The sequence below is a fragment of the Oncorhynchus tshawytscha genome, linkage group LG08 (assembly GCF_018296145.1).
Source record: "Oncorhynchus tshawytscha isolate Ot180627B linkage group LG08, Otsh_v2.0, whole genome shotgun sequence".
NCBI lineage: Eukaryota > Metazoa > Chordata > Actinopteri > Salmoniformes > Salmonidae > Oncorhynchus > Oncorhynchus tshawytscha.
The window spans coordinates 73,700,539-73,761,486 of record NC_056436.1 but is presented as its reverse complement, the minus strand read 5'-3'; the positions used below and the strand labels follow the sequence as shown (position 1 = coordinate 73,761,486).

The window sequence follows — 60,948 nt, the reverse complement described above, 5'->3', positions numbered from 1 at the left end:
GCTCCACATTGATCTGGTACTGGTACACCCTGTTTATAGCTCCACATTGATCTGGTACTGGTACTCCCTGTATATAGCTCCACATTGATCTGGTACTGGTACTCCCTGAATATAGTTCCACATTGATCTGGTACTGGTACACCCTGTTTATAGCTCCACATTGATCTTGTACTGGTACTCCCTGTATATAGCTCCACATTGATCTGATACTGGTACTCCCTGTATATAGATGCACATTGATCTGGTACTGGTACACCCTGTTTATAGCTCCACATTGATCTGATACTGGTACTCCCTGTATATAGATGCACATTGATCTGGTACTGGTACTCCCTGAATATAGCTCCACATTGATCTGGTACTGGTACACCCTGTTTATAGCTCCACATTGATCTGGTACTGGTACTCCCTGTATATAGCTCCACATTGATCTGGTACTGGTACTCCCTGAATATAGTTCCACATTGATCTGGTACTGGTACACCCTGTTTATAGCTCCACATTGATCTTGTACTGGTACTCCCTGTATATAGCTCCACATTGATCTGATACTGGTACTCCCTGTATATAGATGCACATTGATCTGGTACTGGTACACCCTGTTTATAGATGCACATTGATCTGGTACTGGTACTCCCTGTATATAGATGCACATTGATCTGATACTGGTACTCCCTGTATATAGATGCACATTGATCTGGTACTGGTACTCCCTGTTTATAGCTGCACATTGATCTGGTACTGGTACTCCCTGTTTATAGCTCCACATTGATCTGGTACTGGTACTCCCTGTATATAGATGCACATTGATCTGATACTGGTACTCCCTGTATATAGATGCACATTGATCTGGTACTGGTACTCCCTGTATATAGCTCCACATTGATCTGGTACTGGTACTCCCTGTTTATAGCTCCACATTGATCTGGTACTGGTACTCCCTGTTTATAGCTCCACATTGATCTGGTACTGGTACTCCCTGTATATAGATGCACATTGATCTGATACTGGTACTCCCTGTATATAGATGCACATTGATCTGGTACTGGTACTCCCTGTATATAGATGCACATTGATCTGGTACTGGTACACCCTGTTTATAGCTCCACATTGATCTGGTACTGGTACACCCTGTTTATAGCTGCACATTGATCTGGTACTGGTACACCCTGTATATAGATCCATTGTGTATTTTATTTTATTCCTCGTGTTACTATTTTATATTTATGGGAATGGCTCGTAAGCAAGCATTTAAGGAAAAAGTCTACACCAGTTGTATTTGGTGCTTGGGACAAGTATCATTGGATTTGATTAGATTTTTTTGAGTTAGCGCCCAACTGACTCCCATTCACTCCTTGAAGGAGAGCTCTCCTTGTCCCGAATTGCCCAGAATGCACCGCGTGACCCATTGACGATGCAGGGCATCGTACACAATGGGCGTTAATAGTACAGTATCTCTGATAGGGCACAGGGACATCCATTGAGCAGCAAAGACAATTCCTGTCAACCTTGACCTCATGAACTTTGCCAACGTGTGCCACAGATGTAATGCTGAAGAAATGTGTAATGAAAGAAATGAAAGACCCTGTTTTTGTTGGCTGCGTCTGATGTTGGGTGTTAACCTCCCTCACCTGTCCTGCAGTGATGGTTCAGGAGATAACCACCACCACAAAGCCTGGAGTATCTACTGTGGCTATTCAAATTTCATTTCCTTAATGGCACAAGCAAATGAGACAAACCAGACCATGGTCTATGGTGCGAATATATTGATAACTGTCAATATGATGTCTATAGACGAGGAATTTGTACAGTAGGTTGTTTATATTGTGAAAAATATAAAAAATATTGTCCTATTTCTTAACAGTTAAGATAATTCTATCCATTAATAGTGTCTATTGCAATTATCCACAAACATCATCCATGTGAATTAGTGAACACATTCCTGTGAATATTGTCCTGATGTGGCCTCTCTTCTTCAATCAGGAGTATCTTCATTCTGTGCTGCCTCGCCCTGACCACCCTGACTTTTAGTCTGTGTGTGTTCCTGTTCCTGCAGGGTGTGTGTGACACTGCCCATCTCCTCTCCATGCTTCTCCTCCTGTCTGCAGGCTGCCTGGCTGATTGCCTGACCCACGAGGGAGGTGAGGGCGGCCAGCCCGATCAGGTACCCATCCTCCCGATTCCCCTCGGCCCACGGGACGTCATGCCTCAGCTGCACAGTGCTGGGCGACGGGGTGGTCTTCCCAAAGTCTATCATCCAGATGTTGGCCTTACTGGTCCAGTCGTGGACGAAGAGGAGCGAGCTGCCAATCACCTGCCAGGTGAACCCAAAACATTACTGCATGACTAGTTCTGAGGCTAAATACATTATTATGAAGTAGAGGGAGGGTTGACATGTTTAAGTAGCACATATCAACTGACCTCATGGGCTTTGAAAAATGGGGATTCCTTCAGGGCTTCTTCCAGAGCCTGAAGTCTGGAATGGTAGGCATTCTAAGGGTGAGAAACAGGAAGGGAGAGTGCAGGGTGAAAAGGAGAAATATTCAGCTACATTATTAGAGCTGTTGATGGTGAATGACTGACCAGGATGTGTAGATGACTCTTGGTGAAGGAGAGGAGGGCCTCGGTGACCTGGGCTGGGGTGAGCATCTTAAAGTCCCGCTGTACGCTGCCGTTCTCCATCTAACATGGACACACAGGGACAGATGCAGACTAAGGCCTAGATTCAATCAGATCAAGTGTTAATTGGCGATAGCTGACATACATAACCCCAGCATACATAACCCCAGCATACATAAACCCAGCATACATAAACCCAGCATACATAATCCCAGCATACATAAACCCAGCATACATAAACCCAGCATATATAACTCCAGCATAAAGTAGCCCAGCATACATAACCCTAGCATACATAACCCCAGCATAAAGTAGCCCAGCATACATAACCCCAGTATACATAACCCCAGCATACATAACCCCAGCATACATAAACCCAGCATACATAATCCCAGCATAAAGTAGCCCAGCATACAGAAGCCCAGCATACAGACGCCCAGCATACAGAAGCCTACTATACATAACTCCAGTACACAGTGCATTCGGAAAGTATTCAGACCACTTGACTTTTTCTTAATTTTGTTATGTTACAGCCTTATTCTGAAATGGATTAAATCATTTTTTCCCGTCATCAATCTAGATACAATACTCCCTAATGACAAAGCAAAAACAAGTTTTTAGATTTTTTTGCAAACGGAACATTTACATAAGTATTCAGACCCTTTACTCAGTACTTTGTTGAAGCACCTTTGGCAGCGATTACAGCCTTGAGTCTTCTTGGGTGTGATGCTGCAAGTTTGGCACACCTGTATTTGGGGAGTTTCTCCCATTCTTCTCTGCAGATTTTCTCAAGCTCTCTCAGGTTGGATGGGGAGCGTCGCTGCACAGCTATTTTCAAGTCTCTCCAGAGATGTTCGATCAGGTTCAAAACCGGGCTCTGGCTGGGCCACTCAAGGACATTCAGAGACTTGTCCCGAAGCCACTCCTGCGTTGTCTTGGCTGTGTGCTTAGGGTCATTGTCCTGTTGGAAGGTGAACCTTCACCCCAGTCTGAGGGCCTGAGCGCTCTGGAGCAGGTTTTCATCAATGATCTCTATATACTTTGCACGGTTCATCTTTCTCTCGATCCTGATTAGTATCCCAGTCCCTGCCGATGAAAACCATCCCCACAGCATGATGCTGCCACCACTATGCTTCACAGTAGGGATGGAGCCGGGTTTCCTCCAGACGTGACGCTTGGCATTCAGGCCAAAGAGTTCAATCAGACCAGACAATCTTGTTTCTCATGGTCTTGAGAGTCTATGTGCCTTTTGGCAAACTCCAAGCGGGCTGCCTTTTACTGAGGAGTGGCTTCCGTCTGGCCACTCTACCACAAAGGCCTGATTGGTGGAGTGCTGCAGAGATGGTTGTCCTTCTGGAAGGTTCTCCCATCTCCCCAGATGAACTCTGGAGCTCTGTCAGAGTGACCATCACTTTCTTGGTCACCTCCCTGACCAAGGCCCTTCTCCCCCGATTGCTCAGTTTGGCTGTGCGGCCAGCTCTAGGAAGAGTCTTGGTGGTTCCAAACGTCTCCCATTTAAGAACGATGGAGCCAATTGTGTTTTTGGGGACCTTCAATGCTGAAGAAATGTTTAGGTACCCTTCCCCAGATTTGTGCCTCGACACAATCCTTTCTCTAAGCTCTATGGACAATTCCTTCGACCTCAAAGCTTGGTTCATGCTCAGACATGCACTATCAACTGTGGGACCTTATATAGACAGGTGTGTGCCTTTCCAAATCATGTCCAAACAATTGAATTTATCAAAGGTGGACTCCAATCAAGTTGTAGAAACATCTCAAGGATGATCAATGGAAACAGGATGCACCTAAGTTCAATTTGGAGTCTCATAGCAAAGTGTCTGAATACTTATGTAGTTGTGATATTTCTGTTTTAAACATTTTTAATACATTTGCAAACATTTCTAAAAAACCTTGTTTTTGCTTTGTCATTATGGGGAATTGTGTTTAGATTGATGAGGGAAAAAAACTATTCAATCAATTTTAGAATAAGGTTGTAACGCAACAAAGTGGATGCTTTCCGAATGAACCGTATATAACCCCAGTATATATAATCCAGAGAAGTTAGTAGCCTGAGAGACACAGGGGTCAAGAACAGTCAGGACTTTTAAAACATCAATGATGATGTCAATAAATAAAGACTTGCACAAAATAAGATTTTTTTTATAATTTAGCCAATCAGAGGACAGAAGAGGTTTGGGCGTTGAAGCCGTGTCTCTCACCATGATGCCTTCAATCCTGAAGCCTAGTGTGGAGGTGGAGCTGGTGTTATCCCTCCACTGCAGGTAGCGCCACTTCGTCACGCCTCGATGCTCATGTTCCTCCACAGTGAGAGCCGTTGGATCAACTTTTACCATCTTCTGGTACATATCAGTCCTCAGGGTGGGCTTGGTGTGTGATTTGGTTAATTCCTCCTCCTGATATGTCCTGAGAGGAACCATTATGGTCAACAATAGTTCGTATTACACACAGTTACACACACAGTTACACACACACACACACCAGTGGTGGCTGGTGGCACTTTAAATGGTGAGGACAGGCTCATAGTAATATCTGGAACGGAATTAATGAAATGCCTGTTATCAAACACATCAAATACCTGGTGCTCCATGTGTTTGATACCATTCTATTCACTCCATTCCATCCATTATTATGAGCCATCCTCCCTCACCAGACTCTCTCTCTCTCTCTCTCACACACACACACACACACACACACACACACACACACACACACACACACACACACACACACACACACACACACACACACACACACACACACAGACAGTACCTCACGCCCATCTTGCAGTCCATGATGACAGGGTTCTTCAGGCCACTCAGTAAGTCCTCCAGGCGGATGTAACTGTTACCCCCCCTGTTGACCGAGCCATGGTACTGCGGTACAAACGGACGCAGGGGGTCAGCCATGAGGGCCTGCAGACACACAGCCTCCACCTCACTGAAACGCTTCAGCACCTCGCCCCCCTCACTCAGCTGGAAGTTACCTAGCAACACAGAGGCAGGGGAGAGATGTGATAGAGTGAGTTATACAGTACATATAAAGTGCGATAGCGATGTGTTTGTGTTGTTGAATGGACACATGCCTTGATGTCCTGCTAGCTGGACCCATGAACTCTGCCGACGCACTGACCACTGCATCATGGTCAGGAAGGTCCTCCAGGAGCGACACTGGAGTAAAGAGAATTTCCATTGTCTTATTCACATAAAATAGCATGCCTTTTGTGATCTCTCTCTTTACCTTCAAAATGGGCATAACTTGAGTCAAAATACTGTAGGTCCACACTAAGGGGAGTGGGAAAGCACTGGTGGAACACCCATCACCCCCCTCTCCGGTCTCCCCTATCTCCATCAGTAGGACCCATGCAAATCCTATTCAAATGTGCCTGGCCCAAGGCTCGCTTTCAAACTCATGCAAATCGCAGACTGCAGTTAGACAGAGGGGTTGAGAATGGGATGGAAATTACACACATTCTTTCATGGAGAATAAAGGCATCAACTGAAATAATCGATACAGTTACATATATTTTTAACGATGTATTGTATCGATTTGATAATATTGCAATATTATTTTTGTGCTAGTTGGCTGTACCTGCACCAAAATGACAGTACTTATCCTTCATAGCTTGTTCTCCATATTATTTTTCAATGGGGAGCCAATTTGTTTTCAGCACTTATATTTCCATGACTGATGACAAAACTGGTTTTCTTATGCTCTCTCGTGTCTCTCTGCAGCAGACAATATGTCAGGACCACGGAATCGGAATAAAATCTCAGAATTGATTTGCAATACATATAGAATCACAATACATATCATATCGGCACTTAAATATGGTGATAATATTGTATTGTGAGGACCCTGGCAATTCCCAGCCCTAATATTTACAGTGTAGGCCTACAGTGGATGAAACCAGTGAGATATTGTCTATTTAAGATATGATCTCCAAAAGTATGTTCAGTTCTCAATCTCACCCTCCTCATGGTACTCCTCTTGCTGGCAGTGTCCTCTCCTTCGCTGAAGACCTCATCGCTCTCCGCTGAGGAGCAGTTGAATGAGGAAGCAGAGGAAGAGACGGAGGAATGCATAAGCATCCTGGAGAGGATGGGATGGGGTGAAGGAGACCAGTGGGTTTCACTACAGCTCCCCTCAGAGCTAAGGCTGCTGGCACCTTCCTTCTCTCCATCCTTCTCTCTATCCCTGACACTTTTCCCTTTCGTATTTCTATCCCCTGATCTTTCTCCTTCCATCTCTCTATCCCCTGTGTCCTCTCTGTCTGTCTCTCTATCCCCTATGTCCCCTCTGTCTGTCTCTCTATCCCCTGTGTCCTCTCTGTCTGTCCCCTCTGTCTGTCTCTCTATCCCCTGTGTCCCCTCTGTCTGTCTCTCTATCCCCTATGTCCCCTCTGTCTGTCTCTCTATCCCCTGTGTCCTCTCTGTCTGTCATTCTGTCCCCTATGTCCCCTCTGTCTGTCTCTCTATCCCCTATGTCCCCTCTGTCTGTCTCTCTATCCCCTGTGTCCTCTCTGTCTGTCATTCTGTCCCCTATGTCCCCTCTGTATGTCTCTCTATCCCCTGTGTCCTTTTTGTCTGTCATTCTGTCCCCTATCCTATCCTTGGTCTCTTTATCACGTGTCTGCTCTGTACTCTTCCTCTCCACACTCCTCTCATTCAGCACACCTCCATCTTGCATCCCCTCTTCCTCTTCCATCTTTCTCATCCTCCCTGACCTGCTCCATCTTTCTCTTTTCTCCATCTTTTCCCATCCCTCTGTCTTTGCTGTTGGCATGCTCTCTCCCGACCTCTCCCTTTTACTCAGTCTCCATCTCTCATTTGCGCTCCTTCTGTTCATCCTTGAATCCTTTACTCTCTCACTCTCTGACCCCTCCTCCACTACATGTTCTTCTCCCCTCTCCCGCACTCCACTGTCATATCTTTGAATATCAAACAAAAGGCCTTGAGTCAAATGCAGTTCAGAGCCTGGTTCTGTGTCACCCATTTGCCTGGGTCCTCCATCGTGGTCTTGTAGTTCCAGACTGTTAGATGGTGAGTCCGGGCTAGAGAGAAGTTTGGTTTGGGGTTTCACCCCACTAAACACACTGGGTGTCCTGTCAGCAGTGGGCAGATGTTGGTCAACATCCTTCAAGAGTCCAATAAATCCATCCTCATTCTCAGTATCATGTTCTCCGTTCCCCAACTCTCCTTCTACCGTCTCCTTTTCTTTCTCAACATCCTTCATTTCCTCCAGAGCTGGGGGTGTTGTGTTGTCCATCATTCCCAGGTGAAAGGGTGATATTCCAGGGGATGTAGTTATCCTGATAACGTCACTCCAATGTTAGTAGACCTAGTCCTCTTTGTGAGTGTTCGATAAGTCTCCTGAGTATAGATGATATGTTCCATGTGTGAAAAAATCTTCATAAAATCATATACAGCACAAAACAAAATGAAGGAATTTGAATGGTTAAGAATATAATTGTTTCACTAACAATAAGATACATGAATAAGCTATAGACATAACAATTTGTTTTTTTAAACACGTACAGGACTGACAATGCAATGTCTGTTTAGGTGTTGCAATAAGGATGCTGAAATACATATATTAAAAGGTGCTAGCAGTAGCCTACCTTGTGCATCCAACAGCATCTCCTTAATAAATCTGTGGAACCCTTTATGGACCCTAGGGGTTCATTTAGTCTATATAAATGACACCTGTACAGTCGGAGGACTGCAGTAGGATAGGATAGGCTTTAGCTCTGTCTCCCTGCGTTATCCCTGACGTAGCAGTATTTTGCATGCTGTGACGCAACAAGGTTTTCAAAACACTGTGGTGAGTGAGTGTGACTGGCAGTATGGCAGTGAACTGCAGGTTGACAGGAGTCTCTCTTGTTTGTGTGTTACTTAGGAAATGCATCTGTGTCATCTGAATGGGGTGCTCTGTCTAGTATCCAAATACATAGGGGTTTTACTAACTGGCCTATGCTACTATAGGACATTTTAAAACATCTTAGGTGGCTTAATAATGACATAAAATCAAAAGGTATACACATTTTTGGACAGATTGTGCTGTGAGCATGTTTTTGAGTGGCATAATGACAGAATGTGAAATGTAGGATGTAAATGCATAAATGCTATACAAACACCAATAAAAACATTTGTAATATCTATTAAATGAAATGATGAGGAGAACATGGGAGACATAGGAATGTTTGTCTGTAACATGCAAATATAAGGGCCTTTTGAGGGCCCTCCATCTCGCGGCAAAACATTTATTGGCCCGCCTCTTGATGCTGTTTTAAAGTTAATTAGAGACATTTCTGTTTTAAAGCACGTATTCAGCAATTCCACACATTTCGCAATGGGGCGGAGAGAAAAAGTAGCAATTTTATAAAGAATGTCATGTCATTAGCGGCTGGGGCCCTAAACAACCTTTTATGTCTCCTATACCTGGAACCGGCCCTGCAAATATATGAACATGAGGAAGGCACTTTGTTTGTGTTGCCATCCACCCTGGATGTTTCATAATACTGAGATAATCTGATTTAACCCTTACTCCATTTGTGCAATACTGTAGGCTACAGTAAAATGGTCATTTTAGGTGGAGGCCTATGGTAAAATATTTCAACATTGTCTGGTTTTTGCATGAAATATCACACATCTTTAAATAAGTTAAATAAAAGAAGACACAAAAAGTAATACATTCACACAGATTTAAACATATAAGCAGGTGTTTAAATGTAACAAATCTTCCTATTGTTTTACAGGAACAAAATACATGAGGGCCACCCCTAAAGATAATACTTTGGCGCCACCTATTGGTCATTACTCCTCTGGAGCTCTCCATCAGGATATCACACAGGTTGAAATCCCAGTCAGTGTGCTGGGGATACTGTCTGGCTGCTTTGCTGTCTCAGATTACCGTTCCATCTCAGATTACCATCTCAGATTACCGTTCCATCTCAGATTACCATTCCATATTACCGTTCCATCTCAGATTACCGTTCCATCCCAGATTACCATTCCATATTACCGTTCCATCTCAGATTACCGTTCCATCTCAGATTACCATTCCATATTACCGTTCCATCTCAGATTACCGTTCCATCCCAGATTACCATTCCATATTACCGTTCCGTCTCAGATTACCGTTCCATCTCAGATTACCATTCCATATTACCGTTCCATCTCAGATTACCGTTCCATCTCAGATTACCGTTCCATATTACCGTTCCATCTCAGATTACCGTTCCATATTACCGTTCCATTTCAGATTACTATTCCATATTACCGTTCCATCTCAGATTCCCGTTCCATCTCAGATTACCGTTCCAGATTGCCGTTCCATCTCAGATTACCTTTCCAACTCTGGGTCAAGAGGTATGCCCATATTCCCCACCCCTTCCTCAGCAAATATGTATTCTTTGTCTATCTCAATATTTATTCTTCGTCTAGCTCACTCTGAAATGTTCTGATGTCCATCTCACTCTGAAACGTTCTGATGTCCATCTCCCCCTCATGCCATGAGAATGGACTCTTCCTCCTGGCTCAGATGGGTTGCTGTAATCTGATGTGGCTCCAGTAGTGTATCTGATGAAGAATTTCAGATGCACTACTCGATTTCTGAGTGAAAAGCACACCCAAACACAACATCATGATATAGGAAACACACAACACATGATACGTCTCACACAGGTGTGTGTACAAGTGCGTACTTACCTGTAGTCAGTGGTGGAAAAAGTACCCAATTGTCAAACTTGAATAAAAGTCAAGATACCTTAATAGAAAATGGAAAAGTCACCCAGTAAAATCCTACTTGAGTAAAAGTATTTGGTTTTAAATATACTTAAGTATCAAAAGTAAAAGTAGAAATGATTTCTAATTCCTTATATTTAAGCAAACCAGACGGCACCATATACTTATTTTCCACCATAAATTGCAAATAAATTCATTAAAAATCCTACAATGTGATTTTCTGGATTTTTTTTCTCATTTTGTCTGTCATAGTTGAAGTGTACCTATGATGAAAATTACAGGCCTCTCTCATCTTTTTAAGTGGGAGAACTTGTACAATTGGTGGCTGACTAAATACTTTTTTGCCCCACTGTATATATTTAAAGCATATATATATATATATATATATATATATATATATATAAACATCTTTACTTAAATGGATGTGAAATTTAAAAAAAAATCTAAATTAATATTTTATCTTCAAAATCTAAGGTCTGTATTTGCAAAATAACCCATAATTAAACAAGAAGTAAACAAGAATACAGGCAGTTAACTGGCAAAACAGAACACTAAACTGATATCAGTATCACCCATACCAGCACAAGTTATTTCTCCTTTATCTGCATAAGGAATAGTTCATCACAGACTTCAGAGGTGTTGAGTAATATTTTGGATGTTGAAATATTTCAAAATTTGGCACCAAGTCTGAGCCAGTCTCTTCACAATAGGATATTACACCATTTCTTGTCTCTGGAATGGATATTAATTCAAATATTATATGTATTAATATCTTATTATTATTATTATTATTATTTTTAACCCTTAGTTTACCAGGTAAGTTGACTGAGAACACGTTCTCATTTACAGCAACGACCTGGGGAATAGTTACAGGGGAGAGGAGGGGGATGAATGAGCCAATTGCAAACTGGGGATGATTAGGTGGCCGTGATGGTTTGAGGGCCAGAATGAGAATTTAGCCAGGACACCAGGGTTAACATACATACGCATACAATAAATGCCATGGGATCTTTAGTGACCTCGGAGAGTCAGGACACCCGTTTAACGTCCCATCCGAAAGACTGCAATCTACACTGCCCTGGGGCATTGGGATTTTTTTTAGACCAGAGGAAAGGGTGCTTCCTATTGGCTCTCCACCACTACTTCCAGCAGCATCTGGTCTCCCATCCAGGGACTGACCCGAACCAACCCTATTTAGCTTCAGAAGCAAGGCAGCAGTAGGATGCATAGGGTGGTATATGCATATTTCCAGTCCCTGTAGCTCCGCGCACCATTGTTCCGTCGTTGTTTCAGACAACAATGGCCGTGTTTCAGAGCATCAAAACGATTGCAGGCTACTGCCGACTGACTGATCTACAAATCACCCGTCAATGACTACTAACTATTGTTGCTCGGTCAGTCAGTCAGAATTTACCCATGATACATTGCGGGTTTGATCCTCTAGAACACGGCCATTGTCACCATTGTGTAACCATTTCTATTTGGGGCGGTCTTCTGATTTGTTGTGGCATTGATAGGTAACTAGGAAAACAAAAATCCCGTTTTATAATCTCACCGTCCACCCTCGGTTGGAGTTTTACTGCTCTACAAACAGACGGGTCAACATGGACGTCGGATTTCGCCACCCTGTTCTTCTTTGCCTAATCCTAGCGGTTTTGGGCTCGGTTCTGGCCGATTTGGATGGCCCTTTGATGGGGGCACCCGGGTCTGCCGTCCGTTTGTCGGAAAACGACCCAGGTCTAAAGAAGGCACTGAAGTTTGCAGAAGAGCGCTATAACATGGGGTCCAATGCGATGCACGTTCGCAGAGTTAGCAAGATCCTCTCTGCCAGTAAACAGGTAGACTACAGTCTTGTGAAAATGAATATTTGTTTATTGTAACGTCATAACTTGTGCTATGTAAATAATTACATGTTATTAGCCTACAATGAAGTTTATGTCCATTGTGATTGTTGGCCATAATATGTGGCGAATAGGCCATCACAGATTTCAGTTCGTTAGATAATACCGCCGCCTACGTCAGAGCGCACCAACCTGTGCTAGTGCATCTGAACTGCATGACATCTGTGTAACTCAGCTTAATTTGTTATACTGCAGCCCAACCAAGCACTCTTAATATTTAACCATGCTTTCAGTGAAGTTTTCCACATGGTTAGCTAAGCCTATTCATACTGCCTAATGAACAGTGGCGACCCGTCATTCAGGGCAGGTGGGGCCGAGCCCCACATTTTTTGTGGCTTTGTTGGCATGCATTCCACCCACCAAGATTTACATGCTAAAATCACCACTGCTAATGACTATAGCCTGTAAGGCCTCTATATCCACATGACATTTTATGTCCACAGGAATAATGCCAGTGTCCTATGACTCCTATCCACTGGCGATTTTTAGCATGTCAATCTTGGCATGACAAAAATAAATAAATGTGGGATGCATGCCAGCAAAGCCACAACACTAAACAATACATTCATTGTACTATAACGGTGACAAACAGTGCCCACAAACAGGCTATCAGCTCAGTCTTGTCTGGCAGCGAAACAATTCATTCACAACATTTACTGACTTTAAAAAAAACATGGTTGACTTGCTTAAACAAATGTGCTTTCTACAGATAATTGAGATGTACAAACTATGGCATAAGGGGATAACAAGCAGATAAGAGGCAATTCGTAATTTCAATTCAGTCATTAATGAGCGAGCTAGGACGGACGTAGTCAATATAAATATTTGATCAGCACTTTTGAAATGTACAGCGACAGAATTCAGAACATGGGCAGTTCTTAGTGTTCTGCCTGTACACCAAGTCAGAACCATAGGATAAATAAAAGGGGCATATAAGCAGACAAAAGGTCTTACAATATTCGATGATTACATTTCTCTAAAACAGGTTATAGGCTACATGTGCACCACCAAGTCAGAACAGTACATGAAATTAAGAGGAAAAAATAGACCAAATTATTAGGGTGCGGCACATGGGCTACTAGCAGCTTAATACACAACATACACTTAGTATTACTTTCTTAGCTACAGTATACATATCTCTCTGGCATATTACATAATTTATGCAGCAGTATACAAGACATTTTTGGACTCCCCTAGTTGTGGCGTGTTGGTCCTTTTGTGGGCAAATTTAGTCTGGCATTCTCTGCATTCTCTGGGGGGGTTGAATCATGATGACGTCAGTGATCTTCAGGTCGTAGCTCTAGAAAGAGGCCAGAGTTCCCGATTTACAATTTAAGAGTTGGATGAATGTTCAAAACATATTTTCCCAGTCGTACTCATTTTTCCCAATTCCCAGTTGTCTTGAACTCACTAAAGTCAGATTTTGCAGTTCCGAGTTAAGTTGTTTTGAGCATGGCATGGTTCATTGACAGCATGGCCAATGTTGAAAATGTATAATTTTAAACTAAGAAAAGACACCCTTAATCTTAGACTTGGGACAACACAGCTACTCCACTGAACAGCAGGCTAATGATTGCATTGCAATGCTTGCAGTTAGCCAGTGATTCCTTCCAAACCACTCATTGTTGATTTCAAACTTGTTGTGTAATATTTATGGCCGATGAGCACCGATACGTTTTATCTATAATTTTTCTTTATTATTTATCTTCATATGACAATGATTAAAAAGTATTTGCCAGTAGATTGTCGACTTGATTCATGATGATGACTGCTAGCTAAGATTTTGAAAGTATGATGTTGACATGATCAGTCCAATCAAAGCTACTGTAGCTATAACGTGATTTTATTTTATCTGTGACCAATGACCTTGAGCCTTCTTGGATGGGCACTTCTAATGTATGGCAGCATCCAAGGGGCTTGAATTTCCGACCTCTACCCTTTGACTTGGCGGTGATGTAGTGTCCCCATGAGTGACTGAACACTGAGCCAATCACGGCGCAACGTTCCGTATTTTCTGCTGGCTTGCGCCACCGCCACAGAAAGCACGGAGCTAGGCTGAAACACCTGCATTTTGGAGCTCCCTTACTCAAGAAAACAAAAAAGATTCCATGTTTGTATGCGGCTTTATTAACTCAATGATATATATTTTTTACATTGTTTGCAAAATGATATGTGACACGTATTAATGCCAAAAAGCATTTATATTTTATTTATTTATTTTATAAACGTGGGCCTCAACTAATCAAACTACATTTTGCAGTAGTCTGGTGGTAGTTAAGGTAGTGCTTTCAAGTAGTTAACTACTTTTTTGCCATGTAGCTAACTACTTGAACTACACACTACTCTTTTTGCAAAAATAAAATATGGGTGAAGTAGGCAAGAATTTTCTTGCTTTTTCAGCATCAGATCTGCCAAATGATCACTTGAAACAGTTTGTGTTTAATAGGCTGTTACACATTCTGTTAACATGTGATCTGTTCTTGCAATTTGTAGTCTGACATTTCAGATTTACATAAGATAATTTATCACGAAGTAGTTTGGATGTAATGAACTACTTTTCCAGGGTAATTTTAGTTCAGTAAACTATGTTTCTTAAGGGTACCTTTTTAGTTTAGCTTAACGTCTTTCAGTGTGAAGTCATTGGTAGCGTGATAAACCATCTTTTCAGAGTAACTTCCCCAACACTGGTCTCAACAAACCTATTGTCTCAGCCAGACAAGCTAACTAAGAGACCTGTAATTTCCAGCATAATCAGCCCGTTTAGCTAGGCCTGTAAATGCCATAATTACTGGATTAGGTCTTGAAAGTGATGTCAGAGATAAATGGTATGCTAGATTGCAAAACAAAAACCGCAGAGTTGATGTTTCTTTTTTCAAAGAGGCCACCTTCACTGTGTTTTTCCTGCCTTGTAGCAGGTGAAGGGTATCCGATACAGCATCACGGTGGAACTAAGTAACACCCAGTGTAAAAAGGCTGCCAGACTGAGGATCTGTGACTTCTACCCAGAGGAACACAACCTGAAGGTGAGGCCAGTATGTGTGTGTCTGTTTGTTTTTCTGTTTTAGGATGATAACGGTGTGGGTTGTTGGAGAGAGAGAGTTCCAGGGAAAGTACAGCTAAACTAAGGCCTCCTCATCAACTCAAATAAAACCCCAATGTTTTGCAATGGTGAACATTGGCAGTACCTAAACCACTCATTAAAAATAAACTGGCAACACTGAAGAGTGCCCAGTATCAAGGCCATTGTGTGTGTATCAGGGTCTACTGTAGGTTATTATAAACATCTGTTCAGCTCTCCCTTCCACTAGTCATGTGACCAAGGTAAATAACTTCTCATGACTTGGATTTGACACAGTGTTACTGCAGCTATGTGCACAAGCAGACCGCTACCGTTCCCTCTTTGTTCCGCCTGCTGTATTTGTTTTCATGACTTAGCAGAAACTTAATCAGAAATGTCTCCAAGGTCAAGGGAACGAAGTGTTTGTGTTGTTCACTCCTGTGCTTCACTTCTGTATAGGTTCAGAAATGGACTGTTGTTGACAGAGGAAATGAGTTATTATTGTTAACATTACACTACATATCCTTTGTATGTGGCCTATGTGCTGTACCATTCTCCTGTTATTAAACAGCTCATCTCATTTCACGTGAATCATTTCAACATTTCCCTAAAGTGCACATAACAATACATTACGTTTTAATATACTGTCTATAAAGAAGTCATGAACACAGTAGCCCAATAAAATAAACACAGGTTATCTCACTAACCATGTTCTCTCTGCTGATGTGTTCTCTGTCAGACAGAGGTATGTGTGTTTGAGGTCTGGGACATTCCCTGGGAGAGCAAGTCCACCCTTCTCAAACAGAAGTGCCAGCCAGCAGGTTAGTGTCATTGGTTCAACTGTGGAACTAAAGTTACCTTTGCATTTATTTGTTTCGGGATTGTTTGTATAAATACTCATAGCTACATCCTAATTGTTTTTCATGATCATTGGTTTCCAGTTGATCCCAAACCAGTTGAGACCAACAAAGTTGAATTTCTGCCCCTCTCCACCAAACCAGTTGAGGTAATAGAAAACATAGCGTTTGTGGTATGTGTTTTTGAGTTTCTCTTTTATTCTGTATGCGTATATATTTAATTTACTTGTGAATAATCAACTTGTCTTTTGTGACAGGAGTCAGTGGATTCTGTTGAGCTTCTGGGTCAGTTCAAAGAGTTCATGGTCAGATACAATAGGACTTACAGCAGCCAAGAGGGTGAGAGATAAATGTCAATCCATAATTTTACACAATACCATCCATCCACCTCCACAGATGAGACGGTAAAACATCTAAACATAACATTTTTGTCTGACCTTTGCTGCTACAGAGGCTGACCGGCGGCTGCGTGTCTTCCATGAGAACTTGAAGACTGCCGAGAAGCTCCAGTCTCTGGACCAGGGCACAGCAGAGTACGGGGTCACCAAGTTCAGCGACCTCACAGGTGTGTGTGTGCACGCGCATGTGTGAGAATGCAGATTAACAAGCCTGAAGCAATTCCAGAACAACCACTGAGCGTGCTGGAGAGCTCACCGTCTGCCCTCTCTGGAGCAACAGCACTTCCTGTGTGTGATTCTGTGACAGTTTAAAACATGTTCCCTTGCAAAGAGAGCTAATCTGTTGAGTCATTTCTCTTCTACGTAGTTGATTTAGAGCCCTGCATAGGAATGGATTTGAATCACGAGCCCTACCCATGCCTGTGACGCTCAGGCCCCACCCTACCAATGGCCCGATTACTTCTGCCAAATTTAAGCCCCGGCTCAAAACCCCAAATCAGAAATAACCTCCTCCGTTAGTAAATCCATTTGCTGCTCCTCTCTGTCTGTCTGTCACTCACTCCCTGCATGCAGCTTGTTCTGCATGCACTCTGAGTGTCTCCTGACTTGTATTTGACGAGGTTGAAACACCTCTGACACCATGTTTGATCTTAGTCGGATATGACTACTGCAGCAGAGCATGAGCAAATGGCTCAGCTTCAAAATGTTAGTGATCAATTTAATGACACCCGAGTCCTGACCGTACCCTAGTTATTGATGAAAAAACAGACCCTACCCGGCCCTAACCCAATGTATAATGTCGGGGCCCGTCGGGCTCTGGTCGGGTAGCAGAGCTCTAAGCTAGTTCCACAAAGCTACAATACAACTCCTCAGCTGTACACTGTGAATAATCCTTATCTCTTCTTCCTCTCCTCCCTCTACCCTCTTTTTCTCTCCCTCCAGAGGAGGAGTTTAGGACTCTGTACCTGAACCCCCTGCTGAGCCAGCAGAACCTCCAGCAGTCCATGAAGCCTGCAGTAATGCCCCGCGGCCCCGCCCCGCCCAACTGGGACTGGAGAGAGCATGGAGCGGTCAGCCCCGTCAAGAACCAGGTAGGACCGGGTTTAGAGATGGTCTTACAGACTGGAGATGACTACAGGTACGACTGTAAATGTTTACAGTGGGGCAAAAAAGTATTTAGTCAGACACCAATTGTGCAAGTTCACCCACTTAAAAAGATGAGAGGCATGTAATTTTCATCATAGGTACACTTCAACTATGACAGACAAAATGAGAAAAAAAAATCCAGAAAATCACATTATAGGATTTTTAATGAATTTATGGTGGAAAATAAGTATTTGGTCACCTACAAACAAGCAAGATTTCTGGCTCTCACAGACCTGTAACTTCTTCTTTAAGAGGCTCCTCTGTCCTCCACTCGTTACCTGTATTAATGGCACCTGTTTGAACTTGTTATCAGTATAAAAGACACCTGTCCACAACCTCAAACAGTCACACTCCAAACTCCACTATGGCCAAGACCAAAGAGCTGTCAAAGGACACCAGAAACAAAATTGTAGACCTGCACTAGGCTGGGAAGACTGAATCTGCAATAGGTAAGCAGCTTGGTTTGAAGAAATCAACTGTGGGAGCAATTATTAGGAAATGGAAGACATACAAGACCACTGATAATCTCCCTCGATCTGGGCCTCCACGCAAGATCTCACCCCGTGGGGTCAAAATGATCACAAGAACGGTGAGCAAAAATCCCAGAACCACACGGGGGGACCTAGTGAATGATCTGCAGAGAGCTGAGACCAAAGTAACAAAGCCTACCATCAGTAACACACTACGCCGGCCAGGGACTCAAATCCTGCAGTGCCAGACGTGTCTCCCTGCTTAAGCCAGTACATGTCCAGGCCCGTCTGAAGTTTGCTAGAGAGCATTTGGATGATCCAGAAGAAGATTGGGAGAATGTCAGATGAATCCAAAATGGAACTTTTTGGTAAAAACTCAACTCGTCGTGTTTGGAGGACAAAGAATGCTGAGTTGCATCCAAAGAACACCATACCTACTGTGAAGCATGGGGGTGGAAACATCATGCTTTGGGGCTGTTTTTCTGCAAAGGGACCAGGATGACTGATCCGTGTAAAGGAAAGAATGAATGGGGCCATGTATCGTGAGATTTTGAGTGAAAACCTCCTTCCATCAGCAAGGGCATTGAAGATGAAAAGTGGCTGGTTTAGGACAATGATCCCAAACACACCGCCCAGGCAACGAAGGAGTGGCTTCGTAAGAAGCATTTCAAGGTCCTGGAGTGGCCTAGCCAGTCTCCAGATCTCAACCCCATAGAAAATCTTTGGAGGGAGTTGAAAGTCCGTGTTGCCCAGCAACTGCCCCAAAACATCACTGCTCTAGAGGAGATCTGCATGGAGGAATGGGCCAAAATACCAGCAACAGTGTGTGAAAACCTTGTGATGACTTACAGAAAACATTTGACCTCTGACATTGCCAACAAAGGGTATATAACAAAGTATTGAGATCAACATTTGTTATTGACCAAATACTTATTTTCCACCATAATTTGCAAATAAATCCATTAAAAATTCTACAATGTGATTTTCTGGATTTTTTTTCTCATTTTGTCTGTCATAGTTGAAGTGTACCTATGATGAAAATTACAGGCCTCTCATCTTTTTAAGTGGGAGAACTTGCACAATTGGTGGCTGAATAAGGACTTTTTTGCCCCACTGTATGTATGATTTGTATTTCTGATCGGGCAAATAACGTAAGGCTTTATATAGCATTTATAAAGTATTCATGACTCTGCTTTGATGGTTCACTAAACATTTATAGGTACACAAAAGTCATACTTTCATTCATACTGTAGATATGGCCTGTGTGTATGACTGATTGTGTGGTTTGTATTGCAGGGCATGTGTGGTTCTTGCTGGGCATTCTCAGTGACAGGCAATATTGAGGGCCAGTGGTTTGTGAAAACTGGCAAACTAGTGTCTCTCTCTGAGCAAGGTAAGCACAGACATTTGTAGGTATCATACACTTACCTGTACAACAGTACTGTTTCCCTTTTCTCCATAAGAGCCTTGAATTGATTGGTTCAATGTCCTGTCACCCACAGAGCTGGTGGACTGTGATACTGTGGACCAGGCCTGTGGGGGCGGGCTTCCATCAAATGCATATGAAGCTATCGAGAAGCTGGGTGGTCTGGAGACAGAGACTGACTACAGCTACACCGGCAAGAAGCAGAGCTGTGACTTCACCACAGACAAAGTCACCGCCTACATCAACAGCTCTGTGGAGCTGTCCAAGGACGAGAACGGTGAGTGGGAGGAGAACAACACTTTGAAAAAAGTAGCGTGAGAGAGAGCCGAGTGGGTAGGGTACACAGAGAGAAAGACACAGATGATAGGTTGAATGTTTGGATGAAGATTGAACAATGCGGTACAGATGATAGGTTGAATGTTTGGATGAAGATTGAACAATGTGGTACAGATGATAGGTTGAACAATGTGGTACAGATGATAGGTTGAACAATGCGGTACAGATGATAGGTTGAACAATGTGGTACAGATGATAGGTTGAACAATGCGGTACAGATGATAGGTTGAACAATGTGGTACAGATGATAGGTTGAACAATGCGGTACAGATGATAGGTTGAACAATGTGGTACAGATGATAGGTTGAACAATGCGGTACAGATGATATGTTGAACAATGTGGTACAGATGATAGGTTGAACAATGTGGTACAGATGATAGGTTGAACAATGCGGTACAGATGATAGGTTGAACAATGCGGTACAGATGATAGGTTGAACAATGTGGTACAGATGATAGGTTGAAGGTTTGGATGAAGATTGAACAATGCGGTACAGATGATAGGTTGAACAATGCGGTACAGATGATAGGTTGAACAATGCGGTACAGATGATAGGTTGAACAATGCGGTACAGATGATAGGTTGAACAATGCGGTACAGATGATAGGTTGAACAATGCGGTACAGATGATAGGTTGAACAATGCGGTACAGATGATAGGTTGAACAATGCGGTACAGATGATAGGTTGAACAATGCGGTACAGATGATAGGTTGAACAATGCGGTACAGATGATAGGTTGAAGGTTTGGATGAAGATTGAACAATGCGGTACAGATGATAGGTTGAACAATGTGGTACAGATGATAGGTTGAACAATGTGGTACAGATGATAGGTTGAAGGTTTGGATGAAGATTGAACAATGCGGTACAGATGATGGGTTGAAGGTTTGGATGAAGGTTGAACAATGCGGTACAGATGATAGGTTGAACAATGTGGTACAGATGATAGGTTGAACAATGCGGTACAGATGATAGGTTGAACAATGTGGTACAGATGATAGATTGAACAATGCGGTACAGATGATAGGTTGAACAATGCGGTACAGATGATAGGTTGAACAATGCGGTACAGATGATAGGTTGAACAATGCGGTACAGATGATAGGTTGAAGGTTTGGATGAAGATTGAACAATGCGGTACAGATGATAGGTTGAACAATGTGGTACAGATGATAGGTTGAACAATGTGGTACAGATGATAGGTTGAAGGTTTGGATGAAGATTGAACAATGCGGTACAGATGATGGGTTGAAGGTTTGGATGAAGGTTGAACAATGCGGTACAGATGATAGGTTGAACAATGTGGTACAGATGATAGGTTGAACAATGTGGTACAGATGATAGGTTGAAGGTTTGGATGATAGATTGAACAATGCGGTACAGATGATAGGTTGAACAATGTGGTACAGATGATAGGTTGAAGGTTTGGATGAAGGTTGAACAATGCGGTACAGATGATAGGTTGAAGGTTTGGATGAAGATTGAACAATGCGGTACAGATGATAGATTGAAGGTTTGGATGAAGATTGAACAATGCGGTACAGATGATAGGTTGAAGGTTTGGATGAAGATTGAACAATGCGGTACAGATGGAGGAGGGTTGGCTTCATGTGTTAATCTTGGTTTCCTTCCCTTTTTATGTTTAGAAATCGCTGCTTGGCTGGCTGAGAACGGACCAGTATCTGTGGCCCTGAACGCATTCGCAATGCAGGTAACAGGCCTCACTGCTGTATGCTCCTTATTGATACTTAAATTAGCATCACTAAAACACAACTGAACAATGAAGTGACTAGTATCTATCTATCTAATCCCACCTGCTTTTCTCTCCTTGTTTCTCCTCAGTTCTACAGGAAGGGCGTGTCCCACCCTCTGAAGATATTCTGCAACCCCTGGATGATTGACCATGCAGTGCTGCTCGTGGGCTACGGAGAACGTGAGACTGACTACTTATTTACCTTACATTAGCCTAGCGTAATAACAACACTGATGAGTCAGAATGTGTGAGTCATGTGTGTCTGGTTGTTTCTGTGTACAGGTCAAGGCAAGCCTTTCTGGGCCATCAAGAACAGCTGGGGAGAGGACTATGGAGAACAGGTAAGAGGAAGCTGTCACAGTGAATCTCTATGACAAGGAGTTATGTGGGGATTTGCAAACAGTGTATTTGTTTACAATGCATGCATAAAACCTACTCTTAGAAAAAAGGTGCTATCAAGAACCAAAAAGGGTTATTCGGCTGTCCCCATAGGAGAACCCATTGGTTCTAGGTAAACCCCCTTTTGGTTCGAGGTAGAATCCTTTTGGTTCCAAATAGAACCATTTTGAGTTCCATTTCAAATCAAATGTTATTTGTCACATGCGCCGAAAACAACAGGCAGTGAAATGCCTACTCACAAGCCCTTAACCAACACTGCAGTTAAAGAAATATAAGTGTAAAAAATAAAAGTAACAAATAATTAAAGAGCAGCAGTAAAATAACTACAGGTGGTGGGCACCGGTGAGTTGAGGTAATATGTACATGTAGCTAGAGTTAAAGTGACTATGCAAAGATAATAAACAGAGTAGCAGCAGCGTAAAAGGGGGGGGGGGCAATACAAATAGTCTGGGTAGCCATTTGAAAAGCTGTTCAGGAGTCTTATGGCTTGGGGGTAGAATATGTTAAGAAGTCTTTTGGACCTAGACTTGGCGCTCCGGTACCACTTGCCGTGCGGTAGCAGAGAGAACAATCTATGACTAGGGTGGCTGAAGTCTTTTTGACAATTTGTAAGGCTTTCCTCTGACACCGCCTGGTATAGAGGTCCTGGATGGCAGCTTGGCCCAAGTGATGTACTGGACCATATGCACTACCCTCTGTAGTGCCTTGCGGTCGGAGGCTGAGCAGTTTCCATACCAGGCATTGATGCAACAAGTCAGGATGCTCTCGATGGTGCAGCTGTAGAACTTTTTGAGAATCTCAGGACCCATACCAAATCTTTTCAGTATCCTGAGGAGGAATAGGCTTTGTCGTGCCCTCTGTACGACACTCTTGGTGTGTTTGGACTAGAGGTCGACCGATTATGATTTTAATGCCGAGACCGATTATTGGAGGCCCAAAAAAATCCGGTACCGATTAATCGGCCGATTTATAAAAGTTGTTTTAATTTTTATATATATATATATATATTTTTAAAATAAAATATTTGTAATAATGACAATTACAACAATACTGAAAAAAATCACTTATTTTAACTTAATATAATACATCAATAAAATCAATTTAGCCTCGAGTAGATAATGAAACATGTTCAATTTGGTTTAAATAATGCAAAAACAATGTTGGAGAAGAACGTAAAAGTGCAATATGTGCTTTGTTAGAAAGCTAATGTTTAGGTTCCTTGCTCAGAACATGAGAACATATGAAAGCTGGTGGTTCCTTTTAACATGAGTCTTCAATATTCCCAGGTAAGAAGTTTTAGGTTGTAGTTATTATAGGACTATTTCCCTCTATACCATTTGTATTTCATTAACCTTTGACTATTGAATGTTCTTATAGGCACTTTAATATTGCCAGTGTAACAGTATAGCTTCCGTCCCTCTCCTCGCTCCTCCCTGGGCTCGAACCAGCAACACAACGACCACAGCCACCACATCGAAGCAGTGTTACCCATGCAGAGCAAGGGAAACAACCAACCCAAGGCTCAGAGCGAGTGAAGTTTGAAACACTAACTAGCCAGCCTCATCTCGGGAGTTGATAGGTTTGAAGTCATAAACGGCGCAATGCTTGACGCACAACGAAGAGCTGCTGGCAAAATGCACTAAAGTGTTGTTTGAATGAATGTTTACACGCCTGCTTCTGCCTACCACCGCTCAGTCAGATACTTAGATACTTGTATGCTTGTATGCTTAGTCAGATTATATGCAAAACAGGACACGCTAGATAATATCTAGTAATATCATCAACCATGTGTAGTTAACTAGTGATTATGATTGATTGTTTTTTATAAGATAAGTTTAATGCTAGCTAGCAACTTATCTTGGCTTACTGCATTTGCGTAACTCCTTGTGAAGTGCAACGAGAGAGAAGCAGGTCGTTATTGCGTTGGACTAGTTAACTGTTTGTCACAGGTTGCAAGATTCCCCGAGCTGACAAGGTGAAAATCTGTCTTTCTGCCCCTGAACGAGGCAGTTAACCCAACATTCCTAGGCCGTCATTGAAAATAAGAATGTGTTCTTAACTGACTTGCCTAGTTAAATAAAGATTTAAATAAAGGTGTAAAAAAAAAACGGCGCCCAAAAATACCGATTTCCGATTGTTATGAAAACTTGAAATCTGCCCTAAATAATCGTCCATTCCGATTAATCGGTCGACCTCTAGTTTGGACCATGTTAGTTTGCTGATGTGTACACCAAGGAATTTGAAGCTCTCAACCTGCTTCACTACAGCCCTGTCAATGAGAACGGGGGCGTGCTCGGTCCTCCTCTTCCTGTAGTCCACAATCATCTCCTTTGTCTTGATCACATTGAGGGAGAGGTTGTTGTCCTGGAACCACACGGCCAGGTCTCTGATCTCCTCCCTATAGGCTGTCTCATCATTGTCGGTGATCAGGCCTACCATTGTTGTGTCTTCGGCAAACTTAATGATGGTGTTGGAGTCGTGCTTGGCCAGGGATACAGGAGGGGACTGAGCATGCACCCCTGAGGGGCCCCCGTGTTGGGGATCAGTGTGGCGGATGTGTTGTTACCTACCCTTACCACCTAGGGGTGGCCCATCAGGAAGTCCAGGATCCAGTTGCAGAGGGGGGTGTTTAGTCCCAGGGTCCTTAGCTTAGTGATGAGCTTTGAGGGCACTATGGTGTTAAATGCTGAGCTGTAGTCAATGAATAGCATTCTCACATAGGTGTTCCTTTTGTCCAGGTGGGAAAGGGCAATGTGGAGTTTTTTTTTCTCTTGCGCACAGATTAAACTGAAGAAATGCAAAATGTACATTAGTAATAACTGCAAAACATTCTTAAAATACATAACGCATAATACGTGACAAATAGAATATTGAACAATTGTAAACATTACAGGATATTTTTCATGATGGAAATTTTAAATATTAAAATGTATAATTTTTGGGAGAACCATTTAAGAGCTAGAGTTATTATACAGTCTGATAGCAGTGGGTAGAGTGGTGGTTCGTACAGGCAGTAATACAGGACAGTTCTTGGCTGTTTCTCAGGAGCCTGTTGGTGCAGTTACCTCTTTTTGGAGGGAGCAGGTCATTCAGTGGATGGTCGAGTGTGCATGTCCTTCACCAGATGCACTGCAGCCTGCTCTGCAATATCGCAATAGAGATTGCATCATCTGTTGATCTGTTGGGGCGGTATGCGGATTGGGTCTAGGGTTTCTGGGATAATGGTGTTGATGTGAGCCATGACCAGCCTTTCAAAGCTACAGACATGACTGCTACGGGTCAGTAGTCATTTAGGCAGGTTGCCAAACGTCAGCCTCGAAACCTTAATGACTTGGAGAAGATCTGCAAAGAGGAGTGGGACAAAATCCCTCCTGAGATGTGGGAAAACCTGGTGACCAACTACAAGAAACATCTGACCTTGTGATTGCCAACAAGGGTTTTGCCACCAAGTACTAAGTCATGTTTTGCAGAGGAGTCAAATACTTATTTCCCTCATTAAAATGCAAATCAATTTATAACATTTTTGACATGCGTTTTTCAGGATTTTTTTGTTGTTATTCTGTCTCTCACTGTTCAAATAAACCAACCATTCAAATTATAGACGGATCATTTCTTTGTCAGTGGGCAAACGTACAAATCAGCAGGGGATCAAATACTTTTTTCCCTCACTGTACATGCGTGTAGCGCATCTATTTTGTTATCCAATGATTTTATGTTGGCTAATAAGACTGATGGTAGAGGCAGATTACCCACTCGTCATCGGTTCCTTACAAGGCACCCAGACCTACATCCCTGATATCTCCGTCTCCTTTTCATGCCAATGACAGGAATTAGGGCCTTGTCTGAAGTAAATCCTTTGCGTCTGACTCGTTAAAGAAAAAATCTTCTAGTACGGGGTGAATAGTCACTGTCCTGATAATATCTAGAAGCTCTTTTCGGTCATAGGAGACGGTGGCAGAAACATTATGTACAAAATAAGTTACAAATAACGCAAAAAAACAGACAATAGCACAATTGGTTAGGGGACCGTAAACCGGCAGCCATCTCTTCCGGCGCCATTACCTGCTCCTTTCCACAGAGGGTTCTACGTGGAACCCCAAATAATTTTACTTGGATCTAAAATTGCTTCTATGGGGACAGCCGCCGAACCCTTTTGGAACCCTTTTTTCTTAGTGAAGTCAAGCCTGAACTCTTGGAACATATTGTGCAAATAGAGGTTTTGATGTGTATTTTTGTGTTCATGTCTTGTTGCCTGTTCCTTCCTTCTAGGGTTACTACTACCTGTACAGGGGATCCAGGCTCTGTGGGATCAACAAGATGTGCTCATCTGCCATTGTGAACTAGTCGAGAACTCACACACACACACACACACACACACACACATTTATTTCAACATACGTACACACACACACACACACACACACACACACACACACACACACACACACACACACACGACCGGAATAATAGTTGATGCCAATTTTTTCCTGGCACAAAAAACAAACCCAACACCCTCCCCCAAACATGTACACACACACACACACCTACAAACTTACCAAACTGCAATGCTACTCACCCTGCCCCCATAATTGTGTAGTCAGAACACTGCACAATGCACTGGAAGACCTGTTGACACCTTGAAATAGAAGAGGCAGTATTCATTCATACCTCACCTCATTCTTCTTTACCAAAACAAACCAGCTCCGATTAAGTTATAGTTTCAAAGTAGTACTGATCTTTTGTTGTGATTTTACTGTAGGTTTTTACATTTTTAGTTAGACTGAACAAAAATATAAACAAAACATACAACAATTAACAATTTTACTGAGTTACAGTTCATGTAAGGAAATCCATTCTATTGAAATAAATAAATTAGGCCCTAATCTATGAATTTCACATGACTGGGCATGGGCACACCCACTTGGGAATAGGTGGGCCTATGACCAAGTGGGAGAGCATATGCACACCCACTTGGGAGCCAGGCCCACCCACTGGGTAGCAGTCAGCATGCCAATTGCACACTTGCTCAACACTTTAGACATCTGCAGCATTGTGTTGTGACAAAACAACACTTTTTTTGTGGGTGTTTATTGTCCCCAGCACAAGGTGCACCTTTGTAATGATCATTCTGTTTAATCAGCTTCTTGATATGCCACACCCGTCAGGTGGCTGGATTATCATGGCAGAGAGAAATGCTCACTAACAGGCATGTAAACAAATGTGTGCACTCAATTAGAGAAATACGCTTTTTGTACGTATCCCATTTCTGGGATCTTGTATTTCAGCTCATGAAAGATGGGACCAACATGACATGTTGCTTTTATTTTTGTTCAGTATAGTAATCTTTTAGAATATTTTATTTAATTGTTGTGTTTTAGATGCCAGAATTTACCTCTGCCTATCTCTTTACAATAACAGAGTCTAAATGAGTTCAGTAAATGCTTTTTGGTGTCCGTTATGTTCCCCTGAATGTGACCACTCTGCTGATGCTCTAGAATTAATGCTTGTGCATTTTTGCTAGTTTCCCCTCTGTTGTAACTTGCTCAGTGCAATACCATGTAATGTCAATCTCCCTTGTTTACCATTTACAACTTCGCTGTACAACTAGTATTTAGAATGAGTGGGTTCGCATGGTTTCTGAGATTTTAAAAGGCTCATACATTGGCTGATGTGTAGCCTATTAACTGTGTTACATATTGCTGTGCTGTGTAACTAGACAAACTAAGGTTGAATAAAACATATTTTAGCCTTTATCTTTTGTGAGCTGTCATTTCCGACGTCCATATCTATGTTGTCTGGCTCATTGGAGAAACACATATCTATTCACAGCAGCATTCGGTTCTTGAATGCTCCCCAGACAAGGAAAATAATACAACTACAGACAGAAGGGTTAGTTATAAATATATTTGCTAGCTTTAACTCTTTTCCATAAGTCCCATAGTGAAACTGGGGTAAGAGCTGCTGAAAAGGAAAGAAAGCGCATACGTTTTTTCCGTTTCTTAGCCGCTATAAACACATTCGAGAAATAAAATATTTTTTTCATAATTCACATGCCATTCGACAACCCAGAATCTTTGACCTACAGTGAAGATACACCTTTTTGCAGTTCAGATGTACAAGGTACAAAGTGGCTAATGTCAAGTGTATGTGGGTGTTAACTTAATTTAGCTAGATTTACCAAGGAATATCTAGAAATACATCGTTATATAATATCATAATCTTAATCTTCTATAATTTCATAACATAAGATCTAGAATAATTCTGACCATTAGCTAGCTGGTTGTGTATGGTGCGGGCTTTGTTTGTTTACTTAGCCAACCAGCCAGCCAGCTGGTGTGGACAGCTTGCCACTTGGCCCAAAACAAAACTTGTTCATTTTACGGCCTCACGTTGCGCTGGCTGACATTTATTTGTATTTTTATTGTTGTTGGATATGTATGCCACCTACAATGTTATGCTCATATTTTTGCTATCTGTTAACTCGGAGTACCACAACATGAGTCATAATACCCAGTGGTGATTTTAGCATGTAAATCTTGGTGGGGCAAACTCAAAAAATGTTTTTAGATGCATGCTGGCAAAGCCACAACGCAACACTTAACCGTACGTTAATTGCACTATAACATGCTGACCAAACCGGATGCGAGCACGTTGATTTTGTTCACCCACACTAGAAGCGATCAGGACACGTAGGTTGACATATCAAAACATACTCTGAACCAATTATATTAATTTGTTGGAAGGTCGAAAATTATTAAACATTTATGGCAATTTATTTATTATTTCATTTTGTTGTTATTGTTATTATTTTACTTGAAATGCACAAGGTCCTCTACACCGACAATTAATCCACAGATAAAACTGTAAACCGAATTAGTTTCTCATCATCTCTCCTCCTTCCTATGGGCTTCTTTTTCTTCTTTGGACTTAATATGGAGGTAGGCAACCAACTTTACAGTGCATTACTACCGACTGGAGTGTGGTCAGACACTTGAGCATGTGGTCAGCATGTGATGGTGACTACAAACTTACATGCTGACCAGACCGCACTCGCGCCATTGCGCACAAGTTGATTTTTGTCTATCCACACCAGATGCGATCAGGACACACAGGTTAAAATACCAAGACAGACTGATGCCATGATAAGGCTATACAGTCATGGCCAAAAGTTGACACAAATATTAATTACCACACAGTTTGCTGCTTCAGTGTCTTTTAGATATTTTTGGCAGATGTTACTATGAAATACTGAAGTATAATTACAAGCATTTCATAAGTGTCAGAGTGAAACTGGGGTAAGAGCTGCTGAAAAGGAAAGAAAGCGCATATGTTTTTTTTGGTTTCTTAGCCGCTATAAACACATTCGAGAAATAAAATATTTTTCATAGCTCACATGACATGGCATGCTGTCAATGAACTTCTGGGCCACCTTCTGACTGATGGCAGCCCATTCTTGCATAATCAATGCTTGGAGTTTGTCAGAATGTGTGGGTTTTTGTTTGTCCACCCGCCTCTTGAGGATTGACCACAAGTTCTCAATGGGAATAAGGTCTGGGGAGTTTCCTAGCCATGGACCCAAAATATAGATGTTTTGTTCCCCGAGCCACTTGGTTATCACTTTTTCCTTATGGCAAGGTGCTCCATTACGCTGGAAAAGGCATTGTTCATCACCAAACTGTTCCTGGATGGTTGGGAGAAGTTGCTCTCTGAGGATGTGTTGGCACCATTCTTTATTCATGGCTGTGTTCTTAGGCAAAATTGTGAGTGAGCCCACTCCCTTGGCTGAGAAGCAACCCCACACATGAATGGTCTCAGGATGCTTTACTGTTGGCATGATACAGGATGATGCTAGCGTTCATCTTGTCTTCTCAGGACAAGCTTTTTCCGGATGCCCCAAACAATCGGAAAGGGGAATCATCAGAGAAAATGACTTTACCCCAGTCCTCAGCAGTCCAATCCCTGTACCTTTTGCAGAATATCAGTCTGTCCCTGATGTTTTTCCTGGAGAAGTGGCTTCTTTGCTGCCCTTCTTGACACCAGGCCATCCTCCAAAAGTATTTTCCTCACTGTGTGTGCAGATGCACTCACACCTGCCTGCTGCCATTCCTGAGCAAGCTCTGTACTGATTATGCTCCGATCCTGTAGCTGAATCAACTAGGAGACACTTGCTGGACTTTCTTGGGCGCCCTGAAGCCTTCTTCACAACAATTGAAACGGTCACCTTGAAGTTCTTGATGAGCCGATAAATGGTTGATGTAGGTGCTATCTTACTGGCAGTAATATCCTTGCCTGTGAAGCCCTTTTTGTGCAAAGCAATGATGACGGCATGTGTTTCCTTGCAGGTAACCATGGATGACAGAGGAAGAACAACGATTCCAAGCACCACCCTCCTTTTGAAGCTTCCAGTCTGTTATTCGAACTCAATCAGCATGACAGCGTGATCTCCAGCCTTGTCCTCGTCAACACTCACACCTGTGTTAACGAGAGAATCACTGACATGATGTCAGCTGGTCCTTTTGTGGCAGGGCTGAAATGCAGTGGAAATGTTTTTTGGGGGATTCAGTTCATTTGCATGGCAAATAGGAACTTTGCAATTAATTGCAATTCATCTGATCACTCTTCATAACATTCTGGAGTATATGCAAATTGCCATCACACAAACTGAGGCAGCAGACTTTGTGAAAATTAATATTTGTCATTCTCAACATTTTTGGCCACGACTGTAGATTTCTGTGGATATGTATTATGGTTAAAAGCAGGGTTTAGATTGAGGGGGTATGTGAGGATATAGGCCTAACCCTTGTTAAAGCGACAAGCAAAAAGCATATGCTACCACTTGTTTGCTTAGCCATAGGAAAAACAATGGTTCAGATTATATAAAGTGATCTAGGCTATAACAATGATTAACTCCACGATTATTTCTGCATTGTCTACTAGCCTATCGAAGGTCTTGCTCAGCCTCAACATCACAGGATAATGTGGTTGGTTTATTAAATGCTCTGCAATTTAGAGCTATGCCTAGCGCAAAATACCAAAAAGTTAGAATCGCTATGGGTCTATGCATAGACCAAACATCTGAACAGATAAAAAACATTTATTATTCAGGAGAATCCCATTGAATCAGGCTATTCATTTCAGTGCAGTTGCGTGCTTACGCATAACCTTAGACTAAATGGAACCGAAAACAACCCCAGCCTGTTTTGATCACAGATCAGGATGAAGCCTGAACATTTAGGCTGTTTGTCATTGATTTAGCCCACAGTAGCCTACAGATGTGATCCACATGAAGACCTAAACTCTCACTGTCAACTGCATTTATTTTCAGCAAACTTAACATGTAAAATTAAATATATGTATGAACATAACAAGATTCAACAACTGAAACATAAACTGAACAAGTTCCACAGACATGTGACTAACAGAAAGGGAATAATGTGTCCCTGAACAAAGGGTGGGGTCAAAAATAACAGTCAGTATCTGGTGGCCACCAGCTACATTAAGTATTGCAGTGCATCTTCTCCTCATGGACTGCAACAGATTTGTCAGTTCTTGCTGTGAGATGTTACCCCATTCTTTCACCAAGGCACCTGCAAGTTCCCGGACATTTGTGGGGGGAATGGCCCTAGCCCTCACCCTGCGATCCAACAGGTCCCAGACGTGCTCAATGGGATTGAGATCCGGGCTCTTCGCTGGCCATGGCAGAACACTGACATTCCTGTCTTGCAGGAAATCACGCACAGAACGAGCAGTATGGCTGGTGGCATTGTCATGCTGGAAGGTCATGTCAGGATGAGCCTGCAGGAAGGGCACCACATGAGGGAGGAGGATGTCTTCCCTGTAACGCACAGCATTGAGATTGACTGCAATGACAACAAGCTCAGTCCAATGACGCTGTGACACACCGCCCCAGACCGTGACAGACCTTCCATCGCCCCAGACCGTGACAGACCCTCCACCGCCCCAGACCGTGACAGACCCTCCACCGCCCCAGACCGTGACAGACCCTCCACCGTCCCAGACCGTGACAGACCCTCCACCGCCCCAGACCGTGACAGACCCTCCACCGCCCCAGACCGTGACAGACCCTCCACCGATCCAGACCGCGACAGACCCTCCACCGCCCCAGACCGTGACAGACCCTCCACCGCCCCAGACCGTGACAGACCCTCCACCGCCACAGACCGTGACAGACCCTCCACCGCTCCAGACCGTGACAGACCCTCCACCGCCCCAGACCGTGACAGACCCTCCACCGTCCCAGACCGTGACAGACCCTCCACCGCCCCAGACCGTGACAGACCCTCCACCGCCCCAGACCGTGACAGACCCTCCACCGCCCCAGACCGTGACAGACCCTCCACCGCCCCAGACCGTGACAGACCCTCCACCGTCCCAGACCGTGACTGACCCTCCACCGCCCCAGACCGTGACAGACCCTCCACCATCCCAGACCGTGACAGACCCTCCACCGCCCCAGACCGTGACAGACCCTCCACCGCCCCAGACCGTGACAGACCCTCCACCGCTGACAGACCCTCCACCGCTCCAGAGTACCGGCCTCATTGTAACTCTCATTCCTTCGACGATAAATGCGAGTCCGACCATCACTCCTGGTGAGACAAAACGGAGCACTTTATGCCAGTCCTGTCTGGTCTAGCGACGGTGGGTTTGTGCCCATAGGTGACGTTGTTGCCGGTGATGTCTGGTGATGACCTGCCTTACAACAGGCCTACAAGCCCTCAGTCCAGCCTCTCTCAGCCTATTGCGGACAGTCTGAGCACTGATGGAGAGATTGTGTGTTCCTGGTGTAACTTGGGCAGTTGTTGTTGCCACCCTGTACCTGTCCCGCAGGTGTGATGTTCGGATGTACCGATCCTGTGCAGGTGTTGTTACACATGGCCTGCCACTGTGAGGAAAATCAGCTGTCCGTCCTGTCTACCTGTAGCGCTGTCTTAGGTGTCTCACAGTACGGAGATTGTAATTTATTGCCCTGGCCACATCTGCAGTTCTCATGCCTCCTTGCAGCATGCATAAGGCACGTTCACGCAGATGAGCAGGGACCATGGGCATCTTTCTTTTGGCGTTTTTCAGAGTCAGTAGAAAGGCCTCTTTTAGTGTCCTAAGTTTTCATAATTGTGACCTTAATTGCCTACCGTCTGTAAGCTGCTAGTGTCTTAATGACCGTTCCACAGGTGCATGTTCATTAATTGTTTATGGTTCATTGAACAAGCATGGGAAACAGTGTTTAAACCCTTTACAATGAAGATCTGTGAAGTTACTTGGATTTATACAAATGACCTTTGAAAGACAGGGTGCTGAAAAAGGGACGTTTCTTTCTTTGCTGAGTTTATTTTTAATCTGGATTTGACAAAAAAAGCCTGACTTTTCCCCACGTCATATTTATTATCATTTAGGCTCAATGTATTCCTATTCATTTGCATAGGCTAAGCATTGTGATTAATGTTATTTACCATCTTCTGCTTTTCATGAATTAACAGGCATCAGGGTAAAAATATCATTTTAACCCCCCCCACACATTAATGTTATTTCTTAAAACATTTTATTTAACCTTTATTTAACTAGGCAAGTTTATTTAACTAGGCAAGAACAAATAGTTTATTTACATCGACGGCCTACCAAAAGGCAAAAGGCCTCCTGTGGGGGCTGGGATTAAAATACAAATAAATTAAATACAATTTTTACTTACTTTACAGATCACAAAGTCAGCTAATTTCCACTCCATTCGTATGCAAATACCTTTGATTCATACACTGCATTGTCTGTGGCATGTTTTCATTTTAAACAGGCCTTCCTTTATCTACACTGAAATAGTATTATTTCAGTAGTCCTCTATTATGATTTATTTTTATCATAGCTCATTAGTAGACCCTTGTGGTTAAATATATCTATTCCATGTCTTATGATACAACAATTAATAATGTTGAACTAACAAACACCGTCAAGGGATGCGTTACAATTCACAATAATGAACAATCTATGAAACAGCTGTGAAAACCAATCTGGCAATATTTTGGATTAAAATACATAAACGTTGATATTTCTTTGGTACATGTGTGTCAATTTACTATAGACTGAAATACTGAATTCTGGTGTGTGGAACAAAGAGGAGGTGGGTGCTGTGTGGATGGGATGTTCTGCCTGCCACTTGTTTTCACAAGGTATTCAGTCCGGAAGGTGGACTCGAAGAGGGAAACTGCAAAGTCCAGGCATTTTTGTTCTCTTTGTTCTGAATGTTTGCAGGGCTGGTGTTTTTAGCTCATCTGTGCCTCTCACATTATGTGCCCAGTATGATAGTTTTCTTGCTCTTTCGTAGCGGATAATGACAACATGACAATAACAGTAGCTGATGTAATGAAGAGTTGGAGGGTGGTTGGTAATGGAGGATATCCGATGGATCCATGTCTGGGTGTTAGGCAGAACCCCTAGGTCCTGGAGAACAGGAGCAGAGTAAAGGGAACCGGGAAGGAGACAGACGTAAACGAGCAAACACACAGGTTAAAAGATTATCAGGTATGTAAAAATACAGTTATTGAATGATTTCATTTAAATGTTTGATTAGACATGCAGTAATGTTAATGGCAGACAGAAAAGAAAGGATTCTTGTCTATTTTTTTATGTCAGTGGAGTTGATAAGGGAGGTAAGGAATGGTCCCTGGAAAAGATAGAGATAAGTTGTGAGAGAAACTCCTGCGCCCTGTCCACGTTCAGTCTCACCTTGATTGATAATAGAAATACATGCAATTATATTTAATATTATTACAAATACATTTCTTATTTATCTCTTGGAAGGCCAGAAAATAAATGAACAGCGGACAGTAATTTTTCTCAGTCCGTGCCTGAAGGTGGTCCTTGTTCAGATCTGGTTCGACAACTTCCACCACATCAGGTGCTATATAATGTGATGGGCACAGAGGCAAATGAATGGAACAGGAGAAGAGGATGTGGTTGCTTGTGGAGGGAGAGCAGTGTGGGTTGTGGGTAGAACACCTACAGTGATGCTGATTGGTTGCTGTGGCTCATCAACTCTTGACTAAAATAAATACATTTTGAAATTAGTTTGACCTTGCCATAGTTCAACAGAAGAAAAACCCTTCATTAACATACTCCCAGAGATATTCACTGAATGAAGTTACCTACCCATCCCCATTTACAATTTAATTCATCAATTAAATCAATTATTCTATAGCACATTCAATTACATTATTATTGTGGACTATAGGCTACTCCTGTATCTACCTTATACAATACCTTAATCATTGAATGAAGTAGAGTACCCATCCACATTTCCAATTTCATTTATCAATTAGTTAAATAATACAAGCACATACAGTTACATTATTGTAGAATAGGGTAGTCCTGTATCCACACTATATTAGGATACCGCTTCTGATTTCATTGGTCTTGTCAGGCATGATTTTAGGTCTTTGATCGAAGTTGTATGTTGAACCTCCTTTCCCTTCTTCAGTGAAAAGTAGTTCTGCATTCTCCATTTAATTCAGTTTGAGTGTGAATGTGTAGGCCTAGTGACAGTGGAAAAATAAACCTATAGCTCCAGCACACAATGGCATGTGGGGATAGTGTATTACAATGTACAATATGTATATATCCTATAGTACAATGGCATGTAGGAGTATTGTATTACAATGTAGAATATGAATATATCATACAGTACAATGGCATGTAGGAGTAGTGTATTACAATGTAGAATATGTATATATCCTATAGTACAATGGCATGTAGGAGTATTGTATTACAATGTAGAATATGTATATATCATACAGTACAATGGCATGTAGGAGTAGTGTATTACAATGTAGAATGTGTATATATCCTATAGTACAATGGCATGTAGGAGTATTGTATTACAATGTAGAATATGTATATATCATACAGTACAATGGCATGTAGGAGTAGTGTATTACAATGTAGAATGTGTATATATCCTATAGTACAATGGCATGTAGGAGTAGTGTATTACAATGTAGAATATGTATATATCATATAGCACCATGTGTGTATATTTTCATTTACAATTTAATTAATCCATGAAATAAATTATACTAGCAGATCAAATTACGTTATTGTACACTAGCCTACTCCTCTATCAACACAGTACATAATATTGTCTATGTGCTTTCGACAATACATTATCAACTCGTTATCAACATAAATGTATTGTTGAGCTGTTGTTGCTCCTAGACATTTTCACTTCACAATAACAGCACTTACAGTTGACCAGGGCAGCTCTAGCAGGACAGAAATTTGACCAACTGACTAGTTGGAAAGGTGGCATTCTATGACGGTGCCACGTTGAAAGTCACTGAGCTCTTCAGTAAGACCATTCTACTGCCAATGTTTGTCTATGGAGATTGCATGGCTGTGTGCTCTATTTTATGCACCTATCAGCAACGGGTGTGGCTGAAATAGCCGAATCCACTAATTTGAAGGGGTGTCTACATACTTTAGTACATATAGTGTAGCTTCACCTATAGAAGTAACAAACCAGTAAACCCCATTTTGCCAGCACTGGCATTACCATGGTAACTGCAAGGCCACCACACTTGATAAACTATTGTTTGTCCTGCTGTTGTTCAAATATAAAAACAATTGTTTCAAATAATCCTAACCCCCCCCCTCCAAGGGATGTAATTTTACTTCTGACACACAAACACACACACACTGAGGAAGGCACAAGCTGAAAGCAGTGTGTGCAGGACATGTTGCCTGGAAAGGGGGACTCAGAGGATGACGAGAGCGATGTCTTCGTCAACACCAACCGCTGTAATGTCCACTACAGTGAAAGTGGGGAAGACACTGAGGATGAGAAGAAGGAAGAAGAGGACAGAGTGTAGAGCAGCTTGTATTGTTGAGATGTTTATGACAATCCCCTGGACAGATGTTTACACCAATGTCCCCCTCAGAATACACTGGTGCTGAAGAATATATTGTGGATTGTACTCTCCCACCCCATGAATCCAATCAAACATCCTGCTGTTTTAACATGTATTTGGGGGTTGGACTTAGCATCCCATGGACATAATGTAGGTTAGGTATATCATACAGTACTTATACCACCTGTCCTAGAGAGGAACATGAGCATGCTTTTCTAAGCTATGTTGAAAAAGAGGTGAATGGTGGAAATATTGAACTGGTCCATGACACCCTGACTGAGGTTGTGCCATAATATATGTACATAATGGTTGTGTAATAAAATCTTTATTGTGGTCTTTCATCAGAAAAATACTTACAATATAATTAACCCAATGAGTCCCATTGCAAAGCTGGACTTCTAACCCCTTCTAAACATGGTGTTTGTGAGCTACATTCTGGGTTGTATCGTTGGATTCGTCTATTTCTTTTGCATCCATAGATACCAACTGTGTAAATTATAGGGGCTGACCTAGAGCGGTGTTTGTCAGACAAGGGCGGATCCCGAATGGTTTGAGGTACAAAAGGTATCTATGAAAAGCTGAGAATCTCACTCTGATGTCCACAAGCCATACAAGTGGGTAGAAGGTAGGGGTTCTTCTACATAGACGATCAGAGGAAATCCCAGGACATAGTGTCTATAATACTGTAATAAACTCACATACTTGCGGTCACAACTCCAAAATCCGCATAGTTATCACTGACTAGTTGGATATTAAGTTCTCACTGAGCAAACAATTTATGTACTTACAGCATTCATATAAATTAATTTTTATCAGGTTTTTGCTTTGACAGACATTTTTTTTATTGACAGTTGTAAATAAAACTCATGTTTGTCAAATTGTTTTGTGTTATTTTTGTAACCCTGGTTGTCCTGAAAAGAAAATGGTAAAACATATCACTATGAGGTTAAATATAAGGGCTGGACAGGCAAGTAAATGTGTGTCAGATAAATTAAAAGCAGATTTTTTGGGGGGGTCTCAGGACTGATAGGTTTAAGATTGTTGTCCAGATGTCTGTTTCAAAATTAAATAATCAAATATTAAAATGGTTAATGTTCAGAGAAACATTGAAAAGTGCACAAAATTTGTCAGAGAGGTTCATTTACACATTCATTTACTTACTCATCTGTTGGTTTGGGATAACCAACCCTCAGATCTAACTCAGCCATTATGCAGTAGCAGTGGTCAAATCAGTCAAATGTAGTTCATCTTAACATGTTTGTTGCACCTCATGATTCTGACTTTGCTCATAACTAGCCCCCGAGCCCAAAAACTGAGCATGACAATTCCTGCCCACAGCATGGGACCCAAACCTGTTAAACAGGAGGCAGTTGAGCAATGTATGAAATATATGGCCTTCACAGTTGACTGTGTACCAAGTAGGTCATTCTGTTTAATACTTCATCAAATACTTACATGCCGTCACAAACAAACATTTCTTCAACATCAGTAAAAACAAACGACATCCAGTATTTCTGTCAAACGTAGGTTCACGTTTATCACACTGTGGGGCCTTATTACAGGGCAGTTCTCAGCTGAAAGGATACCGTTCTCCATCACCATCTATCATTTGAGTCAGTTTTAAAACAACCAGTCTAGTATTTCCTCAGGTTCCTCACATCGTTGTGTTTACAGTAATAATAGGTTTACAGTAATAATGGGTTTACAGTAATAATGGGTTTACATGAATAAATCGGTACTGTTCCCCATTCTCATGCTCCTCTCCATTGTCAAGTGGCAGCACATCTTCTCTATAGACAATCACCATCATGTCAGTTTTACATAATAGGATAGCCAGTCAGTGAATAGCTCCCTATGAAGGCCTTGCCTCTTCCCCATTGTCAAGTGGCAGCAGAGCCGCGGGGTGCTAAGAGTGCTGCAGCACCTCCTGATAAATCATAATAAAAAAATTATTACTATAAACATTTCCTCAGAATTTCCAACATGCTTTCAATGACGATGACAGTGTATTCTGAAAGTATTCAGACCCCTTGAATTTTTCCACATTTTGTTACGGTACAGCCTTATTCTAAAATGGATGAAATAGTATTTTCCCCCTCATCAATCTACACACAATAACCCCATAATGACAAAGCAAAAACAAAAATGATATTACATGTACAGGTTTCTCCCATTCTTCTCTGCAGATCCTCTCAAGCTCTGTCAGGTTGGGTGGGGAGCGTTGCTGCACAGCTATTTTCAGGTCTCTCCAGAGATGTTCGATCGGGTTCAAGTCCGGGCTCTGGCTGGGCTACTCAAGGATATTCAGAGACTTGTCCCGATGACACTCCAGCACTATCTTGGCTGTGTGCCAAGTTCATTGTCCTGTTGGAAGGCCCCTGTCTGAGGTCCTGAGCGCTCTGGAGCAGGTTTTCATCAAGGATCTCCCTGTACTTTACTCCGTTCATCTTACCCTCGATCCAGACTAGTCTCCCAGTCCCTGCCACTGAAAAACATCCCCACAGCATGATGCTGCCAGCACAATGCTTCACCGTAGGGATGGTGCCAGGTTTCCTCCAGATGTGACGCTTGGCAATCAGGCCAGAGTTCAATCTTGGTTTCATCAGACCAGAGAATCTTTTTTCTCATGGTCTGAGAGTCCTTTTGGCAAACTCCAAGCGGGCTGTTATGTGTCTTTTACTGAGGAGTGGCTTCCGTCTGGCCACTCTACCATAAAGGCCTGATTGGTGGAGTGCTGCAGAGATGGTTGTCGTTCTGGAAGGTTCTCCCTCAAAAAATCTAATCTTTAAAAAAAAATATATATATATTTCTCCAGGTACGCCAGTTGAGAAGTTCTCATTTACAACTGCGACCTGGCCAAGATAAAGCAAAGAAGTGCGACACAAACAACAACACACATGGAATAAACAAACATACAGTCAATAACACAATAGAAAAAAATGAATAAATAATAATAATAATTATTGGTTACATATTTCGCAGATGTTATTGTGGGTGTAGCGAAATGCTTGTGTTCCTAGCTCCAACAGTGCAGTAGTATCTAACAATTCACAACAATACACACAATCTAAAAGTAAAAGAATGGAATTAAGAAATATATAAATATTAGGATGAGCAATGTCTGAATGGCATTGACTAAAATACAGCAGAATAGAGTATATGCATATGAAATGAGTAAAGAGGTATGTAAACATTATTAAAGTGACTAGTGTTCCATTATTAAAGGGACCAGTGATTCCATGTCTATGTATATAAGGTGCAGGGTTGAGTAACCGGGTGGTAGCCGGTTACTCGGAAGCTGTTTTTCAGTCTCTCGGTCCCAGCCAGGGAACCTCACATCTCCACAGACGAACTCTGTTAGAGTGACCATGAGGTTCTTGGTCACCTCCCTGACTTAGACCCTTCTCCCGCCGGGCCAGCTCTAGGGAGAGTCTTGGTGGTTCCAAACTTCTTCCATTTAAAGAATGATGGAGGCCACTGTGTTCTTGGGGACCTTCAATGCTGCAGACATTTTTTGGTACCCTTCCCCAGATCTGTGCATCGACACAATCCTGTATTGGAACTCTACGGACAATTCCTTCGACCTCATGGTTTGGTTTTTGCTCTGACATGCACTGTCAACTGTGTGACCTTATATAGACAGGTGTGTGCCTTTCCAAATCATGTCCAATCAATTGAATTTACCACAGGTGGACTCCAATCAAGTTGTAGAAACATCTCAAGGATGATCATTGGAAACAGAATGCACCTGAGCTCGTATAGCTAACATTTGTGAATTTGGTCGGGTCACTCACAAAGTTGCATATTGCAGCTTTAAGTCAGTTTCATACCAGTCAGTGATTACCTCACTATAGAGCTGAATTTTCAGAACTACCCCATGGATCTGTCAGAAGTTCCTGTCCCTTGTTGTCTTTCACACTAAATGGATCTATCAGAAATGTATTCTTGTTCTCCTTCTCAGTTCTCAGGATGGTGCTGTTGCACTCTGTCTGGTTCCTCATTATCTCCGACCACAGCTTCATCACCTGAGCAGGGCTGCGTTTATGTACCAGTAAGATAGTGTGGTACGCACACCGCTCTTCCCCCTCTTTCTTGGGGAAGTCGAAGGTGAGGAAGGCGGGGTGGTGGATGGGGTGGACCCCGAGCCTGTGGAGGCAAATGCCCACGTAGACATCATCAATGGGGTACAGGTGAACTCTCCGGGAAATACGGTTGAGCCTCAGGGCCAGCTCCCCTGAGTACACCACCCCTCCCCCACCCCCATACGGAGGGTACAGACCATTATAGAAACTAGCAGGAATAAAGTACTTGGTAGTGTTGACTCTGTTGGGGCTGGCTGCTCCTATCACATCCCCTACCATGAATCCCTTCATAAACTCTGACCCGGGCCCCCCTGACAGGATCGTCTGCTCCCGGAGGTAGTCTAAGAGAGCAGGGGTCCGCAACAGGACGTCGTCGTCCCCTTTAAAGATGAAGCGTGCCATGGAGCAGCGGGTGGAGAGCCAGTCCCACAGCAGCACGTCCTTCAGGGTGAGGTTAAAGAAGGAGTCGTGGAAGTCCCACTGGAGGATGTCCCTGTACTGGCGGCTCTCCAGCTGCAGCAGCTCGCTGACGTCTACTCGGGGCTCTGCGTGGTTCTTCCCCAGGAGGAAGACCCTCCGCACCACACCGCCGTTCCCTGTCGCCCCTGCCACCCATCCCGCCCGGCCCCATGTCTGCCGGATGGCTTGACGGTTCTCAAAGTTCAGATCCTTGGTCTTAATGGCCAGCACTAGGAGAGGCCCCTGTCCCTTCCTTGGCCCACGCCCACACAGTTTAGCAGGCTCAATGAGGACAGGGTAGTCCCTGAAGTGCATGGAGCGCACAAACATCTGCATCTGCAGGGGCAGCTCCGGGAAATCCTCCATTTGAGACGTCAAGTTCCCAATCTCAGAGAACCCTGCACTCAAGGTGGGGAAGGAAAACCGCAAATAGTTTTTATTATTGTTATTATTGGTATCAAGATGGTAATTATACTCTCTGCTGGGCATCAGGATGGGGTTGTATTGGCGGTCAATGTGTAACTGGAGCAGGTTCCAGAGGGCTTCTCCGTGGGGCTTGGGGTCCCAGAAGGAGCTGGTGGGATGGGGGGCCACGGTGCCATTACTGGTTAACCCCAGTGCAATGAAGCGCTCTGGTGGAGTTTGTGGGATAGGGGCAGCAACGCCTGGGCCTGTGGTGGTGGTAGTACCATAGCACACAGCCAGGGTGACGTACACACAGAGAGATCCCACCAGGACACCTGGAGTACAGCACAGGCATAGGAGAACACGCCGCCACCGCCAATGGTAGCACGCCATTTAACTACAGAAAGAGAAGGAGCAAGGGAGAGAGAGCAGGCAGTGGAGAGGTGGCAGGATACATTTGGAGAAGAGTGGGGAAGAAATGGGGAAGAGATGTAAGGAGAGAGAGGGAGGAATGATAAGGGGAGTGAGAGAGGAGGGGAGGAGAGAGGTGGGAGATTTTATTATTGCAATCTTTTGTCACTTAAATCAATACAGCTACATGACTAACTAAGAATAATGACTAGGGCCCTGTGTTTTGGACAATCATGTGACATGCCTGGATTTTTACCTTTATTTAAAGCTTTTTCATCAACAGTCCTCATTTGTTTTTATGTCAGATGGTCCAGCACAGCCCTCAGACAATTGCTTTAATGTAAAATACCAGAAAATATTTAATTTCAAATACCGGATAAGAATACATCTTATTTTAAGTAATTTATTAGTGCTTGACTTGGGCAGGTCGCTGAACAGGTGTTGTGCCGAAAATCTCCCCCCTGATGAAAATCTCCCCCTTGCCAGAATCCCCCCTCTAAATTCCTTAATTTTGTGGCTAGAGTCAAATAGTGACAACATCAGAGTCAAATACTTTCTATAGAACAAACTTCACGTCAGGATAGGCAACCGAAATTAATCATTCATGTACAGATGAAATTGGAAGTTTACGTATACTTAGGTTGGAGTCATTAAAACTTGTTTTTCAACCACTCCACAAATTTCTTGTTAACAAACTATAGTTTTGGCAAGTCGGTTAGGACATCTACTTTGTGCATGACACAAGTAATTTTTCCAAAAATTGTTTACAGACAGATTATTTCCCTTATAATTCACTGTATCACAATTCCAGTGGGTCAGAAGTTAACATACACTAAGTTGACTGTGCCTTTATACAGTTTGGAAAATGTCAGAAAATTATGTCATGGCTTTAGAAGCTTCTGATAGTCTAATTGACATAATTTGAGTCAATTGGAGGTGTACTTGTTCAATGCTGAATTGTTTCAATGAGCACTTTGTATCATCTGGTAGGCTGTTTGAGTCCTCTGTCTCTGTACAACCCTGTGTGGGTGAACCAGTGAGAGCTGGTCAAACTTTTAGCTTTTTGCCATTCTCAGTGCAGGTGGTACATAAAGCCCTGAAATCCTTAGATCAGAGAAAGCCTGCAGGCCCTGATCTTTTGGATCCCTGCTTTTTAAATCTGGTAGCTGATTTCATAGCTGAACCATTTACATCTCTGTTCAATTTAACCCTGGAATGTAATGAAATTCCAAAGATCTGGAAATCAGCATTTGTCCTACCACTTATAAAAGGGGGAGATCCAACTCTTTTAAATAATTATAGGCCAATCTCAAAGCTGTCACCCCTGGTGAAAATACTTTAAACCCTTGTAAGTGAACAGCTAAAAGAGTTTTTATTTACTAACTCTATTTTATCAATGTACCAATCGGGCTTCAGGAAGAAGCATAGCACATTTACAGCAGCCATGAAGGTTTTAAATGATATCACTGAAACCATTGACAAAAAACAGCACTGTGCCTCACTTTTTATTGATCTCTCTAAGGCTTTTGATACAGTTGATCATGCTATACTAAGGCAGAGATTGTTGAGTGTAGGTCCTTCGGAGCATGCAGTTGCATGGTTTGCTAACTATCTGTCTGATAGAACTCAGTGCACTCAATTTGATGGGCTTATGTCTGTTAAATTGTCTGTCTTGAATGGTGTGCCCCAAGGCTCTGTACTTGGTCCTCTATTATTCACTATTTATTTAAATGATTTAGACAAAAATGTCCAAAATGCACAACTTCATTTTTATGCTGATGATTCTGTTATTTACTGTTGTGCCTCGTCTCTTACAAAAGCTTTCCAGAACATGCAAACTGCTTTTTATACTGTTCAACATACCTTGTGTCAATTGAAGCTTATCCTCAATACTGACAAAACTAAACTAATGGTGTTTTCTAATGCAAGAAATAGACATCTGAAACTTTCACCTATTACTACCTGTCAGGGCAAGGAGATTGAGGTTGTAACCTCATATAAATATCTTGGAATTTTAATTTTGCATATTCAACAATTTACAAAATATTGAAGCTGAAATTGGGATTTTATTTTAGGAATAAGGCCTGTTTTTCTTTTGAAGCCAGAAGGAGGCTAGTATCAGCTACATTTATGCCTTTACTAGACTATGGGGATATTTGATATATGAATGCTTCCTTCCGCTCAGTTTTTGAGATCAATTGACACTCTTTACCATGGCACTTTGAGATGTATTTTAAACTGCAAAACCCTTACGCACCACGGCACTTTGTATACCAGGATTGGCTGGCCTTCTCTAGTCACTCGTAGGCTCAGTCACTGGTATGCTTTTATTTACAAAGCCATTTTGGGTTTACTACCTTTTTATTTGTGCATTTTTATTGTTCAGAAATGTGGTGGGTACTCTCTTCGTTCGTGGACTTTATCCTGCTAACTGTTCCAAATATCCAAACTGAATTTGGTAAAAGGGCTTTTAAGTACTCTGCGCCATCATCTTGGAACACCTTACAAAATACTTTTGAATTGGAAGAACTTGTCCCGATTGGTGTTTTTAAATCACTGATGAAGGATTTTGAGGCTGATTGCCTGACCTGTCAATGTTTTTAATTTGCTGTTTTATACTCTTGTGAATTCAATGGTTTTTACTAGATTACTTGTAGTTTTTCATGTTGTCTGTCTGTAATTTGTTTGTAATGGTGCTGCCTATCTTGGCCAGGGCGCTCTTGAAAAAGAGATTTTAATCTCAATGAGCCCTTCCTGGTTAAATAAAGGTTCAATTAAATTAAATTAAAACTTGTGCATGTGTTACGGATACAGTTATCCTGTGTGTGTGTGTGTGTATCCTGTGTGTGTGTTTCTTTTCTCTCCTTCTCCCCTCACAGGTGAAAATCATCACTCCCCAATCAGTCAACAATCAATCATCAATCAGAAGACACACCTCCTCCTATTTCCTACCCTATCACAGTTCTTTCCCCATGGTTTAAAAACCCCATCATTTGTTTGCTCTAGAGCTCAATTCTCTCTGTAAATGCCATGTCTGTAGGTCTCTGTGTTTCACTCTCACTTTGTGTCTTAGCCTCTCTTTTGTTTGAGCACCTCCATAGCACTTTGTCATCACCTGTGAGTATTGTTTTTGGTTATGGTGTTTGTTTGTTGCTGGTGGGAAAAGGGGGAAACCAAGACAAGTCGCCCATGGGCATACACTACCCGTAGGTGAACTTTGTTAAATACACTAGTTAGAACTGGGCGGACCACCCACTGTATTTTTGGTTAGTTAGTTAGCTGTTAAAGTAGGCTAGTCTAGCTTAGGGGTGTTTTTGTATATTTATTGTTTCTTTCCTTGGGTCCAGCTCAGCCCCTTTTCCTGCTCCCCCCCCCCCATTACCGTGTGTTTACAAATAAACCCTGAGTTTGACGGTATAATTTCAGTTGTTGTGGTTATTTCATTCACTTTTACTTTGTCACAATTATAATTTGCATGAGTTATGTTACAGGTCTCATTACCATCCCCCCTAGACTGTCGGGCCAAAAGGGATTCGTAACAGCATGTATTTCAAGGCCTACCTTCAAACTCAGTGCCTCTTTGCTTGACATCATGGGAAAATCCAAAGAAATCAGCCAAGACCTCAGAAAAAAATATGGAGACCTTCACAGGTCTGGTTCATCCTTGGGAGCATTTTCCAAACGCCTGAAGGTACCACGTTCATCTGTACAAACAATAGTATGCAAGTATAAACACCATGAGACCACGTAGCCGTCATACCGCTCAGGAAGGAGACGCGTTCTGTCTCCTAGACTTTGGTGCGAAAAGTGCAAATCAATCCCAGAACAACAGCAAAGAACCCTGTGAAGATTCTGAAGGAAACAGGTACAAAAGTAAAATGAGTCCTATAATCGACAGTACCTGAAAGGCTGCTCAGCAAGGAAGAAGCCACTGCTCCAAACATCCATAAAAAGCCAGACTACGGTTTGCAACTGCACATGGGGACAACAATCATACTTTTTGGAGAAATGTCCTTTGGTCTGATGAAACAAAAATAGAACTGTTTGGCCATAATGACCATCATTATGTTGGAGGAAAAAGGGGGAAGCTTGCAAGCCGAAGAACACTATCCAAACCGTGAAGCACGGGGGTGGCAGAATCATGTTGTGGGGGTGGCAGAATCATGTTGTGGGGGTGCTTTGCTGCAGGAGGGACTGATGCACTTCACAAAATAGATGGCATCATGAGGCTGGAAAATGATGTGGATATATTGAAGCAACATCTCAAGACATCAGTCAGGAAGTTAAAGCTTGGTTGCAAATGGGTCTTCCAAATGGACAATGACCCCAAGCATACTTCCAAAGTTGTGTCAAAATGGCTTAAGGACAACAAAGTCAAGGTATTGGATTGGCCACCAGAAAGCCCTGACCTCAATTCTATTGAACATTTGTGTGCATAACTGAAAAGCGTGTGCGAGCAAGGAGGCCTACAAACCTGACTCAGTTACACCAGCTCTGTCAGGAGGAATGGGCCAAAATTCACCCAGCGTATTGTGGGAAGCTTGTGGAAGGCTATCCAAAACATTTGACCCGAGATAAACAATTTAAAATCAATGCTACCAAATACTAATTGTGTATGTAAACTTCTGACCCACTGTGATGAAAGACATAAAAGCTGAAATAAATAATTCTCAACTATTATTCTGACATTTCACATTCTTAAAATAGTGGTGATCCTAACTGACCTAAAACAGGGACTTTTTACTAGGATTAAATGTCAGGCATTGTGAAAAACTGAGTTTAAATGTATTTGGCTAAGGAGTATGTGAACTTCCCACTTCAACTGTATGTGTGTTATATTAAACATAGAGGAGGGAGTAAAATGTTGGCAAGCAATAAACAGTTCAGAACAACTGTGGTTGAATTATTATCCTTACACTTTAAAAATTACTCGCGAATAAGACATGGGAGAGATGACGAATTATGGCAAAGATATTTATTTATAGACTAATACAAAATCAGTAACGGATCTTGCGGTGCTGGTGTTGTGCCAAAAGTGCTTGCTAGTTGATACTTCTGATCACGTTAGGCTGCGTTTCATTTAATTTTTTATGTCAGTTTGATCGCGGCGAGGCACTAATGTCTGCAGTTTTCGGTTTGGCTATTTGTTTCTAGTGTATTAGTCTATGAATAAATATCCTTGCCAAAATTCGTCATCCCTCCCATGTCTTATTGGACTAGTAGTTGTTCTGAAATGTATATTGCTTGCCTACATTTTTACTCCCTCTGTTTAATATAACACACATACATTATTATTCATTTCGGTTGCCTATCCTGATGTGAAGTTTGTTCTATAGAAAATATTTGACTGTGTGCCACAGAAAGTATTTGACTCTAGCCACAAAATTAAGGAAATTAGAAGTGGTGAGGATTTCGGCAAGGCTATTTTCTTGCCGAAATGAATAAGTAATGTAATACATCCTTCCCCCTTCTAATTTCCCGAATTTTGGCAAAGAGATTTATTTATCGACTAATACACTTGAAATAAATAGCCAAACCGAAAACTGCAGACATTACTAGTGCCTCCCACGCGATCAAACCGACATAAAAAAAACAATGAAATGCAGGCCATGAAATCCCAACAAGCAAGCAAGTCGCAGCAATGAAGAATTGAGTGCGTGCGAGTTCACGCGAGACGGGGGGGATTCTGGCAGGGGGGAGATTTTCTGCACAACACCGGAACCGGGGGCTGAGGGGGGGTCATCAAGGGCGCCACCAAGGGCGCCATACAAGCTAGAACCGCCACATACACTTGAAACAAATAGCCAAACCGAAAACTGCAGATAAATTGCTTTCTGCTACTAAGATCAGTGAAATATAGGCTAAACTGACAACGGAGTGAAGAGCAGAAATATCAACTAGCAAGCAAGTCACAGCAATGAAGGACGTGAAGGGGCGGAGATTTCTGACGGGGGAGACTTTCGGCACAACACCGGCTCAACATTTTGGTGGAAATTGCGTACTGACTCCTCTATAAAACAAAGTAGTTTATCGCCGGCCCAAATTCACAAAGTTGATCAAAGCGGAATGAAGGTGGGATCTGCATTGATCTGAAATTGAGAGAGGGCATTCATTTCCTGGTTCCTGATTCCGTTTTGTTCAAGTTTATTTGCCGCTAGTCCGTAACATTGCATATCAAGGGTGGCAACCATCCTCCAGGATAGCTACTGGGTGTGCAGGCTTTTGTTCCAGCCCTGGTCTAACCACATTGTAGCCTAAACATCACATCAGCTGCTCAACATGACCTTGATAAGCAGACTTGGGTGTTTCAGGGCTGGATCAAAAGCTAAGCACAAACAGGCTCTCTCCAGGTGGAAGGTTGACCACATCTTGATAACGTGTGACTAACAGTACAGTTCTACTTTCTGAGGGTTTAAGTTCCTTGATAAAGGGCACAATGGCAGGAGATGGGAGGCCTACATGGGATCAGACACAGCTGCCGTTCAGTGTCAATAATGGTTACTTTTTCATGTAGGCTATAATAATAGTCATGAAAAATTGGTTAAGTCATGGAAAATGTGTATGTACCCATCAGAGGTTTCTATAGCATAATGTAATTTGTGAATTTTGGTGAACAGTCTAATGGACCGACTTGGAAAAAGACAGCCCCTGCACTTATTTAATCCCAAATCAAGCACTGCCATTTCTGAGTATGTAACAAACATGGCACAAAAAGTGTGATGTGTATTGGGATATACAGTGGAAAATAAAGTAGGGCTATAGATTCCTTATCAATAATGAAATATCTAAAAATTACATGATATTCAAAATTCATTGATCGTCTATTAGGCATATCTGAGTAATTCAAAATTAGTACATTTGACCACATCCTACCTTGATTTTCCCCTTTGAAACTAATGTTCTTCCATATGACTATTATAGGCTAATATAAGCGTTGACTTTGATTTGTATCCATCCTGTGTGCCAATTGATATAAAAATTAGCTTGCCAAAACGTAAATGATATAATCACATAATAGCCTATAAATCAAAGGTATGATCTTTGGTCTTCTCAGACGATCCGGAGACCAAATGATCCCCTGAAGTGTTCTCCACCGATACAAACTACTGTGAAACAGCATAGCGGCAGAGCAAGGATTTACCTACAGTTTACAGCAAAACCAGTTGCAGGTATATACATGAAGGACACTCCCCTCTATTGTCAGAAACGAGAACAGAGATACCTTACCTGAACGATCACTCAGTTTCAATCAATCAGCACCATACATGTTACTGTTTATTTACTTTTAAGTCCCACTCCATTTTTGCACATTTCCCGTTGAAAAATGATCATTCAAGTATACATACAGTAAAGTACAGTAAGCAACACTGTGTATTTCACAATTGCGAAAGTCAAGGGTTTGGCTTTATTGAGTCATAATACCCATAAAACCTAGCAATGAGAAACACACTTAACAGGCTCAAAACAAGGTAGCCATGACTAAATGCAGCTAAACAAACACCCTTCTTCATGAAAACCTTTTTAAATTGAAAACCACCCCAGCCAACATTTCCATGTGGGGCCCATAAGGGTTAATAAAGGGCTGTTCCATGGGCCACATTAGGTAAACCCAAAAGGGACCTACAAAGTTTTGTCCTCAGTATCCAAGCTGACCCCAAGTGTGGTTGCCATGTTGGGCTTATTAAGGGACCCTAGTGGGCAACTGTGTGATAACCCACATGGGCTCCAGGTTTTATCCCAGGTGAGTTAAAGAATGGTTACCACTTGGACCCCCATCTAGGATAACCAGAAGGTTCTCATAAAGTTGTCCTCAGTATCCATGTTGGCCCCACATGTGGTTGCCATGTTGTGCTTTATGTGGGTTCATACCTTTTGAAGTCCAAGATGGCAACATGGCAACCACACCCATGTCGACAGTGAAGATGAGCAATTCTGCAGCAGCATCAGTTTCTACTTCTATTAGTTAATCCTTTTGCAGATATGAAAGTAGACATCCCTCAGTTACAGAAGAAGGTTGTTATATGCTGTGCTTTGGTCAATCTGAGAGTTATGTTGTGCCATTTGAGGAGAGCACTTTCACCTTGTCATCATGACAAAAGTGCCCCCTTAAACCATATCAATATATAAAATGTAATTTGGAACGTGTAAAAGACTATTGTTTGATACTATAAACATACTGTACTTTAATAATGTTGTATGGGTGAAATAAATTATTGTGTCATCTCTGCTCTGCCTAGCCCCATTGAATAAATTATTGTCATCTCTGCTCTGCCTAGCCCCATTGTATAAAAAGTATTGTGTCATCTCTGCTTTGCCTAGCCCCATTGAATAAATTATTGTGTCATCTCTGCTCTGCCTAGCCCCATTGAATAAATTATTGTGTCATCTCTGCTCTGCCTAGCCCCATTGTATAAAAGTATTGTGTCATCTCTGCTCTGCCTAGCCCCATTGAATAAATTATTGTGTCATCTCTGCTCTGCCTAGCCCCATTGAATAAAAGTATTGTGTCATCTCTGCTCTGCCTAGCCCCATTGAATAAAAGTATTGTGTCATCTCTGCTCTGCCTAGCCCCATTGAATAAAAGTATTGTGTCATCTCTGCTCTGCCTAGCCCCATTGAATAAAAGTATTGTGTCATCTCTGCTCTGCCTAGCCCCATTGAATAAAGTATTGTGTCATCTCTGCTCTGCCTAGCCCCATTGAATAAAAGTATTGTGTCATCTCTGCTCTGCCTAGCCCCATTGAATAAAAGTATTGTGTCATCTCTGCTCTGCCTAGCCCCATTGAATAAAAGTATTGTGTCATCTCTGCTCTGCCTAGCCCCATTGAATAAAAGTATTGTGTCATCTCTGCTCTGCCTAGCCCCATTGAATAAAGTATTGTGTCATCTCTGCTCTGCCTAGCCCCATTGTATAAAAGTATTGTGTCATCTCTGCTCTGCCTAGCCCCATTGAATAAATTGTCATCTCTGCTCTGCCTAGCCCCATTGTATAAAAAGTATTGTGTCATCTCTGCTCTGCCTAGCCCCATTGAATAAATTATTGTGTCATCTCTGCTCTGCCTAGCCCCATTGAATAAAAGTGTTGTGTCATCTCTGCTCTGCCTAGCCCCATTGAATAAAGTATTGTGTCATCTCTGCTCTGCCTAGCCCCATTGAATAAATTATTGTGTCATCTCTGCTCTGCCTAGCCCCATTGAATAAAAGTGTTGTGTCATCTCTGCTCTGCCTAGCCCCATTGAATAAAGTATTGTGTCATCTCTGCTCTGCCTAGCCCCATTGAATAAAGTATTGTGTCCTCTCTGCTCTGCTGCCTAGCCCCATTGAATAAAGTATTGTGTCCTCTCTGCTCTGCCTAGCCCCATTGAATAAAGTATTGTGTCCTCTCTGCTCTGCCTAGCCCCATTGAATAAAGTATTGTGTCATCTCTGCTCTGCCTAGCCCCATTGTATAAAAGTATTGTGTCATCTCTGCTCTGCCTAGCCCCATTGAATAAATTATTGTGTCATCTCTGCTCTGCCTAGCCCCATTGAATAAATTATTGTGTCATCTCTGCTCTGCCTAGCCCCATTGAATAAAGTATTGTGTCATCTCTGCTCTGCCTAGCCCCATTGTATAAAAGTATTGTGTCATCTCTGCTCTGCCTAGCCCCATTGAATAAAAGTATTGTGTCATCTCTGCTCTGCCTAGCCCCATTGTATAAAAGTATTGTGTCATCTCTGCTCTGCCTAGCCCCATTGAATAAATTATTGTGTCATCTCTGCTCTGCCTAGCCCCATTGAATAAAAGTATTGTGTCATCTCTGCTCTGCCTAGCCCCATTGAATAAAAGTATTGTGTCATCTCTGCTCTGCCTAGCCCCATTGTATAAAAGTATTGTGTCATCTCTGCTCTGCCTAGCCCCATTGAATAAATTGTCATCTCTGCTCTGCCTAGCCCCATTGTATAAAAGTATTGTGTCATCTCTGCTCTGCCTAGCCCCATTGAATAAATTATTGTGTCATCTCTGCTCTGCCTAGCCCCATTGAATAAAAGTGTTGTGTCATCTCTGCTCTGCCTAGCCCTATTGAATAAATTATTGTGTCATCTCAGCTCTGCCTAGCCCCATTGAATAAAGTATTGTGTCCTCTCTGCTCTGCCTAGCCCCATTGTATAAAAGTATTGTGTCATCTCTGCTCTGCCTAGCCCCATTGTATAAAAGTATTGTGTCCTCTCTGCTCTGCCTAGCCCCATTGTATAAAAGTATTGTGTCATCTCTGCTCTGCCTAGCCCCATTGAATAAATTATTGTGTCATCTCTGCTCTGCCTAGCCCCATTGAATAAAAGTGTTGTGTCATCTCTGCTCTGCCTAGCCCTATTGAATAAATTGTGTCTGCTCTGCCTAGCCCCATTGAATAAAAAGTATTGTGTCATCTCTGCTCTGCCTAGCCCCATTGAATAAATTATTGTGTCATCTCTGCTCTGCCTAGCCCCATTGTATAAAAGTATTGTGTCATCTCTGCTCTGCCTAGCCCCATTGAATAAATTATTGTGTCATCTCTGCTCTGCCTAGCCCCATTGAATAAAAGTATTGTGTCATCTCTGCTCTGCCTAGCCCCATTGTATAAAAGTATTGTGTCATCTCTGCTCTGCCTAGCCCCATTGTATAAAAGTATTGTGTCATCTCTGCTCTGCCTAGCCCCATTGTATAAAAGTATTGTGTCATCTCTGCTCTGCCTAGCCCCATTGTATAAAAGTATTGTGTCATCTCTGCTCTGCCTAGCCCCATTGTATAAAAGTATTGTGTCATCTCTGCTCTGCCTAGCCCCATTGTATAAAAGTATTGTGTCATCTGCTCTGTCATCTCTGCTCTGCCTAGCCCCATTGTATAAAAGTATTGTGTCATCTCTGCTCTGCCTAGCCCCATTGTATAAAAGTATTGTGTCATCTCTGCTCTGCCTAGCCCCATTGTATAAAAGTATTGTGTCATCTCTGCTCTGCCTAGCCCCATTGTATAAAAGTATTGTGTCATCTCTGCTCTGCCTAGCCCCATTGTATAAAAGTATTGTGTCATCTCTGCTCTGCCTAGCCCCATTGAATAAAAAGTATTTCTTATAGCCTAACTTTTCTTTCTTTACAATTTAAACATTTAGCATAGACAATGTAATTGTTGTGGGAGTCTTAGGCAAACCATCTTCATTATCACAGTGGCACCTCCAAGTGCCACTCAGACCTTGGAGAAAAGTATCTGTCATTGAACTTGGTGGTAGTAGTAGTGTGTTTTCAGATAAGGATCCCCATCATCTTCTGATTCCACCTAGATTACAAGAGTTGGATTTGCTAATAATTTCATGTCAGCACAAGGCAGGTACAAAATTGAGTATAATGATTAGCCTTATATGCATTGTCTAATGGTCTTGCTTTTAAATTGAGAACATATAGCTGAACAGTATGTAAACCATGTGTGAGTTAAACTATTCTCTGCTTCAGATGCACAGTGTCAAGGAGTGCATTGCAAATGCCCATAAGGCTAATGCCATCATACTGTAGGCCAGTGGTTCCCAACTCCGGTCCTCGAATATACCCCCAAAGGTACAGTTTTATTGTAGCTCTGGACAAACACACCTGATTCAACTTGCCAACTAATCATCAGGCCTTAAATAAGTTGAATCAGGTATGTTTGTCTGGGGCTACAACAAAATCTGTGATGTTGTGGGTACTGGAGGACTGGAGTTGGGAACCACTGATGTAGGTCTACGTCTGCTGTAGGTCATTATCAGCTGCAAAATGGGTTCACATGGCTGTTATCCTGAAGAAAATAGTGACAATCAAATAAGACGACACAGAAATAGACTAATTAGAGACAGATTCCCTTCCCCTCTTTATTGAAAGATTGTAGTCTGGGATTAATCAACATCAACACTAGTTCATCCTGAATAAAAGTTTAATAATTAAAACAAGTTTTAACACTTAACTTTAAAAAATCAACACTTTCATATAATTTCAAAATGTACAAGTAATCTAACTCGTTTGTAAAGGTTAGACATTTCAGTAAAAACAAGGACGCGGCCAACCCCACCCACTGAGACCTGATCTACTGGTTGAGCAGAGTTCTGTCCAGCCCAGCAATAGCCCACGTAATTATAAACTAATTAGGTTTGATACGTTCCACCAATTCCCGTTCCAGCCCCCCCCAATTAAGGTGCCCAACCAGCAGGGTTGGGCTGCTCCAGTTGTAATAGGTTTATACTTTTAAACACTTTTTGTTAACAACATTTGCTAACATAGCTAGGTATACATAATCCATGGTATACAGGGATGCACTCGTATTCTCTTGGGACATTAATTTGGACCTCTTCATCTGCAGACAGGGTTTCACGACAGAAAACATCCTAAAGAAACAGGCTGCGTTATAATCAAATTAGACAGCAACAATTTTCAGTGCTATCTTCTCGCTAGGGACTGGAACTGGAGAATCTTTTCATAATGGTCTCCCACAAATGTACCTGCCTTATCCAGAGTAGCCAGAGTAACCTACTCTCCCTTCTCTCCCTTCTCTGACAGCTGGCAGTGCTAGCTAACGTTCATCTTTTCACCCTCTTCCGTTACAAATGCATTTGGAATTAACGGTACAACGATAAATACATCAAGATAACTAACTAGCTAATATGAAGTTAGCAAGCAGGTGATATAAAATGTACTTAGTTAACTATACAGTATGTAAAGGTAGCTAGCTAACTAGCGAACATTGTTAGCTTGCACACCAAGTTTCTGTAGCAATTTAGCTAATAATATTTAACTAGGCAAATCAGCTAAGAACACATTCTTATTTTGCAATGAAGCCCTACCCCGGACGACGCTGGGCCAATTGTGCGCCGCCCTATGGGACTCCCAATCACGGCCGGATGTAATACATCGTTTTTGATCATTTTCGAAATATGTTACTTACGTTATCCCAATGCCTCCCTTTTCTAGGTCTCACTAAATATTGGGTAATCTTCCTGACGTTTCCGGTGGTAGCAATACGCAACCAGTCATGTGGCGGATTGGAGGACTTTTACCAGACTGACTGGTCTTCCAACACCGCGGTTGGTAGGTGATTTGAGATGCAACTGCAAGCCCTCTATTTTGCACGTTCCGTGCCCAGGTTTCGAGACAAGCAGTTGGACGTCGTAGACGTGGTGCGCCGCCTGGGAAAGCGAAGGGATGACAGATTTCCGCGGACAACCATCATGTGGTTCACAATGAGAATCAAGAAGCCAAGGAGTCCAGGTTTCTCGTGGAGAATAAACTATGAATCAAATATTCTCTCACTCCAGAAGATGCTGCTGCAAACTGTAACCGGTGGCAAAAGAGGCTAGAGAAGAAGGGAGACATCCCTCAGTTAACTACAGTGGTAGAGATGAAGGGAGACATCCCTCAGTTAACTACAGCGGCAGAGATGAAGGGAGACATCCCTCAGTTAACTACAGTGGTAGAGATGAAGGGAGACATCCCTCAGTTAACTACAGCGGCAGAGATGAAGGGAGACATCCCTCAGTTAACTACAGTGGTAGAGATGAAGGGAGACATCCCTCAGTTAACTACAGTGGTAGAGATGAAGGGAGACATCCCTCAGTTAACTACAGCGGTAGAGATGAAGGGAGACACCCCTCAGTTAACTACAGTGGTAGAGATGAAGGGAGACATCCCTCAGTTAACTACAGAGATAGAGAAGAAGGGAGACATCCCTCAGTTAACTACAGCGGTAGAGATGAAGGGAGACATCCCTCAGTTAACTACAGCGGTAGAGATGAAGGGAGACATCCCTCAGTTAACTACAGCGGTAGAGATGAAGGGAGACATCCCTCAGTTAACTACAGCAGCCCTTTTGCATTTATCGATGGAAAGAAGATTGATTGCCAGGATGTCATGAATGTACTGAATGTTTTGAAAACACTGTGCTCAGGTATATAGCTACATTGCTCTTTGGAGTCCACATCAGCAACAAACTAACATGGTCCAAGCACACCAAGACAGTCGTGAAGAGGGCACAACAAAACCTATTCACCCTCAAGAGACTGAAAATATTTGACATGACGGGTTGCATCACTGCCTGGTATGGCAACTGCTCGGACTCTGACTGCAAGGCACTACAGAGGGTAGTGCGTATGGCCCAGTACATCACCGGGGCCAAGCTTCCTGACATCCAGGACCTCCATACCAGGCGGTGTCAGAGGAAGGCCCTAAAAATTGTCAAAGACTCCAGCCACCCTAGTTATAGACTGTTCTCTCTGCTACCGCAGAGCAAGCGGTACCGGAGCAAAAAGTCTAGGTCCAATAGGCTTCTAAACAGCTTCTACCCCCAAGCCATAAGACTCCTGAACAGCTAATCAAATGGTTACCCAGACTATTTGCACCCCCCCCCCTCTTCTACACTGCTGCCTCTCTCTGTTATTATTTTTCTAATGATCAATTAGCCTTTTAAAATTATAAACTTGGATTAGTTAACACAACGTGCCATTGGAGCACAGGAGTGATGGTTGCTGATATTGGGCCCCTGTACGCCTACGTAGATATTCCATAAAATAAATCTGCCGTTTCCAGCTACAATAGTCATTTACAACACTAACGATGTCTACACTGTATTTCTGATCAATTTGATGTTATTTTAATGGACAAAACATTTGCTTTTCTTTCAAAAACAAGGACATTTCTAAGTGACCCCAAACTTTCGAACGGTAGTGTACATGTAGTGATTTGTTTTTTTGTTACTGTATTGTAAGTATAAATGTTATAAAAAATAAATATAAAAAAACATTCCATGACATGCAGTAAGGAATTGTTGGTAGATTAATAGATAAACCCTCTCAAAGTATAAGGAAAGATAGCCTACCCTTTTATGGTTGTTTGATCAATAGAACTGTAAAGTTCCCAAATGTAAGAGGACTCCTGTGGGATTTACATATTTGTAGAAATCAATTCAGCTGTATTATGTGGCTTTTGCCAAATGCGTTCTAATGATCTAAAGTCGCACTGTTGCAACTGCCTGTAAACACACAGTCCAGTTCAAAAGTAAATGATGGCAGATCCTTGTGGCAAATTGCTTGTTTGCATAAAGGCTTGTTGTCTTTGGCGCACTGGTCTGCGTAGGCTCCAGTTCCGGAGGAGACAGATGTTATTAGGTTCTATTTACTGTAATGTCTATTAATTGTCCAAACACATGGGCACTTTCCCACTCTATATTGCTATAGAATTTTCACAAATGCCTTAGTATACTTAACTCACAAACATTCTAAGAATTTATGAAAATGTGAAAATGACCATATCCATATCTCGCTTGTCAGAAGAAATAAAATAAAAAGTGTGATATTCTTTGTTTTGTTAAAATGCTGTAAAAAGGGCTGTAGTTGACATACAGTAACCTTACTTTAATCTGGAGGACTAATCTTAATATTTTTGACCATTCAGAATCAATCCAAGACTTTTCTGGTCAGTCTGTTCTAACAGATTGATTTAGCTCAATTGTTTTGGGTTTGTTTCATTTTATTTTTACGAAAGTAACAACAATTTTAAAAATATATATACAAACCCCCCCCCCCAAAAAGACTGAAATCCTTAAAAATAGTAAATTCCCAACATATAACAGCACGTGAATTGCAAATAATTTCCAAAGCAATTCCTGAACAACTCATCAGCATTCTGGCCAAAATGGCAGCCGTCAATTTGCTTCATTGTATTTGCTTGGTAGCTACGAACACGGCTTGAAACTTGGACCAAGTAGGCAAACAACCCATAAATACAGCAAGGGCCGTATACAATGTCTTACGAAAGTATTCACCCCCCTCTGCATTTTTCCTATTTTGTTGCCTTACAACCTGGAAATAAAATTGATTTTGGGGGCGGGGTTGTATCATTTGATTTATTTAGACAACATGCCTACCACTTTGAAGATGCAAATTAGAGCATGCATAACTATTCACCCCCCCCCATCAATACTTTGTAGAGCCACCTTTTGCAGCAATTACAGCTGAAAGTCTCTTGGGGTATGTCTCTATAAGCTTGGCACATCTAGCCACTGGGATTTTTGCTCATTCTTCAAGGAAAAACTGCTTCAGCACCTTCAAGTTGGATGGGTTCTGCTGGTGTACAGCAATCTTTAAGTCATACCATGGATTCTCAATTGGATTGAGGTCTAGGTCTGGGCTTTGACGAAGCCATACCAAAACATTTAAATGTTTCCCCTTAAACCACTCAAGTGTTACTTTAGCAGTATGCTTAGGGTCATTGTCCTGCTGGGTTGTGAACCTCCATCCCAGTCTCAAATCTCTGGAAGACTGAAACAGGTTTCCCTCAAGAATTTCCTTGTATTTAGCGCCATCCATCATTCCTTCAATTCTGACAAGTTTCCCAGTCCCTGCCGATGAAAATCATCCCCACAGCATGATGCTGCCACCATCATGCTTCACTGTGGGGATGGTGTTCTCGGGGTGGTGAGAGGTGCATTTTCCTTGATGGACAAAAACCTACATTTTAGTTTCATCTGACCAGAGTACCTTCTTCCATATGTTTGGAGAGTCTCCCACATGCCTTTTGCCGAACACCAAACGTGTTTGCTTATTTTATTCTTTAAGCAATGGATTTTTTTCTGGCCACTCTTCAGTAAAGCCCAGCTTTGTGGAGTGTACGGCTTAAAGTGGTCCTATGGACAGATAATCCAAACTCCAATGTGGAGTTTTGCAGCTCCTTCAGGGTTATCTTTGGTCTCTTTGTTGCCTCTCTGATTAATTCCCTCCTTGCCTGGTTTGTTATTTTTGGTGGGCGGCCTTGTCTTGGCAGGTTTGTTGTGGTGCCATATTCTTTCAAATTTTTAATAATGGATTTAATGGTGCTCCGTGGGATGCTCAAAGTTTTTTATATTTTTTTGTAACCCAACCTTGATCTGTACTTCTCCACATCTTTGTCCCTGACCTGTTTGGAGAGCTCCTTGATCTTCATGTTGCCACTTGCTTGGTGCTGCCCCTTGCTTAGTGGTGTTGCAGACTCTGGGGCCTTTCAGAACAGGTGTATATATACTGAGATCATGTGACAGATCATGTAACACAGATTCCACACAGATGGACTTTATTTAACTAATTGTGTGACTTCTGAAGGTAATTGGTTGCACCAGATCTAATTTAGGGGCTTCATAGCAAAGGGGGTGAATACATATATATATACATATGCACGCACCACTTTTCTGTGTTTTTTGTTGATTTTTTAAAAATAAGTTATTTTTTTCATTTGACTTCACCAATTTGTACTATTTTGTGTATTTCCATTACATGAAATCCAAATAAAAATCTATTTAAATTACAGGTTGTAATGCAACAAAATAGGAAAAACACCTTGGGGGATAAATACTTTTGCAAGACACTGTAATTAGCTACTGAGAAATGTACACTTACAAAGAACTACATAGTCAACTCAGTGTTTCAAGCATGAATGTTTTCTTTACTAATAATGCAAGCTTGTTCAGCAAGCATACTATTTTGCTAAAGTTAGCTCCCATGCAAAACAAGCTAGCTAACATTAGCTAGCCAACATTAACTAGCTTAACAAGGCCGGCTATAGTTTGTGCGAACTGACGCGACTAGCTCACTCGACAACACACATCCTATCGCGCAACAATAAGCCAAGGCCTAGTTTGTTAGTGACAAGGCTAGCTAGCTAATTTGTAGCTAAGTAGCAAGCGAGCCATGAAATGTTGCTAATTTAACAGGAAGTTTACCCACAGTATCAGGGCATTGGAGTAAAATAATTAAGCCCCCCAATTTTCTGGAAAATAAAATGTTGTATTAGGTTCCAAAGACTATAAGGTTTTTTGAGATACCTCTTAATCCAGTTCACTTTTGTAGTCTGATTAAACAGCAGAAAATCTAAAACATTAGGACCACCTTAACAGATCTTGTTGGTAATGACATCAGTCCTGATCTTGTGTGGCATATATTTCCAAATGAAATGAAATAATTTGTGGAGAGTGGTAAGATAAAGATAAAAGCCTCTGCCTTTGACAGGACAATACTACCCTGAAGAGATAAAGCTCTTGCCAACCATAAATTACATTTATTTTTTATAGATTCAATTAAGGGACTGACAGTCATTTATTTCAATTTGGTAATATTGACATCTAAGTAGGTTACAACATATTTGACAGAAATGTCACATATTCTAGGACTCACTGTATCTTTAAGTGCAAAACTTTCACATTTTGCAATATTCTGTCACACCCTGATCTGTTTCACCTGTCCTTGTGATTGTCTCCACCCCGCTCCAGGTGTCATCCATCTTCCCCATTATCCCCTGTGTATTTATACCTGTGTTTTCTGTCTTTCTGTGTCAGTTCGTCTTGTTTGTTCAAGCCAACCAGTGGTTTGTTTCTCAGCGCCTGCGTTTCTCTTTTTGCACCCTCCCGGTTTTGACCGCTGCCTGTCCTTGACTCTGAGCCTGACTCTGAGCCTGACTCTGAGCCTGACTCTGAGCCTGACTCTGAGCCTGACTCTGAGCCTGACTCTGAGCCTGACTCTGAGCCTGACTCTGAGCCTGACTCTGAGCCTG

At 42.2% G+C, this 60,948-nt stretch overlaps 3 protein-coding genes across 5 annotated transcripts; 1 reads left to right on the top strand and 2 right to left on the bottom strand.

Moving 5' to 3' along the window:
• Positions 1-1,748: 1,748 nt before the first annotated feature.
• LOC112255916 (inositol-trisphosphate 3-kinase B) lies at positions 1,749-6,957 on the bottom strand. Its single transcript, XM_024428758.2, has 7 exons — positions 6,609-6,957; positions 5,723-5,807; positions 5,410-5,623; positions 4,839-5,043; positions 2,584-2,682; positions 2,422-2,493; positions 1,749-2,314 (listed from the first exon to the last, which is right to left on the bottom strand). Exons 1-7 carry the CDS (start codon positions 6,882-6,884, stop codon positions 1,976-1,978), a joined length of 1,290 nt encoding a protein of 429 aa, XP_024284526.1. The 5' UTR covers positions 6,885-6,957; the 3' UTR covers positions 1,749-1,975.
• A 4,699-nt stretch (positions 6,958-11,656) lies between these two features.
• Positions 11,657-27,881, top strand: LOC112255915 (cathepsin F). Of its 3 annotated transcripts, none has more exons than XM_024428755.2 (13): positions 11,657-12,220; positions 15,196-15,306; positions 16,081-16,162; positions 16,283-16,371; positions 16,459-16,537; positions 16,650-16,763; positions 17,539-17,687; positions 19,509-19,605; positions 19,715-19,915; positions 21,623-21,687; positions 21,819-21,909; positions 22,012-22,070; positions 26,398-27,881. In XM_024428755.2, exons 1-13 carry the CDS (start codon positions 11,987-11,989, stop codon positions 26,470-26,472), a joined length of 1,446 nt encoding a protein of 481 aa, XP_024284523.1. In that variant the 5' UTR covers positions 11,657-11,986; the 3' UTR covers positions 26,473-27,881. The 3 variants fall into 3 exon arrangements, with proteins under 3 accessions (XP_024284523.1, XP_024284525.1, XP_024284524.1); XM_024428757.2 differs by having other exon boundaries at positions 11,659-12,220; positions 16,283-16,347; XM_024428756.2 differs by having other exon boundaries at positions 11,665-12,220; positions 16,283-16,347; positions 16,456-16,537.
• Positions 27,882-40,785: 12,904 nt separating this feature from the next.
• Positions 40,786-49,569, bottom strand: LOC112255914 (N-acetyllactosaminide beta-1,3-N-acetylglucosaminyltransferase 2). The gene is made up of 2 exons (XM_024428754.2): positions 49,271-49,569; positions 40,786-42,383 (listed from the first exon to the last, which is right to left on the bottom strand). Exon 2 carries the CDS (start codon positions 42,377-42,379, stop codon positions 40,889-40,891), a length of 1,491 nt encoding a protein of 496 aa, XP_024284522.1. The 5' UTR covers positions 42,380-42,383; positions 49,271-49,569; the 3' UTR covers positions 40,786-40,888.
• Positions 49,570-60,948: the final 11,379 nt, after the last annotated feature.

Coding starts and splice junctions, on each gene's coding strand:
- LOC112255915 (XM_024428755.2), top strand. CDS start 11,987: ATGGACGTCGGATTTCGCCACCCTGTTCTTCTTTGCCTAATCCTAGCG. Junction 15,307..16,080: donor CAGAGGAACACAACCTGAAG/GTGAGGCCAGTA, acceptor GTTCTCTGTCAG/ACAGAGGTATGTGTGTTTGA. Junction 21,910..22,011: donor GCTCGTGGGCTACGGAGAAC/GTGAGACTGACT, acceptor TTCTGTGTACAG/GTCAAGGCAAGCCTTTCTGG.
- LOC112255914 (XM_024428754.2), bottom strand. CDS start 42,379: ATGGCGTGCTACCATTGGCGGTGGCGGCGTGTTCTCCTATGCCTGTGC.
- LOC112255916 (XM_024428758.2), bottom strand. CDS start 6,884: ATGGAAGGAGAAAGATCAGGGGATAGAAATACGAAAGGGAAAAGTGTC. Junction 5,624..5,722: donor CCAGCTAGCAGGACATCAAG/GCATGTGTCCAT, acceptor CTGTGTTGCTAG/GTAACTTCCAGCTGAGTGAG. Junction 2,315..2,421: donor CATTTTTCAAAGCCCATGAG/GTCAGTTGATAT, acceptor TTCACCTGGCAG/GTGATTGGCAGCTCGCTCCT.